This window comes from Hibiscus syriacus, unplaced genomic scaffold (assembly GCF_006381635.1).
Source record: "Hibiscus syriacus cultivar Baekdansim isolate YM2019G1 unplaced genomic scaffold, ASM638163v2 tig00000916_pilon, whole genome shotgun sequence".
Lineage (NCBI taxonomy): Eukaryota > Viridiplantae > Streptophyta > Magnoliopsida > Malvales > Malvaceae > Hibiscus > Hibiscus syriacus.
In genome coordinates, this window is record NW_024061833.1 from 939,580 (window position 1) to 1,011,668 (window position 72,089).

At 33.8% G+C, this 72,089-nt stretch overlaps 1 protein-coding gene, 1 long non-coding RNA gene and 1 pseudogene across 2 annotated transcripts; all 3 read left to right on the forward strand.

The window, feature by feature from the left end:
- The first annotated feature begins 814 nt into the window (after positions 1-814).
- Positions 815-30,382, forward strand: LOC120117508. Its single transcript, XR_005515654.1, has 3 exons — positions 815-1,232; positions 27,019-27,025; positions 30,372-30,382. It is a non-coding gene; the product is annotated as an uncharacterized LOC120117508 (long non-coding RNA).
- LOC120117504 (histone-lysine N-methyltransferase ATX4-like) lies at positions 1,449-9,762 on the forward strand. Its single transcript, XM_039137776.1, has 23 exons — positions 1,449-2,375; positions 2,469-2,524; positions 2,608-2,818; positions 3,218-3,346; positions 3,444-3,512; positions 3,614-3,682; positions 3,790-3,881; positions 4,049-4,141; positions 4,542-4,677; positions 5,037-5,142; positions 5,255-5,354; positions 5,763-5,887; positions 6,055-6,200; positions 6,729-6,833; positions 7,369-7,433; positions 7,532-7,745; positions 8,091-8,177; positions 8,313-8,369; positions 8,454-8,543; positions 8,756-8,842; positions 9,063-9,137; positions 9,231-9,331; positions 9,438-9,762. The coding sequence occupies exons 1-23, from the start codon at positions 1,449-1,451 to the stop codon at positions 9,526-9,528; spliced, it is 3,231 nt and encodes a 1,076-aa protein (XP_038993707.1). The 3' UTR covers positions 9,529-9,762.
- Positions 30,383-55,753: 25,371 nt separating the features above from the next.
- Positions 55,754-65,621, forward strand: LOC120117510 (annotated as a pseudogene).
- Positions 65,622-72,089: the final 6,468 nt, after the last annotated feature.

Here is a 72,089-nt window from a genome sequence, read left to right on the forward strand (position 1 = left end):
TCCATTTCAAATTTTCCACCCAAGTTTCTTGCATTGATGATTTCTGAATAACTTGTTGGTTGCCTGTCCTGTTCTTCGAAATCTGGTGGAAAAGTTGAGAAAGAGACGTGAAAAAACAGCCCAAGAACATCGTGCTAAAATTCCACAAAACAGAATAAAACACCCGACAAAGGTAACAATGAGTTCCGACCAAAAGTCACCGGTCACCGAACCAGGCTGCCTTCGCTTCATTTGCAGACAAGTCATCGACATCATCTCGGCTATTTACTCGTCTATGATCAAGCTAAACAAAATTCCCATTCATGATTCGAACGATTGAATGAATTCCATCGCATCAGATTACCATTCCAAGCAAAGACTCCGGAGTTCATGTGGTGCCACAATCTATCAGACTCAAATTTCAAACCCCTTCAAAAATTAAGAGATCCAAATTCCACTACATGATGATATCCAAAACCAAATTCAAAATATTTATATATATATATATATATATATATAAAAACCAATTTCAAGGATTGGTGGAAGTCTAGAACTACAAATTTGACACTAACTAAAAACCCAAATCTAAAAATAGTTTCCAAGTTTCTTGGAATCATCATCCCTTTGTGCTGAGAAAATCAAAGGGAAAAAAATGCTTTGAACTTTTTGATGTTACTTCTTGTTATAGCCATAACCAGATTGGTGAGTGAGTAATACGAATCGAAAGGAAGAAGAAAATCGAACCCATCAAACATTATAAGCAAAGGCCTGAGGCACAAGTTATCTATTCCCCCCTCCACATTGTAAGAAAAATCACCCAACCCACATATTCACGAGCTCAATACAATAACACAAATATTACTGCTCTTTTTTTCTCTTTCTCTTCGGCCTTTGCTTTCGCAAGCTATAACGCCGACCCTTTTCTTTTTCCCCCTTCTCTCTCTTTCTACTCTTTCAAAACAACGAAATTCCCAGAAAGTCTTTCAATCTCGTCACCGTCGTCAATGGGAAAAACAAAGCTTCGATTACGTTTGTAATTCAGGCATTCGTAGGAAATTTTCTGGTTTCGGGTGTTTGACCTTTTTTTTAATTATGTTTTGGGAAATTTAATTCATTGTTATAGTATTATCTTTCCTTCTCTATGCTCTGAAACAGTTTTAGAGTGAGAAAGCTCAATCTGAAACGAATCTCTGTTCCATTACATTCAATCCACCCAACCCAAATTTTTTCTTCTTCTTCTCCGATTTGTCATCGTTCTCTCTTTGGTTCCTCTGTTTGTATCCAGAGAAGGAAAACCCGGAGAAAGTATAAGTGCTGGTCCAATTTCCTTTTTTTTTGGTGGGTAATTGGGTTTGCAATTAGGGTTTATGGGTGTTTTGGGAATTGGGTTTCCACTTTAAGATCGATGTTGATTTGAACTTTTCCCCCACTTTATGTCGATTAGGAGGGATTGATTAATTAGAGCAGATATGATAATTAAGCGCAACCTCAAATCGCAAATGCCGAGTCTGAAACGGTGCAAACTCGGCGATTCAGTAGGTGAAGACGAAGATAACTTGGGTAGAACTCGCAAGAAGCGGAAAATCAATGACTATTATCCTCTGGCTCTTCTCGGGGAGATCGCCACCGGCATAATTCCGTTCGGCCTCCATCATATCATTGCTTCTGAGGCTGAAAAAGGTTTCTCGGCTTCATGGTGCGCCGATCTCTCGTACTCCCCTGATGAAGTTGAATCCAAATCCAAGGGCTTAGATTCATCCAATGCCAAGAACCGTACTGTGGAGATTGCTCGGCCACCACTTGTGAGGACCTCCAGAGGGAGAGTTCAGGTACTTCCTTCGCGATTCAATGATTCTGTAATTGAGAATTGGAAGAAAGAGAGTAAAACTAACTTGCCCGATTGTAGTTTAGATGATGGTGGTGATGATGAGGATTATAATTTTGAATGTAAAAGGGATAAATCTAGTTTTAAGAAACCTAAGAATTGTAAGCAGAACATGAAAAATTGGCGAAGTGAAGAGAAGAATGGTTATAAAGGGAAAAAGTATACTACATTGTGTGAGGAAGGTGAAGGAGAAACAGGGTATGGTAAGACTTTGTTACGTGAGCAATTCATCAAGGAGAATGAGAAGTATGTCAATGGGGTTGACATTGTTGATTCAACAACAGCGAAGCAGGCTTCACTTGAGAACGGTTGGAGGAAAGATGGGTTGTATGGGCCGGAGGACTTTTATGCAGGGGATATAGTGTGGGCAAGGCCAGGGAAGAGGGAGCCATTTTGGCCTGCTATTGTTATCGATCCAATGACTCAAGCGCCTGAGCTGGTTTTGAGGTCTTGTATACCTGAGGCAGCTTGTGTGATGTTCTTCGGACATTCTGGGAATGAGGTCCAAAGGGTATGGTTAATTTCTTTATCGAATTTATGTTTGTGAACTTGTTTGTTGTGCGATGGATTTAGTCATTAATTATGTTACTTTGATTATGGACAGGATTATTCCTGGGTTCGGCGGGGCATGATTTTCCCATTCATGGACTTTCTAGACAGGTGTGTTGTTTGTTTTGTTCAACAGCTAAATGAACTTTCATTCTATAAATGTTATGAGCTTACGTATTCTTCTTTATGTATAGGTTCCACGAGCAGCCAGAATTGCACAGGTGCAAGCCTAGCGATTTCCAGTTGGCAATGGAAGAGGCTTTTCTAGCAGAACAGGGTTTTACGGAGAAGTTGATACAGGATATAAACATCGCAGCTGGAAATACAACTTACGAAGAATCTGTTCTTAGATGGGTTCAGGAGGCTGGTCCAAACCAGGATCATGATTATCACCTTCCTAATCAGGCAAGTTGCTGTAGAATCCACCATATTGTTCACTCCTCTTTTGTTTCTTTGGATACATGTTTATCGAATTTTCAAGTCTTATCCTACCCCCAAATTTACAAGTTGCTGTAGAATCCACCATCTTGTTCACTCGCTAGCTGGGACATAGGTTATTTTACTTTTTGTCCTTGTGGAATCTATTTGTCTTATCTTTACTGTAACCTGAGTTCTCTTTCTTCTTCTGGGGAGGGAGGGCAGGGGATTAGAAAGAATATGAGCCTTCGATGCTTTAGAGAGATTTTGAGCTTTAAATGTTTTGCCTGGATTGTGTACGAGAGCATTTTCCATATCCTTTTTATATGCATATCCAAAATAATTGGAACACAAAGGTTAATGTTCCCGATTTAAATGTATTTGCAGGGCTTCTTTGGGAAATATAAGGACTCAAGACCATGTGAAGGCTGTGGCATGAACCTCCCATTTAAAATGGGAAACAAAATGAAAGCATCTGCTCCTGAAGGCCAATTTTTGTGTAAAACATGTGCTAGGGTCTGTAGCAATGTCTTTTCTGTATCTTAAATTATGATTACAATGTTTTATGTTTTTGTTACTTTTCATAACCACATGCTTTTTTTTATTATTGCAGTTAACTAAATCAAAACACTATTGTGGCATCTGTAAGAGGATTTGGAATCATTCAGATAGTGGAAGTTGGGTGAGGCGACCTAGAAACTTTGGCTTTGATTTGCTTTCTTTCTGCTAAGGTGCACTTTTTTTTCTTACTAATTTATTGCTTCATTATATACACTGAGTCAGGTGCGATGTGACGATTGTAAAGTTTGGGTGCATGCAGAGTGTGACAAAATTCCCAGCCATCATTTTAAGGTCAGTGTCATCTTGTCCATCTCTATTCATTATTTTGTTCTACCTTCTAATGAAGCCAATGATTCAAATTTTGGATTTCCCTGATCAAATCCTATTTGCTTCTCCAGTCTCTGGGGGCCACTGACTATTACTGTCCTACTTGCAAGGCAAAGTTTAACTTTGAATTATCAGATTCAGAGAAGTGGCGGCCAAAAATTAAGTATGTTCTATTCTGAAATTGATATTTTTGTCTGTCAATGTGTATATTATGATTTATCTTGTTTACAAAACATATCTATGTATGAGAAAATTATTCAAGTAATTCTTCTGGCTGATCCTTTATTCTTCACTTCACTGTTTCTAATGCTTGTAAAACGTTTTATGCAGATCAAAAACTAACAACAGTGAACTAGTTTTGCCTAAGAAGGTTACTGTTCTCTGCTGTGGTGTTGAAGGCTTATATTACCCAAGCCTCCACTTGTAAGGAATTTTTTTTATTAGTGAATAAATTTCTTTTTCTTTTTCCAATTGAAACTTCTTAAAACATCTTCACTTCTTCAGTGTTTTTTGACTTCTATGTCTGTTTTCCACATTGTCCAGTGAGCATATAAGTTGGTAGAAATTTATTTTTCCATTCAAGAAAATTTGAGGCTACTTCATGTAAAATTTGCATCTGCTAAATAAGTAACATTGCTGTCTTCTTGCTGGGATTTATCTAAATCTATCTAAAAAAAGAACTTTAATTTTCTCTAAAGACAAATAATCTTAAAGTGCCTTCAGTGAATTATATTTCAGTGGCATAACTTGTCTCATCTGGGAAAAAGAATTTACCTTTCTGTATTTTGACTGAATCTATTCATTATGATTTTGTCTATTCCAGAGTTGTTTGCAAATGCGGGTCCTGTGGGTGTGAGAAGCAAGCAATTAGTGAGTGGGAAAGACACACTGGTTCGAGAGAACGAAATTGGAGGATTAGTGTGAAGGTGAAAGGCTCCTTGCTGCCATTAGAACAATGGGTTTGTACAACTTTTGGACCTTTCTCTTTTCAGTACTATATTTCTTATCTCTGCTCATAGTTTGTCTTTGAATGTAAAAGATAGAGTTATGTTAAAAAAACATGTAGAATATGGCATGCTTTTCTGTTTAAGTGTTTCCCATCTTCCTTTTCCTAATTGATTGACTTTAAGTTGAACTTTAGCATGGAGGGGGAGTATGTGAACCAAGTTCTTAAACCCTTGTATCTGTTTTCCCACTCTTTATATTAGTGAAGGATTCAACTTCTCAGAAGATACGTCATTACTACCTTTTATTATCCATTTTGGCCTTGTTTTGCTTCTAAGGATTTTTTTCACTTGGTTCATGTCTAACCTTGCAGATGCTTCAGTTAGCAGAGTACCATGCAAATGCTACCACCTCTACCAAACCTCCTAAACGACCACCCATACGAGAGAGGAAGCAGAAGTTGATTGTTTTTTTGCAGGGTATTCTTCTAGGCATCAGATTAGCAATTTCATGATTGTGGTTTTCTTTTCTGTTTTTTCCTTTTCCTCCATCACCTTTGGGTTATGCTAATTATCACATTTGTTGTGACAGAAAAATACGAACCAGTTCATGTGAAGTGGACAACCGAACGCTGTGCTGTATGTAGATGGGTCGAAGATTGGGACTACAATAAAATTATTATATGCAATAGGTAACTTTTGCAGTGTTTTCTTTTATGTAAAACTAGATGTTTGTATGGATCTATCATTGGATGCACTTTCATCCACTGTTGTATAAAAGCATTGAGTTTAAGTTGTCTTATTAACTGATACTTTTAAAGTCAACTTCTGGTTTTCAAATAACATTTATCGTTAAGGTAATTAAATTTTAAGTGTATAAGGATCTCTTTTTTTGCCACTTTTATATCTCCTTTGTATGGCCATGAGGGGTCTGCACTAGTTCTTTATTGTCCATTCTTTGCTTCATTGTTGGCAATGAATGTCATTTGATTCAAGAGTTATGAGCATGCTTGATAGGAAAAGCATGATTCCTTTGTTGGTGATTAGACTAGAGAAAATCATATTTTTTTATGATGTTGGTCTTTTTTTTTTTCAATCAGATGTCAAATTGCTGTGCATCAAGAATGTTATGGAGCAAGAAATGTTAGGGATTTCACTTCATGGGTTTGTAAAGCTTGTGAAACACCTGAAATTACACGAGAATGTTGCCTTTGTCCCGTAAAAGGTATAGTCAGTTAATAATCTCTATTTCTTCTTGTGTGGTTAACGCTTGTTCTTTGATCATCTCACTATGGGCCGTATATTTGCAATCTGGAAGTTAGTTTCCACATCTGTAATTATTCAGTTCAGTTTATTTTTTATGGTAACTTACATGGTTTCCCCCCACTTCAGGAGGTGCTTTGAAGCCAACTGATGTTGAGACATTGTGGGTTCATGTTACTTGTGCTTGGTTTCAACCTGAAGTATCTTTTGCAAGTGATGAAAAGATGGAACCTGCTCTTGGAATCTTGAGTATACCATCAAATTCCTTTGTGAAGGTAGAATTGCTGTTTTAGTCATCACTCAATCGTGAAGAGCTCTCCAGTCCTTGTAATCATGAAAATTTTATGATATATCATTTCCTTAACTAAGATTATAAGTAACACTGGATTCATGTTATTTTTGAGTGTCTGAGGCCACTCATCTGCACATCATTTAACAATTCTTGTGGTGGACAATGGCTGCTGCATTGTGAGAAACTCAAGTCTCTCTTGTCATGGAGAAATCATTGTTGATGCTCGATTAAATAGTCACCAGAATGTAACTTGGGGTTTTCCTTTTGGCACAGATATTTAGAAGTTTAACCGATTGAGTCAATAATATTAGTAGCATGTTCTTTAATGAAATGACTAGTTCCTACAATGTTATCTTTGGGATAATAATTCTGCTAAAATATCCAAACTTCTATTTGTATTTGTGCTAATTGTGGTTCTGCTTTGTGTTTTTGGGCCTGAAGATGGCTTTATAGCTGGTTCCTATTGGTTATATTTATGCTTATAATTGTGGCTTGTTTACATGAACTACAGATTTGTGTTATTTGCAAGCAAATTCATGGTTCTTGCACACAGTGCTGTAAGTGTTCAACATATTACCATGCCATGTGTGCTTCAAGAGCAGGTTACCGCATGGAGGTAATTTACTTTTAGCTAATCTTTCTACCTAATGCTTGCATCGCCATTTTGTATAACCAACATAAGATTCTCCCTCTCGGGCATCTACCTTTAATTTCCTTTTAATGATACGACATCATTCAATTAGGTAAATATGAATAGATACTAAATTTTAGAATTTGATACTTAATCAATTCTTTACCTAAATGAGAGTGAAGCATGACTACAGTTTTGAAGAGTGCAGTTGAGCATAGGAAAATGATAGGCTGTGTACCCTATGCTAATGAAGCTCTTTAGTTTATTTGCACCTTTATGGGATACATCCAATCACGTTAGAATTTAGAATGTTATAACATGGCTGGGGAATAACTAATAAACCTCAAGAGAGACTTGGAAATCTTCTAAAATATTATGTGAGTTCCATATATAGGCATGTTAAATGCTCCGCAAAAGTACTATACTAATTTTGGTATACTTTGGATTTTACATGCCAAGGATCATCCAGTTGATCTCTTACTACCACTTAATTGCTTTATCTGTTCTGTTTAAATTGCAGTTGCATTGCTTGGAGAAAAATGGCAGACAAATGACAAAAATGGTGTCATATTGTGCTTATCATCGGTATGCTTTAATTATATCTGCTGTATTTCTCTTTCTGAGTGATTTCATATGTGCTAATCTTCGGTTCTTGTCTTGATTCCTATTTCAATTTTGTGCAGCGCTCCAAATCCAGACACTGTTTTAATCATACAAACCCCTCTAGGGGTCTTCTCTGCCAAAACCCTTGGTCAAAAGAAGAAGAAGAGTGGGTCAAGGCTAATTTCATCAAGCAGACTGAAAATTGAAGAGGCTCCAACTGTGGAAACTACCGAGGTTGAGCCATTTTCTGCTGCTAGGTGCCGGGTCTTCAAAAGATCAAACAATAATAGAAAGGTAAGCTTACATGAAAGTCTCAAATGTTCGCACATATTCTGTCAGGGTATAAATTCATTCCTGGTATAAGTTTTTGCCAGATGTTTCTTGGCTCCTTTTCCTTTTCCCAGTGAGATGAGCTGAAAATCTGTTGGTTTATGAGTTAAAAACTTTAAAGCTGCATTCTGATTTTAATGTAAAGGGGAAGGGGGAAGGAAAGAAGAGCATCGGATTTGGCTTCCTTTCCTTGTCAATTCTTTTCCTTCATGTTGCTTTATCTTTTCTTTTCTGAATCACGAGAAAACGATTTAAGCCTCTGTCTCTCCAATTTATTTAGTCTCAGTAATATTTTGTTTCTTTACCTAGAGAACTGAAGATGAAGCCATGCCCCACCGGTTAATAAGACCTTGCCATCATCCTTTAAGCACTATACAGAGTCTGAATGCATTCAGAGTAAATTACTCTCCTTTCTACAATCTATGGTTTTGTTCACGTTCCCCCCCCCCCTTTTCTGAATTTGAATTCCAATAGAAAGAAATCCTTTTTTGTTTTTTTGCATCCATGATTGATTTTGTTCAATCTAAACAGATAGTAGAGGAGCCTAAAGATTTTTCATCTTTCAAAGAACGACTCCAGCACTTACAGGCAAATCTCCATCCTTTTTCCCTTTTGAGAACTTAATTTTCTTATCAGTTTGCTAAACGATATATACGTACATAACAAATGCAGAGAACCGAACATGACCGAGTTTGCTTTGGTAGATCTGGAATACATGGGTGGGGCCTCTTTGCCCGAAAAAACATTCAAGAAGGAGATATGGTATTATTTTTGTTTAACTTTAAGTTCTTTCGGGTTTAGAATACTATTTTCTCGAATTACACCTTGAACAGGAATGTTGGACGAACTTGGTATATGGCATGGACACTTTGCAAACTTTGTTTTTCTGAATGATTGGAATATCAACTTTTTCTGATTCACCGACAACTCGAATAAGTTTTTACATGGGGTGAGAAGCTTTTGTTCGTCTTCAGGTTCTTGAATACCGCGGGGAACAAGTGAGGGGAAGTATTGCTGATCTAAGAGAAGCACGCTACCGATTAGAAGGAAAAGACTGTTATGTAAGTGATTTATTTCCTTTAAGTCATTTAAATTTGCCAATGTTTAGATTGATCAGAACTGTTCAAGCCATTGTATTTTGAAGCATTTGAAAGTGCCACTTCTTTCAGTCCTTGCATGTTCCATTTCGTTCCCTCTCTCTCCCTCTATTCTTTATCTTTTTGCATACATGATTTTCTCGAGTTGAGACTGAAATGCGGTAGCAACATATTATGGCTGCAGCTGTTCAAGATCAGTGAAGAAGTCGTGGTGGATGCCACCGACAAAGGGAACATAGCGCGCTTAATCAATCATTCGGTAAGCAAGCATCTTGTTGCGAGAGAAATTATGATGGGACTCACCGGGTTGAATATCTCTTATAATTGATGTTTTGTTCTTGGTCTCATGCAGTGCATGCCCAACTGTTATGCGAGGATTATGAGCGTCGCGGATGATGAGAGTAGGATTGTTCTTATTGCCAAGACTAACGTGGCTGCTGGAGATGAGCTAACGTACTTATCTCTCTCTCTCTCTCTCGTTGCCTCTCCATCTCTCTTGCTCTCTGTTAGTGATTGTTGGTTAATTTCGTAATGCTTTGTTTTGATGATCGGTTGCCAGGTACGATTACTTGTTTGATCCCGATGAGCCAGATGAATTCAAAGTTCCGTGTTTATGTAAAGCTCCAAATTGTCGGCAATTCATGAATTAGGAATTATACAAAAGAGCATAGCCATTGCTTCTCTGCAAGGACGGTGACCAACCCAATTGCCCTATGCAAGAGGTGGAATCTCATAGTCGATCTATACACCCTGATTTGTATTTTTTCCCCAGAAAAGAAATGAAAATGCATCTTCCCTCCCTTTTCTTCTTTTACGACAAATTTGATGGTTAATAAAATGATTAGGATTTCCCAGTTGCTCTTGGAGCATTCGTGTATATCTGTTAACAATCACCGTTCGTGATCTTACTTGAATGCTGACCCATTCTGTCTAAACATATTTAAACACTTCGGATTTAACAAAAGTCAAGCAAGTACTATCTATTAGAATTTAATTTTTAGAGTAGTTAAGCAAAGAGAATAACTGTCTGATATTTTTAAAATATATAGTCTAAATTTCAAAGGTCAAAAATTAAGAAGACCGAAAGCAAAATTAGACCGAAACAAAATTAATAAAGTCAAACAAAAGCCAAAATCATACGGGAGAATATTGGATAAGCGACATATGTCAACCAATCACAAGCAAAGAAACAGGAGAACTGAGAAAGGATGACGTGGCGAGCAGCAAGATCGAGAACCGGAAATAATGTAAAACAATTTAGGGTAAAATATACTAGAGGACATTGAACTATGTAAAAAAATCTCTCTAGTTAGTAACCTTTCAAATATTATAAAATAATCATTAAACTTCCTAAATAATTACAAAAATAATCCCTGTAACGTTAAAATAGATATAAATGTTTATAATTTTAAAAATAATTTTAAAAATAATTTTATAATATATAGATGAGTTTAAAGATCATATTATTTTAGTTTGATAAATGATAATGGCTATCTTATAATATTTAAAAGATTACTTATTAATAAGATCATTTTTACATAGTTTACTGGTCTATAATGTTTTTTACCCAAAGAATAACCTGATAGAAAAGACAAACAAAAAAGGGAGTACGAAGACGGCAAGGAAGGCGTAGATATTTGGTGACATGAGCAGAACTCATAGTGTAATACCCAAATTTTGTCTAGGGACCAAAATTGTAATATTACCCATTTGTAATTTGGTGTGGCTATAAAAGCCAATCAAAATGGGACTCCGTTTTTTATAAACCAGAATGAAAGCAAATAGAAAACCAGAGAGAACACTGTGCGACTCTCTCTCCTTCACGTTTATATATATATATTTTTTTATTTTTTTAATTCCATTTCTCTTGCTGTGTAGGGTTCTCGTCGGGGAAAATCACCTTTAAGCCCCTGTATTTTAGTTTTTTTACACTCTGATCGCTTATTTTTATTTATTTTGAATATGCATGTGATTTTATTAACTTTTAAATTGGTCACTATTCTGCTATGTTATTTATTTCAAGTTAACTACTAACTTTTATTTTATTGCATATTAACCACTAACTTTTATTTTATTGCATTCTTTTTATTTATTTATTTATTGTTTCTAATATTCAATTCAACCTTGTGGTGACCCAATCCGGGGTATGATCCACATTATTATGATTCGGACTCTGCTAATTACTGAATTTTATTTTATTGCACTCTAACCATTGTTTATTTATTTATTTATTTATTGTTTCTAATATTCGATTCTACCTTGGGGTGACCCAACCCAGGGTATGTTCCACATTATTGTGGTTCAGACTCTGCTAACAATTTTATTTATTTTATGTTATTTTATTTGTATATATTTTGAATTATTCGATTCGACCTTGTGGTGACCCGATCCGAGATAAGACCCAAATTATTATGGTTCGGACTTTGCTTACCTCTAACTTTTCTAACAACTAACCTTTCTAACTGCTAATTAATAATTGCTAACCTTTTGTTTATTTATTTGTTTTATTTTATGTTCAAACCATGTACGACCTTCCAACGACCCGCCCCGGGGTATGACTCGTATTATTTACGGTACGGGATAAATAATAAAATTTGATACTAACATTTTTTATTGCATTTTATTTCTATTATTTAACTTTATGCACTTTTAAATTTATGTCTTTTTATTTTCTTTGTTTAATTTCAATCTTTACGTTTTACTTGCTTTAATATTCTAATCATTTATTTTGTCTCTTTATTTTTCAGTACTTTAATTTTATTCCTTTGATTATTGTGTTTTATTGTTTGTTTATTTTACTTTTATAATTTAATTTTTGCATAGTTAGATTTTGTTTCCTTACATTTTTATCATGTATGGATATTGTATATTTGTCTGTATTAGTTATGTATGTATATATTATTTTCTCTTTGGAATTGGTTTTGAATGATTGTACAAAATGTTTGTTTCATTCATTTTTAATGCCTTTTTACTCGAATATTTTCAAGAACACTTATTTGTAGAATGGGCGTGGAAAGCACTGTTTGGTCGAAGTAGTGAGATCCGATACGACATTCGAATGAAATGTGAACTTGAAATAAATCGAAGTTATTTTTTAAAGTGCTAATTAATTCGTTTTTATTCAAATGACACAATTCCTATTTTTTTAATAATTTATTTTATGCAATTACCGATAGTCAATTTATATTCGATTTGTGTTTTTGACAACACTGAGGAGGGGACATTTCTCGTGTAAAGGAGAAATAAATGGAATAGCCTTCCCATTAGAGGATGTGCAAATCCCGTTATTTTTTTCTCAAATTAAGGAATGTTTCCTAATAATTAATTCGAAGCAAATTAATTAAACTTCAATAAATGGATCATATTCTAACTTTATATTCGATTTATAATTTCCACTACCGTGATAATATATAAACGACTAAGAACCATTTTGGGCGCTGTGGCGGTGCTAATCCTTCCCCACTCGTAATGGACTCCCGAACCCGTTAAATTTGATTTTTGGTAAACGTAAACCAATTTTTGTCTTTTAAATTATTTTTTTGAATTCTTTAAAAGACGTTTTTAGGTATTCGACCTACCTAGCCCAAAGATCGATGGTGACTCCCATTCGATTTAATTCAAATTAATTCAAAATCGTCAATTTTTCAAATAAAGTCATAATTGTTTTTTTAAACTTAATTGTTTTTAAAAAATGGTTATGACAGCTTGGCGACTCTACTAGGGACTTTTTTTAAAGAGTCGGACTGTAAGTCGCTTACACATTTTCGTAGTGGTGAAAATTATAAGTTTGAGTCTATAATTAGCTTATGATCTATTTATTGAAGTTTTTCTAATTTCTTTTTTAAATTGTCATACTAATGCTTTAATTCATGTTTTCAGTTGTCTTAAAGTTTCCGCCAAGACTTTTCCGTTTGTTTTTTAGTCAAAGGTTTGTATGTTCCTCCTCACGCACATCACGTGCATTTGCATGATATAAGCTCTAGACCCGAGCTTCATTCCAAGTAAGTAGGGGTGAATGTTTGACTCTCGTAAGAATTTATTATTCGCATGAGTTTTAGCAAATAATCCCTGGGATACACATGCCTTATACCTTCGTAGGGATTTATTCCTCGTATGGGTATAAGGAAGCGAATCTCCTTGAATTGAACTCGATCCGTTTACGCCTATAATGGGTTAGGAATGAGGGTTTGATAAGGGGGCACCGACATCAAGGACAATTCGAGTACATTTTCCTCATAGTGCCGAAACCATGCAAATAGTGAACCGTAGAATGCTCACCCTAGGTATAGTCATACTGAACCTCTGTCATTCAGTAAGTGCCAAAATAGGTGTACACGAAGGAGGAACGACTCTAAACCTTTACCTTTTACTTTAAGTTCGTAGAATATATATATATTTTTGAATAAAGGCATGCGAACTAGATATCATGCAGTTATGATCAATTTCTTGCAAATAAATAATTTTAGGTAGAAAGCATGTCCGGGTAGGATTATTATCTAATGAAAGCATGATCGGGTATATGTTATATTTAAATAACATCTTTTAATTCTATCGACTATTTTACATGTACTAACTCATTTCTTTTCTTTTTGGTGTCATTTTTCATCTTGTTTTTGCATTGCATCGTCATGACATAATGTGAAAGTGTTGATCCGCAAGGGGATATTCAAGTGAAAATTTTCACAAAGAGAGATAAAAGTTTTTTAATCAAGCAGTCACGTACACAAACATGCACCGAGGGCTAAAAGAAGTTCAGAGAGTAGAAGAATGAGACTTACTTGAAGATCGTGCAACATTCGAGACTGGAAAGATGATGCATTGATCCGAGGAGTAATCCAACAGTAGAGTCTTATCTACGATCATTTCATCGCTAGTCATCAAGGAGTGATGTGTGACTTCAGCACCGCACAGGGAATTAATAGAGTTAGATTACAGAGCGCTTGAGGGGCATCATTTTCAAGGATGAAGATCTGATACGAAGCACCGAGCCATTTCAGACTCGGCATCTAAGCGAAAGTATATCTGTAAAATGGAATATATTTTAATGTGAAGCCTTTTATCTCTGATGAAAATTATTCTATGATATTCATGTTGTGATCAATACTTTTTTGCATCTGCATTTTGCATATTTATATTCTGCACTGTATTTATTTAAACATTTTCACATGTATCATTCATGAACACATGAGGATTAATTCATGAAGAATTCGATTGAAGTGGTCCTGATCATGTGACACCACATTAAGAATAGAAGCAAGATTCGAACAATTAAAGGAAGAAGCTAAAATCAGTATAGTGGGAGCCTATTCAGTTGTTCGTAGGACTGAGCCTTATAGGAAGTTCCGAGAAAGATAGTCAATTTGATCCAATTCTAATGACATATAAGGAATTACTTCCAACGCTGTTTGAGAAAAATCTTGTGACTTCTGTCCAAGCCAAAAGAGTCCCCATATCCTGAGGGCTACGATGTTGATGCCATATGCATCTATCACATAGGAAGTTCAGGGCATCCCAATAAGAATGGTGGGGCATTGAAACTAAAGGTCCAAAATATGATTGATTTAGGGCATGGACAGTCGAAGAATGATGGGGCATTTTAATGATAATCAAGAAGAGATCTTTGCACATACCATGCATCTTTCTTGCAATTGCATTAAGAGTATCATTTTGTTTGAACTCGTTTTTGTTCTGTCTTTAATATTTGCTTAAATATTTTTAATATTTTAATGATTGAATTTATGCTACATTCTAAGGTTGAATAATTGAACAAGTTTTAATCTTGTAGTTCTTTGAATATCGAATGAATTACAAATTCTTTTTGTAACATCCTCAATACCGGGTTAGTGACTAAATTGTAAAATTTTAGAATTTGGTGATTAAAGTGGAAAAGTTGAAAAGTTCAATGATTTATATGGAGATATTTCCTGAAAGTTGTTAGTAAATATTAAAGGAGTCAAAGGGCAAATGAGTCATTGAACAAAGAAAATAATTAAATAATAATTAATGGGTATTATAATACCCATGTGGAGCATGATTGAAGAGATAAGTTTCCAAGCAGTTCTCTTCTTCATCTTCTTCTCTTCTCTATGTGAAAGCTCAAGCAAAAGGTAAGATTTCTTTGTTGTTGATTATTTGTTGAATTAAAGGTTGGGTTTTGATCATTAGATGATAACTAAGCTTAAGGAAAGCTTAAGTTATCTTAAAATAAAAAATGAAGAAGTTATGAAAGATTAAAGAAAATGGGTTTTTAAGTGAAATTTTGAATAAGAATGTTAAAATGAATTTGGAGGAGGAATTTGACTTGTCATCTATGAGAATAAGAAGTTAGAAGTGTTAGAATTAAGTTTGGATAATACGAAAAATTTGGTATGATTCTTAGCCTTAAGAAATTGAATGAAATATGGGAGATTATAAAGTGTTGGAATGATAGCATTAATTAAAGTTGTTATAGATGAGTTTAGTAGCATAATAAGGATTTTATACATGAAAATTTGGGTGAAGTATTGATGAATTTCGGGTGAAAATAGACTATTATGGATAAGTGGATCGATGCACTATGAATGGGCACCGATGCACTAAGACAATTTTGAAGATGCATCGATGCATTAAGGGGTGCATCGATTAATGGATATTTCGAAGTTATTTTGGGTACCGATGCACCCATAGTGCATCGATACACCCCTAAAGGAAAAATGAAATTTTGGTTCATTAAATTAGCCTAAGTTATTAATACCAAGTTATAAGGTTTAGGCTTTTGATAATTGTCTCAGAAATTATGTTTATATAGATTTTGAGCCTAAACAAGTTCCAGAACAATCAAAGAGTTAGGATCGAATCAAAGAAAGGCCAAGGTGAGTTCAATTTAATTTGTACTTAGGTTATTGAACAAACATTGGCTTGCGATGAGCCAGTGATGGAGTTATTGTGGTAAGAAGTGACTCCTAAAATGATATTCGATTTGTGATTGATATGATTCTTATGTGGCATGAGTGTATGTGATATATATATTATTGCATATGTTACATGAATTGTGTGAATACATATTAGTGTGATAAGCTATATAAACTGGTATAAATAGCGTTTGTGATTACATAAGTTATATGATATAAACATGTGATGTAATATAAGCTAACGAATTATATGATATGAGATAAGACAGACATATGATGTTATATGAGACATGTTCTGAAAAATAGGAGAAAAGGAATATGAGATATGTGAATGTGAATATATGTATACAAGACATGACATATGTGATTACATAAAAATATGAGAAATGATATAAGTTATATTATACAATCTATGTGATTACATGAACATATGATATATGTTACATGATATGAACCTATGTGATACATTTTATATGATATAAGATAAATGTTTACACATACATATGGTATGTGATAGAAGAAAAGAAATATGCGATTATAAGATCAATGATTACATGCATGTTATATGTGACAGAAAAGAAGAGATATGTGTTTATAAAAGAAACGATATGAATAAGTGATGTGAATATGTGAACTGTTATAAATGATAATGCCCATGTTATGTGATATGAGAGCTAGGGGTATAGTTGGCATGCTAAGAGTCGAGGGTTTACCTATGTTCTACGGAACATATGGACATAATTACCTATGTCTTTCGGGACATATGGACAGTATACCTATGTTCTAAGAAACATATGGACAGTTTACCTAGGTTCTTCGGGACCTATGAATAGTTGATGAGGTTCTTTATAACCTCTGGATAGGTCCTTCGGGACATTTATACGAGCTGTGGTGACAACATAGTGGTGCACAACCTCAATGTACTCACATACCTTAAGTTCTCAAAAGTATACATGGGCTAATATATGAGATTTAAAGATAATAAATAACTTGATATGATACTATGTGTGCTCTATTGTGAAATGATATGGATGCCCTATGGTGAGTATAGAAAGGTTCAACATATGTTTACATGATAAAAAGGAATTAGTGATAGTAATATGAGTACTGATAAGTATGTTAGTGATATATGTATATGTGTGCATTGGTTATAGTATTAATTGTTTATGCATTGATATGAGTTGAGTAATATCATAGTATTGTTCACAAATACGTATTTATTTCTTAAATTTTTATAATGAAGCATAATTTAATAGTGTTTATTGTATTTTCTTAATATAAGTTCAAATGTTTAGTTATTTTGTAAAGAAATTATTTTAAAAAGTCAATGTGACATCTCGAACTCGTATCCGGGTTGAGTACGGGTTGGGGTGTTACACTTTTAGTTCTTCAAGAATTATAGAGTTTTGACATATGACAAGATTAGACCTTTTTTATACCATCTAAAACCAGAAATAAAATATCTTGATTCTTTACCTGGAATAATTCATGGTCACTATCAAGACCAAATTTTGACATTACCTCTCTTTGAGACTTTGAAATATTGCCTTTATCTTTTTCGAGACACAAAAAGTCATACCTTTACCTTTCGTTGAGCCAATAAAGTCACACCACCGTCTTCTTAGACGCAAAATCAACATTTTTCTACCAATAAAACCTGAAGCCATTGAGTACAAGATGTTCACTTGAACATGAACCTTTCTACAATAAGACACAAGATGGATCATCTCAAATCAACTTCCTGAAAATGAGCCTGAACAATTGCGACATGCTAGAAGTAGGAAAGAAAAAGAAATTAATTCGAAATAATTCTATCATGCATTAATTACATGGTTTTCATGTGAAGAAATTAATCCTGAAAATCTATCCTCCTTGGGATACCTCTTCTGCAAGGACTTCTGTGTATGAAATGCTGAACGACTTTCTTTCATTATCCATTCACAAAAGGAGAAAATATATATCCTTTGTGTCCCAATTTGAGCCTGAATTAAATTTTTTTCTGATTCAACCCTAACCAAGGATCACCCTCCACACTATGGGGCAAGGTGAAGGGAATCTGCTTGCATAAGTGAAGACCATCAATCTAGATAAGATACCAAAAGGTGAATAAAATGAAAAGTACAAAGTTTAAATCAAAGCAAAGAGAAAAAAGCAAAGAAAAACAAAGAACAAAGAAAAAAAGGGGAAAAAAACGGATCAATCAAGATGAGTGATTGTTGAGCCTCAAACCATAAGATTGATCAAGTACAACCGGTTCAAAGATCCAGAACATATTCACCAGAATATCATGGAATATAAAGAAAATAAAAGACATACGAGCGGAATCAAATCGAGCAAGACAATATTGAAGGCATAAAAATGAATTGGTCATTGGTTCAATTACTCTCAATCACTTGTTTGAGCCTATTTATCCCTTTATTTCATAACCATGAACCATAGCCTACATTACGTGACTTAAAAGTCCCTTCTAATCATACATGGATTTCTAATTAGAAGAGACTATCTTCAAATCTCATCCCGCCCATCAGGATTAATCTTTTATTTACAAAAGGTTTTCTAAAATCTTTAATGCATGATAGAGAAAAATGACAAAGGGGGTTCAAGACGTAAATTTTGGATAATGTCTTGAAACCAAAGGAGGATTCGAGTTGAAAACCTGTAAAGGCGGCTCGAATATGAAGATTGTGCAGCTGTTGTGCAGGATGCGATCTCACAAATCCCTTAATAAGACATCGCACAACCCAAATGTGCTCATGAGAGCTGAGAGCCAGAGAACACTTCCAACAGATGAGCATAGAAGCTATTCCATCATATTAGTGAACATAAAAGAAATGAGAATGCCAAACTTTGACCAAAGATAATAACCCAAGACGCATTATCCTTTCCTTACTTAACCATACCTCAAAGATAACATTAGTCTTGACACTTGTCAAATAGCTATAATTTTTTGGAAAGATTAAAAGTGTAATTAATTCTTTGATATCCAGTGAACTCTTGTTTTATGATTTGTCTCAATTGTGAAACATAGAAAGGGGCAATATTTTTTCAAATTTTTTTATTAAACATTTTTCAAAATTCTTTTAATTGATATTTTTCCAATTTTTAAAATAAAAGAAGAAGAAAAATATTTTCAAACAAGACAATCTCTCTGGAGTAGATCTTGGTAGTCGACACATGGCTCTCAGACACAAAGCTCAAGCTTAGAATCAATACTAGAGCAATAAATGATAAATGTTGAGGCATTTTTGAAGGCCCATATTTTCCAAGAATATAAGATCATTGAATTAAGCATACATGTATTTCAATAAGGTAGAAAGGCATGAAGATTGAAAATGGCAAATCATGGAAAGTAGAGCTCACTATAAATGACTATTTTGTCCATTTTCACAACATACAGTTGCATTATTCTAGTGATTTCCCATGTATTAATGTTGGTAAGCAAAAGCGTCCTACTTATATCCCCACCGATCTTTGCTCTTTGGTGTCCTTACAATTCTATACTAAAGCTCTGAACGCCATACAAAAAGATGCCCTGGTTGAAAAATCTAGATAGAAGCCACAAGAAAGGATGAATAAGTTTCCAAATGTTTTACGAACCAGTAACTACGGCGTTGAACCAATGTTGCGATCATGTGGTGTTTCCATAAATCCTAATTTCACCCTAGATGAAGATTGTCTTCTACAACCCCGAGGTTAAAGGTGAGGAATGGTGAAGATTTCTCTCCACCAAATAGGAGTTGGAATTTTAACAACGACTAGTGGAGCCAACTAAAATTGAAAGACGGGTTATTGTTAACTTCTCGGCATGATGTAATAAATAGCCTTATCCAAAATCTAATTGGATATGGAGACATTAAAGGAATTCTGATAGACCCTCTATTTGATGTGTTTCAAGAGCCGAATCAGAACAGACAATACTATCTTGTTGATAGAATTTGAAGAAATGATCAAGGAAACTCAACCTAAACTTCCTGAATCTGCACAGTTCCTCTTTTTTGTTTTAATTGATAAGAAAATTCTGATGTCTATGAGTCTTTCCAAGTTTGGCATTGTCACACAGGTGTATGGCTCCAACTAGGGTCAATGATAAGCACCTTATGAATTTGCTTCTAAAAATAAATGCAAAGCTTAGAGGACTGAATTCGATGTTAGCAATTGAGCCTACACCTTCAATTCCAGTTGTTTCTAAGGTTCCAACTATCATCCTTGGCATAGATGGGTCTTCTGGTTCTCCGGGGAAGTATGATATTCCATTAATTGTTGCGGTGGTCAGCTCCAGGCAGTGGCATTTGATTTCCCGCTACAAGGCAGCAGCTGTGCGTACACAATCTCTGAAGCTTTAAATGATATATTCTCTTTTCAAACAAAGAATGAAAGCTCTATCAAATTTCTACACAAATTCAGGCAGAGAAAGCCAATTTCTTTAGGGCAAAATTTGACGGGGCAAGAAAAACAAATTGTTACGGGTCAAAGTTTGCAAGAGTACACCCTGATGGAAATTAAAGACAACCGAGTTAGAAAGAGAATGAAAATTGCTCGTGCACCCATTCTTGACTATTGATCAAGAAAACATGCATCAACATAAACATACATGTTACATGAAATTGCATCTTTGCATCATACATTCATCATACATTGCAGTAAAAATGGGTTTTCCCTTTTTATAAGGATGTTTTTATAATTTCTTTTGAGAAACTAATTTCATATTTCTCAATATTGTTCGTCTAAAAGACATCAATCTAGTCTTTCTTAATATTGTTTTTCCTGAGATCTTTATTTCATTTTCTCTCAAAGGCCATTTTTTCCTCTCAAGAGGACATCATCTAATTTTCTCTTTCTCAATGTCATTTTCTCCTCTCACGAGGACAAATTCAAAAAGGTATTTTTTTTATCAAAATATTCATCAAATCAAATACATGAAATAAACTTCATCATGACACCCATAAAACATTCAAGATAATCATTCATAAATGTATAATTTTTTTATTGATCTTTTAGGAAATAAAAGTTTGGTGATGACCAGATGTCCTTAACATAAAGGAACAATGTCATCCATAGATTTGACATCCAGGAGTGAACGATCATGTAACATCCCAAACTACGGGTTAGTGACCAAATTGTAAAATTTTAGAATTTGGGGATTAAAGTGGAAAAGTTGAAAAGTTTAATGATTTATTTGAAAGTATTTCCTGAAGGGTTATTAGCAATTATTGAAAGAGTCAAAGGGCAAATATGTCATTGAACAAGAAAAATAATTAAATAATAATTGGTAGGTATTATAATACCCATGTGATGCATGTGTGAAGAGAGAAGTTTCCAGACTTATCTTCTTCATCTTCTTCTCTTCTTCAACGTGAAGTCCCAAGCCCAAGATATTGAGCCTAAACAAATTCCGGAACAATCAAAGAATTAAGATCAAGTCAAAGCAAGCAAGGCTAAAGTGAGTGCAGTTTTAATTGTATTTATATTATTGAACGAACATTGGCTTGCAATGAGCCAGTGATGGAGTTACTATGGTAAGAAGTGACTCCTAAAATGTTATTTGATTTGTGATTCTTATATATGCATGAATACATGAAAATGGGTATAGTATTTTATATGTGACATGATATACATGCTTACATGAATATGCAATATGTATTATATGTTATATGAAATGACATAGATGTTTACACATACATGTGGTATGTGACAGAAGAAAAGGTATATGTGATCACAAGAGAAATAACATGAATACATGAGCATATGAAACATAAAAATAAATGCCCATGGTATATGATACGAGAGCGATAGGTATAATTGGCATGCTAAGAGTCGAGGGTTTACCTATGTCTTTCGGGACATATGGACAGGATTACCTATGTTCTAAGGAACATATGGACAGTTTACCTAGGTACTCCGGGACCTATGGATAGTTTTCGAGGTTCTTTATGACCTTTGGATAGGTCTTTCGGGACATTTATACGAGCTATGGTGATAGCATAGTGATGCACAACCTCAATGTACTCAAATACCTTAAGTTCTCAGTAATGTACATGGGCTTACAAAAGGTATAAAAAGTGTTTGCATTATTACATGTTATCATGTTATTATTATTATTTACATGGAATTATATATATGACATGATTGAATAAGTAGATGATATTTTCATTTGTATATGAAATGCATTATTATTATTATATGTTATGCCTCACTAAGTCTATGACTTAGCGTGTAAGTGTTTTACACGTAGGAACCGAAAAGCAGAGAGATACATTATAAGCTTAGCAGAACAACATAACTCCACTTGAAGGTCAGATCAAAAGTAGGTTAAATAGTATGTCTTATTATGTGAAAATATGTTGGCATGTAAACAAAGTCGATAAATTAAGTATTTATGCTCTGATCAAGTTTTGTAATGTTTTAAATATATTTATGTAAATATAAATGCATAGTAATGAACGGTTACATTTTTACGAGTTTTATGTACATTTTACGAAAATCACTATAGCAGTGTATCGATGCACAATTTGTATTCAAAATTTTTGTGCATCGATGCACTGTTCATGGTATTATTCATTACTGTTCACGGTATTGTTCATACCATATAGTATTGTTCATACAATATAATATTGTTCATAAATACGTTTTTACCTTAAATTTTTATAATGAATCATAATTTAATAGTATATTATTGTATTTTCTTAATATGAGTTTAATTTTGATATTTTATAAGAATATTGTTTTAAAAAGTATATGTGACATCTCGGACCCGTATTCGGTTCGGGTACGGGTTGGGGTGTTACAGATCAGATCTTCTAAAGGCAGCTAGATCTCCTCAACATGTAGGAACGGACTGTCTGTCGCCTTTGAGTTTGTTTCTCTTGAAACAAATTTTGTCTCTCTTGAGAGATTTTCTCTTGAAACATAAACCTTTGAGATTGTTTCTCTTGAAACAAATTGTGTCTCGCTTGAGATAGTTTCTCTTGAAACATAAACCTTTGAGATTGTTTCTCTTGAAATAAATGTTGTCTCGCTTGAGACATTTGCTCTTGAAATATTAACATTTGAGATTATTATTCTTGAAATAAATTTTGTCTCATTTCAGAAAGTTTCTCTTGAAACATAAACCTTTGAGATTGTTTCTCTCGAAACAAAGTTTTGTCTCGCTTGAGACAGTTTCTCTTGAAACATAAACCTTTGAGATTGTTTCTCTCAAAATAAAGTTTTGTCCCTTTTGAGACAGTTTCTTTTGAAACATAAACCTTTGAGATTGTATCTCTTGAAACAAATTTTGTCTCGTTTGAGACAACTTCTCTTGAAACATAAACCTTTAAGATTGTTTCTCTTGAAACAAATTTCGTCTCGCTTGAGACAATTTTCCCTTGAAACACAAATTCTAAAATGTTTCACTCGAAACAAAATTTTATCTCACCTAAGATAGTTTCTCTTGAAACAAATTTCTTTCCACTCATTGATTTTCATTCAAATATTTAACATGAATTCAACATTGGCAAAGATTTTATTCCATAATTCCATGTTGGAAAAGAAAATTTCATTTCAAGCCAATCATTGGCAACCGACTAGATCTCCTTAACATTAAGGAGCAGTGTCAACCTTAGACAATCAGACTTCCTCATCACGTAGGAACCGTGTTGTCTTCAAGTTATCCCTATAGATGGTTTGACGTATTCATCACGTAGGAACAATGTCATCCACCCACCAGATCTCCTCAACACGTAGGAATAGTGTCATCCTCAGGCAATCAGACTTCCTCATCACGTAGGAATCGTGTAGTCTCCAAAGTATCCCTAAAGACGGCTAGACATCCTCATCACGTAAGAACAATGTCTTCCACCTACCAGATCTCCTCAACACGTAGAAGCATCGTCATCCTCAGATAACCAGACTTCCTAATCACGTAGGAACCATGTTGCCTCCAAATTATCCCTAAAGATGGCTAGTGTAATACCCCAAATATCGGGTTGGTGACTCTAATGAAAGGATTTAAAATTTTGGTGGGATAAATTGAGTAAATTGATAAGTATAGGGAATGATTTAGGAAGTTGTGTTTAAGATTAAATATTAAGAATGGAAGAATCGATGGGCAATTTAGTTCTTTAGAATGAATAAATTTAAAATTCATTTAAATAGGGTTATTTAATAAAAGTGAATAGGAAATAGGGGATAAGTTTGAAGTGGTTCTCTTCTTCTTCACCGTCTTATTCACGTCCCATGCCTCCCCCATAGTAAAGGTAAGGTTTCATCTAGTTAGTTTTTCCTTTTGGTTTTAGGTTGGTTTTAAAACCTTAAGTGTTATAGAGACTTAAGGAAAGTTCAAGGAGGATTAAAACTAAAAGATGAAAGATTTATTTGAGATTTAAGAAAATAGGTTTTAAAATGATTTGATGAGATTTGGTCTGATATTAAAGTTTAAAGGTATATTTGACTTGTCAATGAGGTAAATAAGAGATTTAGAGCTTTAGAAGTAATTAAAAACATGTTTGAGATTTGGGTATGCTTTTAGTTTTAAAGGGCTCTTTGGAGTTATTGGATATTATAGGGGGATTTATGGATATAAGACAGTTGGTTTGAATAATGATGAGTTTAAGATTATGTTTGGCGATAAAAGTAAGAGAGTTAGACGAAAATATGGTAAAAATCGAACTGAAATATGTAAAATATGGGTTTGGGTATCGGTACTGAAAGAATAATATCGATATTATAGGGTTAAAGTGGAGGAATGAGGATGAAATTGATGAACAGTATCGATACTGAAGTGGGGTATCGATACCAAGAGGAGGTATCGATACCATTATTGAAAAATGGATTCCAGAATGCAAAAATGGTATCGATACTGAAGGGAGTATCGGTACCATAGTATAGAAGTATCGATACCGTAGGATGGGCACCGATACTATTCAGCCTGGAATTCTATGTTAGGATAAACTTTATTAGAATTCATGAATAATAGTACTTTTAGTATTATTATTTCGTATAAATGTTAGGAAATATACTAAAATTTGTATTGTGTGTGTGTGAATATGGATGCTTGAGTAGATCGTAACCAAGCCCCTGAATCCAGCAAGCAAAAGGGCAAGGATAAAGTTGTCGAATAGTTGGTGAGACATACTAGGTGAGTGCATTTATTGTACTTATATGAGATGAGGATGACTTGCGATGAGTCAACCTCGAATGTTTGACTTAAAGGATGTTTTACAGTATTTCAATATGTTTTCATAATGTTTAAGGAATTGATACCAGAGTAATGATAGAGTATGAAATGCTCTAAAATGAATAGATGAACGTTTATGTTGTAAATCTGCTAAGTTGATTGAATAGCCCATTGTATGTCCATTGAGAGTCATATGTGCATTTCGACATACATTTTATGTATTGGTTATCGATCGATTTTGTGTAATGCATAACAGTGCATTTTTGTATCAGTAATGTGTGTACTTTTGGCACTAGACGTGCAATCATGGTATTCATAATGAGTTTGTGAATCACCATTTCGTTATACAATTATGTAGAAAAGTTATCGATCAATTTTGTTTAATGCATAACAGTGTATTTTCCTATCGGTACTTTGTGTACTTTTGGCACTATGTGTGCATTCATGATGAGTTTATGAATTTCCATTTCGGCACTTCGGTGCAATACATGTACATTGTATTCTCATTTGGCACACATTGGGAAAATAAAGAATAAATTGGAAAATATTGATTGATATGCATGTTGGGCATACTAAAGATGGTTTATCATTCTATTTGAATGAAGATTGGTTTGCCAAGACAATTTGATGTATTGATATGATTTATATGATTTTCATTCGTATTTTGATAATTTGTGATATACTTATATTTAAGTATAATTCATTTTGTATTACTATGCCTCACTAAGTAAATACTTAGCATGTGTTGATTTCACATGTATGAAGTAGCAAAGACTAGCAGAGTAAGAAGTGCAGTGGACATCATCAATCAAAGGTTGCCTCATCAGTAACTGTAGGACATTTATGTCTATTTTGATAATTAGCTGGCATGTATTTGGATTTAACAAAATGTTTTGGAATGTATTAAAGTTATAATTTTTGTAATATGTTACAACGAACGTTTTATTAATATTATATTAAAAATGTTTTTTTTTATTTTTGAAACAAATTTTTATGGCTTTACAAATAAGAAAATGTTTTTAAAAGTTATGTGACACATATGACTTGTGTATGGAAACATATCCAAGAAATGGGTGTTACATTTATTGGTATCAGAGCTATAGGTTTAGCCGATTCTCAGCCTAAACCTAGTGTATTTTGCTTTAAAAAATGTTTGCATACCACTAAGATATCAAGGTTACTGATATGGTATAGTTAAAATATGATTGGTGTCACTCCTTACTAACTTGAGTGTTATTATTATGTATGTTTTATTAGATGTCAAAATCCACAAATTCGCGGAGAGCGACTGATCAAGAGGATATAAAAGGGTCGGGTAATGAGAACTATGAAGCTAATAGTGAGCATTCGATCTCATCTGAGAACTCTAGCACACCGGCATATCAGGGTATGCACGTGCTAGAGTTTGTAGCTTTTATGCAAGCTCTCGATTCCATTTTGACTCGGTTTCAGCCTCCTCCGCCTCCCCCTACTTATCCAGCACTACGGATATTGATCTCAAAAGAGCTGAAAAGTTTGGGAGCTCTTGAGTTCATGGGAGAAGAGGATGAAGGTCTTGTAGATATTGATCTATGGTTAAACGATATTAAGTTGATGTTGGAGAGTCTTCACTGCTCGAATTCTGAAAAGCTAGGTGGAGCTGTATCTTTACTTCGAGGATCAGCCCGAGTGTGGTGGACCAATACTACTAAGTATGCACTACCAGATCAAGTGACCTATCAGTTTTTCCAGGAGGAATTTAAGAATAAGTACATCGGTGAGCAATTAAGACGGGTGATGCTGCTGAAGTTTCTCAACCTGAAACAAGGTGATCGAGTAGTACATGAGTACGAGGTTGAGTACAACAAGTTGAGTCGTTTTGGTACTGAGGTAGTTCCCAATGATAAAGTTCGACGTGATTGGTTCATCGAGGGTTTAAGGCCAAAGTTGAAAGAGATGATGTTTGCTTTTTAAACTTGTCTAGCCTACAAGAAGTTATAAATCATGCAAAGGCTATTAAAAAAGCCCAAGAGGATACTCTAGTAACAGAGCAAGGTATGCAGATGGTAAAAAGAGTTGAAACATCTTCAACTTCACATAATGCTAAGAGAGGCAAGGGTTTGAGTTCCCGATACAACAATAGAGATGGTTATGTTTCCGCTTCGCAGAAGAGTAAGCCATCACAGTCTTTTGTTGCTAGCTCGGGTCGAGCTTATGGAGAAATAAATACACCATGTCAAACATGTGGTAATTTTATCGTGGAGTATATAGATTTCTCAATTGAGCTTGTTTCCATTATGGTGAAACGAGTCATTATGCTCGAAATTGTCCTAATAAATTCAGGGGAAATTCAGTGCAAACTGAGAGATCTGTAGTAACCTCGAATAGAATCAGAGGAAGAGGTAGATCTAGAGGAAAATATGAGATAGCCCCGCAACCAGAGACTCGAGAAGTAGCTAGAATATATAATATTAAGACTAATGAAGATCAGGATGACCCGGAGATCATGACAGGTACATTTCATCTTTTTGATAAGCCTGTATTTGTTTTGGTTGACCCTAGTTCTACACACTCTTATATTAGTACAAAGTTGGTTAGAGCTAGAGGAATTCCTTTAGAACTAATTTTTAGTGAGATGATAGTGGTAAACCCCATGGGTCATAGTGCAAGAGTATCGCAGGTATGTAAAAAATCTCCGATAAAGATTTAAGGGATTGTGTTCCCGACAAACTTAATGGAATTGTCTTTCGATGAATTTGAAGTTATTTTAGACATGTATTGGTTGTCTTCTCATCATAGATGGGTTGATTGTCGCAAGAAGCGGTTATTCTTGAAGGATGCGGAAAACTCAGAAATAGTAGTAATCGACCAAAAAATGAAGTCACCATCCAATGTGATATCAACAATGATGATGGAGAAAATGATGTTGGAAGGATGTATAGCTTCTCTGGCTAACGTAATAGACACTCAAATATCGAAAGTGAGACTAGATGATATTCCAACAGTTAGAGAGTTTCCGAATGTTTTTCTGGAAGAGTTATCAGGATTACCTCCATATCGCGAGGTAGAATTCCAGATTGATGTTTACCCGGGTGCAGAACCTATTTCTATGGCTCCATATAGAATGGCTCCAATGGAATTAAGAGAACTAAAGGCCCAATTACAGGATCTGTTCGATAAGGGATTTATCAGACCCAGTATTTCTCTTTGGGGAGCACATGTGTTTTTTGTGAAAAAGAATGACGGGTCTATGTGATTATGTATAGATTATCGACAGTTAAATAAAATAACAATAAAGAAAAAGTATCCTCTTCTGAGGATTGGTGATTTGTTTAATCAACTGAAAAAAGTGGCAGTGTTCTCTAAGATAGACATGCGATTAGGATACCACCAATTACAGATTAAAGATGAGGATATATCAAAGACAACTTTTCTGACTCTGTATGGACATTACAAATTTGTGGTGATGCCATTCGGATTGACTAATGCTCCTGCAATATTTATGATTTGATGAACCAAGTATTCCAACCCTACCTGGATCATTTTGTGGTGGTATTTATCGATGATATTTTGGTGTATTCAAAGTTAAGTGATGAGCATGATGCTCATCTTCCGGTGGTTCTTCAGACTCTTCGAGAGAAGAAATTGTATGCCAAATTATCTAAGTGTGAATTCTGATTAGTTGAGGTTTCTTTCCTTGTCCATATAGTCTCCGCATAAGGCATAAGAGTAGATCCCAAAAAGATTCAAGCTATAGTGGATTGGCAACCCCCAAAGAATGTTTTGGAAGTTTAGAGTTTCTTGGGGCTTGCTGGTTATTATAGGCAGTTTGTGAAGAACTTTTCAATGTTAGCTTTGCCGCTAACTAAGTTGTTATGGAAATATATGCCATTTGTTTGGTTGGAGAAATGTCAAGAAAGTTTTGAAATATTAAAAAGGTTTGTAACAGAGGCGACAGTGCTTATACAATCTGAGTCGGGTAAAGACTATGTCATTTTCAGTGATGCATCCCATAATGGATTAGGGTGTGTGCTGATACAAGAAGGGAAAGTTGTGGCCTGCCTCGAGACAGCTGAAGACTCATGAGAAATTTCCCGATGCATGATATAGAATTGGTAGAGGTCGTGTTTGCTTTGAAAACTTGGTGTCATTATTTATATGGTGAGCGGTGCCACATTTATACATATCAAAAGAGTCTAAAGTGTTTGTTGACTCAAAAAGAACTGAACTTAAGGCAGAGAAGATGGATCGAACTTTTAAAAGATTATGATGTGATCATCGATTATCATCTAGGGAAAGCTAATGCGGTAGCTGATGCACTTAGCCGAAAGACTTTTGTAGCTTTACGGGCTTTAGACGCATGTATATCTTTAAAGGATGATGGCACATTAATTGATGAACTTAAGTTAAAGTCGATGCTCTTGAATCGAATAAAAGAGCTACAATGACAAGATGAAAAATGTTTGGTACGAATTGCACAAGTAAAAAAAAAAGTAAGACTAAAGATTTCGAAATGAGGACTGATGGATGTTTGTATTATCGTGGAAGGCTTTGCATTCCAGATAATGAAGAACTGAAAAAGGATATTCTTTCTGAGGCACATTATAGTCTTTTGATTATGCATCCAGGCGGGAATAAGATGTATCAGGATGTAAAGAGTCGTTATTGTGGTCTGACATGAAAAGAGTTGTATCAGAGTTTGTTGCAAGATGAATGACATGTCAGCAAGTGAAATATGAACATCAAGTGTCATCCGAATTGCTACAACCGATATCAATTCTCGAGTGGAAGTGGGAACAAGTTACAATGGATTTTGTTTCAGGGTTACTTTTGACCCCCAGTAAAAAGGACTCGATATGGTTAATTGTGGACAGATTGACCAAGACAGCTCACTTTATTCCAGTTCGGATAGATTACTCGATGGATAAATTTACGGAGTTGTACGTAAAAGAGATAGTTCGGCTACATGGAGTACCAATTTTGATAATATCCGACTGAGATCCCAGGTTTACTTTGAGATTCTAGAAATCCTTACACGAGGTATTGGGTACTCTATTGAATTTCAGTATGGCTTTTCATCCGCAGAAAGATGGGTAGTCAGAATGAATTATTCAGGTATTAGAGGATATGCTAAGGGCAAGCGTGATTGAATTCAATGGATAATGGAAAAGATATTTGCCTTTAGCAGACTTTGCTTATAATAACAGTTATCAATCAAGTATTAAGATGGCCCCGTATGAGACCTTGTATTGGAGAAAGTTCATAACACCATTAAATTAGTATGAGCTAAAAGATCGAGATCTAGTTAGGTCAGATCTAATTAAAGAAATGGAGGATAAAGTGGAAGTTATCCAAATAAATCTTAAGATGGCTTTCGATCAAAAAATATCTTATGTTGATCTAAAAAGAAAAGAGATTGAATATCATGTGAGGGATTAGGTATTTCTGAAAGTATCACCTTGGAAGAAAGTGTTTCGATTTGGGGGCAAAGGAAAGCTGAGTCCAAGATTTATTGGACCTTATGAAATTCTAAAAATGGTCGAACCTGTAGCTTATCAATTAGCTTTGCCTCTCGATATGGATAAGATCCACAATGTTTTTCATGTGTCGATGCTCAGGAAATACTGATCAGATCCATCGCATATCATCACACTAGAGGAAATCGAGATCTGACCTACGAGGAAGAACCAGTGCGGATCTTGGCTCGAGAAAACAAAAAATTACGTAAATAGAAGATTCCTCTAGTTAAAGTACTTTGGCAAAATTATAAAGTCAAGGAAGCTACTTGGGAAAGAGAGAACATGAGGAAGCAGTTTCCATGCCTCTTCGCATCATGTACGTCTTAAAATTTGATGACAAATTTTCTTAAGAGGGAGAATTGTAATACCCCAAATATCGGGTCAGTGACTATAATGAAAGGATTTAAAATTTTGGTGGGATAAATTGAGTAAATTGATAAGTATAGGGAATAATTTAGGAAGTTGTGTTTAAGACTAAATATTAAGAATGGAAGAATGGAGGGGCAATTTAGTCCTTTAGAATGAATGAATAGGAAATGAGGGATAAGTTTTAAGTGGTTCTCTTCTTTTTCTCCTTCTTCACATCCCGTGCCTCCCCCATAGAAAAGGTAAGGCTTCATCTAGTTAGTTTTTCCTTTTGGTTTTAGGTTGGTTTTGAAACCTTAAGTGTTATAGAGACTTAAGGAAAGTTCAAGGAGGATTAAAACTAAAAGATGAAGGATTTATTTGAGATTTAAGAAAATGGGTTTTGAAACTATTTGATGAGATTTGGTCTGATATTAAAGTTTAAGGTATATCTGACTTGCCAATGAGGTAAATAAGAGCTTTAGAGCTTTAGAAACAATTAAAACATGTTTGAGATTCGAGTATGATTTTAGTTTTAAAGGGCTCTGATATGATCTCGATTATATATTTCGAGTCATATATGTGAATGCCCGATCGTGATTCTAGTAAGAAACCCCGTAATGATAGTTTGAACTATAAAATTGTATAAATATAAACATAAAAAGGAAATGATATAAAATAATAATTGAAACGATGGAATGAAAAGAATGAGGAAGTTGTTTGAAGGAGATGGAAGAGTGATGGTTGTTGTGGTTTAATGATAATGAAAATAGATTGTGAAATATGAATGGCATTCTCGTGGCAAATGGTTTTGTCGTGGTAAGTGTTGTAAGGTTAAAGCAGATTGTGACCCGTTAGCTATTTGGAGCTAAAAACCAACAATATAAAAAGATAGAATCGAAATCGTAGGGTATGGAGCGTGACCCACTAGCTATAGATGAGCTAGGAACCAATGCTATAACAAAAGGAAACGAATGAAGACTACAAGACTATCTTGAAGCCAATAAAGTTCTACAAGAGAACAAGAATGAAAGCAACCTCTCAAAGATGTTTTATATATTCAAAATGTGTCTCTACAAATGATCTCAAAGGTGCCTATTTATAGTGTTTCTAAGAAGCATATGAAAATACTCAAAAGATGAAAACATTCTCATCAATTTAGTAATAAAATGCACTTGAATGCTTTGTCTTCTTATCTTCAAGGTTGGCTGAATATTCTAGATCATTTTGGGGATGAATCTAGACAATTTGAAGCTGAATTTGACCTTAATTTCGTCCAATGGGTGGAAGACTCTTTCTATTTCATGCTAAAAATCGTCTTAACAAGTGAATTAAATCACCCTTCATTGCATGCTCTCTTGAAGAATATGAACAACCCTTGAATTTAAATGATAAAAATCAGCTTAGAATACCTTGAATGGGTGAATTAAGAGTCCTTCAATGGCTTGTCACTTGGATGAAGTTGAAAATACTCTCCCTTGGCTCAAACTCTTCCAAATCATCCATGCATAAAATTTCCGTAACAAATACAGCATGCACTATCTTCAATAAATCAATCATATCTCAAGCTTCCGCTATCGGATTAAGGTGATTCAAAAGGCGTTAGAAAGCTAAGAGATAGAGAAATAATTTCCAATTGATTTCTAGAACCAAACATATCTGTATCGTATCCAGAATTGGAAGACATTCTAACTGACATTCTTGCATATGATGAAACCATTCAACTTCTCTCATGCACCTAGACACAAAGGTGAACTTTATTCAATATTTAATTGAAAACATGCATGAAACAATTAAGAGTTAATTTAATAAACGAACTAGTTTAATTAATGAACTACTTCCCTAAATAAACTAGATTATTTAAATGCAATGCATGCTTGAATGAACAACACACTTATTAAAGGAAATGAATGTTATGCAAACTTTAAATTCTCATACAAATTCATGCATAAGCAATGCAAAATGTTCCTCCCTTATTATTATGCCTTCATCACATTCCAAACTTGATGTAAACATACTCTCCATAGCTGCTTGAAACTCCTTAGCCCTTGCTCATGTGATGGGGCCACTTGGATACTTCTCCGAGTCTTTGCTATTGGCGATCATATCAGTCTCTCCCTATTTACGGTGATTTGTCCCCAAATTGTTACCTATATCATAAAGAGAAAAGTCAGCAACATTGAAGGTTGCACTGACATTAAACTCACCTAAAAGATCTAATTGATAGGCGTCGTCATTGATCTTCTTGACTATTTGGAATGGTTCATCTCCCTGAGGCATTAATTTGGATTTTTGTTGAGCTGAAAACCTTTTTGTCCTTATGTGCAGCCACACCCAATCCCCTGGCTCAAAAGTAATTCGCTTATGACCCTTATTTGCTTACTGCTCGTATTACTTAGTTCACTTTTCAATGTTCTCCCTCACTTGTTGATGAAGCTTCTTAACAAACTCAGCTTTGTTAAGTCCATCTTTATTCACAATTTGATCAGCGGGTAATGGTAACAAGTCTATCGGTGTTAACAGATTGAACCCATACACCACTTCGAAAGGCGTACGGCCCGTAGTAGTATGGATTGAACGATTGTATGCAAACTCCACATGTGGTAAACTTTCCTCTTATGATCTCAAATTCTTCTGAATGATGGATTGAAATAACATGGAAAGTACTTGATTCACCATTTCAATTTGACCATACGTTTGAGGGTGGCAAGTAGTGGAGAATAGTAGCTTAGTACCAATATTACTCCATAGAGCTCGCCAAAAGTGGCTTAAGAACTTCACATCCCGATCAAACACAGTAGTTCTGGGTATACCATGTAGACTTAAAATTTCCCTGAAAAATAAAGTAGCAATATGTGAGGCATCATTAGTTTTGTCACAGGGAATGAAATGAACCATTTTAGAAAATCTATCAACAACTACAAAGATGGAGTCTTTGTTGTTTTTGTGCGTGGAATCCCTAGCACAAAATCCATTGAAATATCCATCAATGGTGCTTCCAGTATGGGTAGTGGTGTGTAAAGTCCATGTGGCATGACTTTAGATTTGACCTTCCTACAAGTAATGCAACGCTCACATAACCTTTCAACATCTCGTTTCATTTTGGACCAATATAGATGTTCTTGAAGTATAGCCAAAGTCTTTGATATCCCAAAATGTCCCATTAATCCTCCTCCATGAGCTTCCTTAGTGATCAATTCTCGCATGGAACCTTGAGGGACGTATAGTATCCCTTACTTGAATAGAAAACCACCATGATTAAAGTATTTATCAATCATCTCTTTCTCACAAGCTTTGTAAATTTCCCTAAAATCAGAGTCAAGAACATATAAGTCTTTAATAAAAGTAAAACCCAACAACAAGAACATACCTTCGTGACAATGCATCAACAACTATATTCTCCTTACATTTCTTGCACTTGATAACATATGGAAAAGTTTCAAGAAACTTTACCCATTTTCCATGCCTTTTGTTGAGTTTATATTGCCCCCGAATATATTTCAATGCCTCATGATCGGTGTGAATGATGAACTCCTTAGGCCAAAAGTAGTGTTGCAATGTTTCCATTGCCCTTACAAGAGCATACATCTCTTTGTTGTAGGTAGGATAGTTAAGCATGGCTCCACTTAATTTCTCACTAAAATAGGCTATAGGACAACCACCTGGAGACAAGACTGCTTCAATTCCTACACCTGATGCATCACATTCAATTTTAAAAGTTAAATTAAAATCAGGTATAGTAAGTAAAGGGGCATGAATTAAACAGTCTTTAATGCTATTAAAGGACTTCTCTTGATCTTCCCCCAAAAGAATTTAGAATTCTTCTTAATAACACTTGTTAGTGGGGTGGTTATTGTGTTGATGTTTGGGACGAATTGTAACATCCTCAATATCGGGTTAGTGACCAAATTGTAAAGTTTCAGAAATTGGTGATTAAAGTAGGATAATTAAATAGTTCAATGATTTATTAGAAATATGATGAAGGTTATTTACTAATTATTGAATGAATTAAAGGGTAAAATGGTCAATTGACAAGTAAGATTTTTATATTCCTTTTATAAGATAAGGAACCACGTGAGAAATGAGAGAATTATCCAGAGTTTTCTTTCTTCTTCTTCCTCCTCCTGTATCTCCAAGCTCAAAGATATCGAACACGAACAAGTTCCGGTATGATCATCAAGTTAAGATTTGATCGAAAAAAAGGAAATCATAAAAGGGGATCAAAACTTAGTGAGGCCAAGGTGAGTGCAATTTAAATTGTACTTATGTTATTGTAGGTGTGACATGATTTGTATGAGTATATGCTAGTGTGATTGTGAATAGGTAGAAAGGAAACAAGAGATGATATAAGAATCTATTATAAGATATATGATATGAAAATATGATAGTGAGCTACGTGAAAGAACTATGAAATATATGAGCTTATAGGTGCTATGTGATTTATATATATGTTTATGTGTAACCATGCAAAGTGATACAAGCTATGTGAACATAAGTGACATGAATTACATGAAAGTAAACTACGTGATTATATGCACAAATGATATGTGACAGAAAAGGAGAAATATGGGATTAAAAGAGAGATGATATGAATAAGTGATGTGAATATAAGTAAACAATACATGATATATGTGCTTACATGAGAATATAAGAAATAAAATAAGCTATGTGATAAGAATAATGAAATGATATGCATATGTGAATATATGAGAATAAAATATGAGAATACATGCCTATGTGATGAGCTATGTGAAAGTAAATACATGAAAATAATATATATTTAATGTTATATAAGTGATTAGGTAAAATTGTGAGAGAAGTTATATGGCAGTGATATATGGACTATATGAAAGTATGTATTATGAGTACATGTATAAGTTTAGATGTCATTCTACGTGATAAGTGATGTATATATGAACATATGTGAACAAGAAATGATATACGTACATGAACAAATGAGAAATTATATAAACCATATGAAATGATCTACGTGATTACATGTAATATGAAATATATGCTTACACATACATGTAGCATGTGACAGAAGAGAAATAACAAGTGATATGAAATGTTATAAATGATAATGTCCATGTTATGTAATATGTGAGCTAGTGGTATAGTTGGCATGCCAAGAGTCAAGGAAATACCTATGTTCTACAGAATATATGGACAGAATTACCTATGTCTTTCGGGACATATGGACAGTATACCTATGTCTTTCGGGATATATGGACAGTATACCTATGTTCAACGGAACATATGGACAGAATTACCTATGTCTCTCGGGACTTATGGACAATATACCTATGTTCTAAGGAACATATGGACAGTTTACCTAGGTTCTTCAGGACCTATGGACAGTTGTCGAGGTTCTTTATGACCTCTGGATAGGTCTTTCGGGACATTTATACGAGCTGTGGTGACATCGTAGTGATACACAACCTCAATGTACTCACATACCTTAAGTTCTCAAAAGTATACATTGGCTAATAAAGCAATAATATAAATATATTGTACGTGATATGTGTATGATTAATATGTTATGAAAAATGGATTACAAAGATTATGGGATGCTATATGTGATTCCTGGTGATATGAACTGTATTATATGATTGATATGATGATGTGTATATGATTTGAAGGAGTTATATGTTAATAAAAATATTAGGTATAAGAAGGTATGATTAAAGGATATAAATGATAATAATACGAATTATAGAATAAGATTAACGATAGAAATGATGAATAATGGGTATATATGTACAGTTGATTATATGTGAAATTATATTGTTGTGTATGATAGCATGAGATGATATATACATGCATGTTTGAGTAGTTAGAGTTACTTTTATACGTTAATGCCTCACTAAGTCATAGACTTAGTGTGTGATTGTTTCACACGTAGGTTACAGAAGTGAGAAGAGTAAAGAGTAATGTGGAGCAAGACATGTCAGTTTCCTTACCAAAGGTCATATCAGAAGAAAGGTGAATAATATGTACTTTAATATATGAAGTTCTAGTTGGCATGTATTCAAAAGAATATATTGTATAAGCTATGAATGGTTCTGTAAATGTATGAATAAGTTATATGTATAAAAAAAATTAAATTAATCATTATTTTATATAAGTAAATGTTTTGAAACGTCAATGTGACACCTCAGACTCGTATTCGGGTCGGATACGTGTTGGGGGTGTTATACGAATCTCCGATAAAAACTTGCAAGTCAATGGAAGCTCCTAACTTGAGAAATGCTTGCAGGTCATGGCCAATCTTCAATGGCTTTAACCTTCTCTTTGTCAACCTCCAAACCTTCAGAACTCACAACGAAACCTAGGAAAACATCCCTGTCAATACAAAACGTACATTTTTGTAAATTAGCAAACAATTTTTCCTTCCACAAAACAAGTAAAATTGGCCTCAAATGTTAAACATGTTCTTCCATGGTTTTACTATATATTAGAATGTCATCAAAATAAAACACATAAAACTTACCCAATAATGGCCTAAGAACATGATTCATTAACCTCATAAATGTGTTTGGTGCATTAGTTAAGCCAAAAGGCATAACCAACCACTCATAAAGACCTTGGTTCATTTTGAATGTTGTTTTCCACTAATCACCTTCCCGCATTCGTATTTTGTGGTAACCACTCTTAAGATCAATCTTGGAAAAGGGGTTATAACCGCTAAGCTCATCTAACATGTCATCTAAGCAAGGAATAAGGTGACGATACTTTACCATAATTTTGTTTACCGCTCGACAATCCACACACATGCGCCAAGATCCATCCTTCTTTGGCACAAGTAGAACCAGCACGACACATGGGCTAAGGCTTTCCCTCACGTAGCCTTTTGCCATTAACTCAGATACTTGCCTTTGCAATTCCTTAGTTTCTTCGGGGTTGCTTTGGTAAGCTGGTTGGTATGGAATGACGGCTCCAGGAACAAAGTCTATTTGATGTTCTATGCCACGAATAAGTGGAAACCCACTTGGTATTTCTTCCAGAAATAGATCATCAAACTCATGCAATAAAGATACAACAAAAGTAGCCAAATTTTGATCAAGGTAGTTAGTGTTCAAAAAATTTCCTTGTGCATTAGCACAAGTGCTTCCTTTGCCATCATTAAATATTTTTTCAACTCTCTCTCTTTAGAAAGAATGATGATTTTCCTTCCCTCATTTTGATCACACTCTTTTTCTTTTACCTCCATTTTCGTCTCTCTCTCTTTGGCTCTTTCAAATTTTCCTCTCAATTGAATTTGGTCTTCATGTATTTTCTTTGGTGAAAATGGAGCTAAAGTGATTTTTTTCCCTATGAATGAATGTATACTGGTTGGTATAACCGTCGTGGATCACTCGCCTATCAAATTGCCAATGCCTTCCATGTAGTAAATGGCTTGCGTGCATTGGAATGACATCACAATACACCTCATCTTTGTACTTCCCAATAGAGAAAGTCACCTTGAGTTCTCCTCCATCGCTGAGCCATTGCAGTTTATAAGGTTGTGGATACTTTGTTGTTGCCAAGCCAAGTGTATCTACCATTAAGGTACTAGCAACATTAGTGAAACTACCTCTATCAATAATAAAAAAGAATACCTTTCCTCCAACGTGGCAGCGAGAATGAAAGATGTTTTCACGTTGTTCATCTCTTCCATTGGATTGCATGTTTAGGCTCTTTTTGACAACAATAACCTCTCCTTCCACGATATGTTCTAATTCTTCCATATCAATCGTAGCATCTTCATTCTCATCATCTTCTTATTCTGATTCAACTTCTCCATCATCTCGAAGAAGCATGGTATTGCGATTTGGACATTGGCTTGCAATGTGCCCATGCTCCAAACACTTAAAACATTGTATGTCACGGGAACGATTTGGAGTGGCGGCAATCTTACCCTTGCTGGTTTCGTCAATGGGCTTACTTCCTTTGGGTGGTCCTCCTCTTTCATGGGATGACAATGAATGAGTCTTCTTGTATGAACTTTGCCCCCATTTTGAAGTTGAACTCCCATAAGATCGTGTGGCACCCTTCCTTTTGAGTTGTTTTTCCACCTTTATGGCCATATGCACCATGTCTTCCATCTCCATATAATGTTGTAACTCAACCACGTTCACAATGTATGGATTAAGTCCTGCTAATAATCTTTCCATTGTGGCTTCTCGATGCTCATCGATGTTGGCTCGAATCATGGCCATCTCCATCTCTTTGTGATAATCTTCAACACTTCGGTTACCATGTAAAAGGTTTTGAAGACGATTGAATAACTCCCGATGGTAGTGGGTTGGAATGAATCACCTTCGTATCACTGCTTTTATTTTATCCCATGTAGTGATAGGATGTTCTCCATTGCGTCTTCTACTTGATGTCAATTGATCCCACCATATTAGTGCATAATCTATAAACTCAAGAGCAACGAGTTTTACCTTCTTGAGTTTGGAATAATCATGGCATCCGAAAATGTGCTCTACCTTCTTTTCCCATGCTAGGTAAGCCTCAGGAACCGTCTTGCCTTGGAATGCTGGAATGGAAATCTTGATATTAACAAGATTATCATCCATTAATGGATGAAACCTTTGGGGCCTTATACCTCAATTTCCCATTCTTTGTTGTGATGCACGATCTTCTTCTAGTCTTTCCACTTCTTCATTTCCTCCTTGATTGGCATCTTCTTGATCTCGAAATCCTTGAGTACACTCCTCTTCAATACAGTTAATACGTTCATGGAGAGGTTCCAACTCTTCCCTCAAAATCCTAGTCAATTCACGCACCATGACTTGCATTTGTAGGTTTGGTTCAACGTTACATGTAACTTGAGAATTGTCTCCCGAATGATGAGACATAATTAGAAATAAAAAAATAACCTCACAAAAACCTCACCAAACACTCCAAGAAAAGTCACTCTCACTCGTGTTTCACTCGGGATGGCTTTTACCCTAAATGACCACTCTTGCCTTTTACCAATCGTCTTTGATTTCAAGTCCTTTTGGGAACTTCCTCAAGGCATACAAGGTCTAGTAGACTTCGGTTGAAACAATTGTGGCTTGGTAGTAATTATAGTGAAAAGAAATTGGCTACAAAGAAAAGAGATGGTAAGTAAAGGTAACAAAATTGAAAATTGAATATAAAGATGAAGTAAATATTTTTTTTCTTTAAAGATGAAAAAAATTACTCCCTCCCTATTTAAATTTTTTTTCTTTCTTTTGTTTTTTTATTTGTTTTTTATTTTTTTATTTTTTTTACTAACCCGGGAGAGAGAAAATGAAACAATATGCTTACTGAATCAGCTAGCTCTGATACCAAATGATATGATCTCGATTATATGTTTCGAGTCATATATGTGAATGCCCGATCGTGATTCTAGTAAGAAACCTCGTAATGATAGCTTGAACTCTGAAATTGCATAAATATAAACATAAGAAGGAAATGATATGAAATAATAATTGAAATTATGGAATGAAAAGAATGAGGAAGTTGTTTGAAGGTGATAGAAGAGTGATGGTTATTGTGGTTTAATGATAATGAAAATAGATTGTGAAGTATGAATGGCGTTGTCATGGCAAATGGTATTATCGTGGTAAGTGTTGTAAGGTTAAAGCGGATTGTGACCCGTTAGCTATTTGGAGCTAAGAACCAACAATATAAAAAGATAGAATCGAAATGGTAGGGTATGGAACGTGACCCACTAGCTATAGATGAGCTAGGAACTAACGCTATAACAAAAGAAAATGGATGAAGACTACAAGACTATCTTGAAGCCGATAAAGTTCTACAAGATAACAAGAATGAAAGCAACCTCTCAAAGATGTTTTATATACTCAAAATGTGTCAATACAAATTATCCCAAAGGTGCCTATTTATAGTGTTTCTAAGCAGCATATGAAAAGACTCAAAAGATGAAAACATTCTCATCAATTTAGCAATAAAATGCACTTGAACGCTTTGTCTTCTTATCTTGAAGGTTGGCTTAATATTCTAGATTATTTTGGGGATGGATCTAGACAATTTGAAGCTGAATTTGGCCTTAATTTCGTCCAAGAGGTGTATAACACCCCCAACCTGTATCCGACCCGGATATGAGTCCAAGGTGTCACATTGACTTTTCAAAACTCTATTCTTTACAAATCCACCAAAACCTTAAATTCATCATTTGAGAAAATGAATATTTTACATTAATAAATACAATCAAATTGTTTTACAAACCGGTCAGAGCATATTCAATTCAAATCTTGTAACTACATGCCAACTAAATTCTATAAAACAAAATACACATATATTTAATATGTTTCTGATATGTTATTCGTAAGGAAGATGCTAACCTGTTTTGCTCCTCTTTACATGTCTTGTCGCTTTTCAAACCTACGTGTGAAACATTCACATGCTAAGTCGATGACTTAGTGAGGCATTAACGTATAAAGGTAACTCTAATTACTTAACCATGCATGTACATATCATATCATGCTATCACACAAAACAATATAACATTACATATAATCAAATGTACACATATACACATTATTCATCATTTCCATCATTAACCTTATTTCACTATCAATGTAATTATCATTTATATCTTGTAATCATATCCTTTTGAACCTACGTTTTTAACCAACATGACTCATTTAACCACGCAATACATATATAATCATTTAAATCCTATAATACAATTCATTTCACCAAAAGCATATACATCATATATCATATGTTTATTATTATTGTCGAAACGATTTTTCACTTAAAGGGTGAGATTTTGAAAGCCACATCATTTTTAAATTACCTCTTAATTGATTAAATTTTTTATTAAAAAGTAATGTGATTTTAGAAAACCTCTCGTTTTGAAAATTTGGAAATTCCTTTACGATAAGAAATACGGTTCGAAGAGTCACCACCAATCCTTGATTACGGTGTGATTGGGCACCCAAAAACATTTTGTCATTTTAATAAAAATTAATTTTAATTAAAACAACAAATTGAGGTCTGCGTTACCAAAAAATGAGTTCGGGAGTCGATTACGCGAGGAGAAGTATTAGCACCCCCACAACGCCCTAAATTGGTACCTAATCGATTAATTAACGTCTTTGCAATGAAATTTACAAGTTTGATTTTAATTTGATTTATGATCCCCAACAAAACAACAACATATGAATTTTACAATATTCAAAAGCACCAAAATAGATTAAATTAAAATTACCCTGCCTTTAGAAAGATAAAGAATAATCGATTATTTAAAAATATCGAGACCATATCTTAGATGAGGCATAACAACATTTTCTCGACAATTAAATAGTCAAACATTTCTTTTTCTTCCATTCCCAAATTTTAAAGTGATGAATCAATTTTAGGTGTCACTAATGGGATACACTTCTAATTTAGCGGATATCTAATAAGTTAAGACAACCCACTTAAAACAAATTTAAATTAAAAGGGTATTACCCTTAATCCGATTATGTAAATATGTCGAGTTATGCACATGAGGGTATCATACATATTATGCAACATGATGTTGAAGAAAAAATTATACCTAGATAAACATACAAGTAAATAATTATAAGTACCTAAAAAACCTATCATATTATGAAATTAATTAATTAATATAATTAAATATAAAAGAACATAGGATTACATATTTCCCAATGGAGTTAGTAAATTTTTTTAATGTTTTAAGATTATTAAATCCATCATATCCATATTAACATGTGACAAGGGCTTTTATCCTAAATCAACTAATACCCAAATTAATATTTATCTTATTTACAAGGCCTAAAATAAAGTATGATGACATGGTACGTCCATGCATACAACAAAATGAACAAGCATTAAAGTAAAACAACATAAAATTAAATATGCTATTAATAACTCAAATCTCATATTCAAAAATTTCCATAGAGGAGCACAGCAAAAGAAAATTAAACTAGGCATGAAAAAATAGAATCTAACCACTGAAATAAATAAAAATGTTGAGTGATGAATTTACCAAGTAGCCAAAATTATAGGTTACATTCGAAAACAAAACAAAATAAAGAAAACCTATCCTTAGGACTATAAAGAAAGGAGCTTACAATAGAATGACACAATTAAAATCTTGTAAACTTCAATTCGGTGACTAAAACACATCCTCTTAAAACTTACAGACCCATAAACGTAATTAACCCTTCCCTCAAAACACGGGATATTTTCCCACAACATCAAAACGCTATCGTTTTGACACCTTCTGAAATGACGTCGCACCACCAGACCTATATATGGGATTTTTTAAGGTAAAATTTCTAACCTAAACCATTATTTCAGCCGCCCCTAAAAAACCTAAAGTTTTCTCTCAAAGCCTCTCGTCTCTTCTCTCTCGCAGCTCTAGCAGAAACCCACACGGCCACCATGACCACCATAGCCACCACCACCTGGAGCTCCGATGAGGAGCCATACCAACGTGAACCCTACCCCGCAAATCACCTTAAACCCTAAACTTTAAAGCTCTCACAATAAAAACCTAAACCTAAGGGTTAAAACAATTTCTAACCCTCACTGTTGAACCACGCGACCACCATGGGTTCGTCTTTCCCCGAGACTCCGATGAGGAAACCGAGACCTCAAATAACCCTCGTTCTCCTTTTACTTAGAACTTTAAACTCACAAGTGAAACCCAAAACCCCATCGAGACCTCTTAGATCCCTAACATAAATCACAGATCTAAGGCTCAGAGCGGTTACCTTGGGTGACTGGTGGTGGTTTTGATTCCAAGCGACGATGAAGGTGAAAGTTCTCTTTTTCGTTTCTTTTGTTGGTTTGTTTTCTAGTTGCTAATGGGTTCTTTTGCTTCCAATCCACTTCCGTTTTGTTTACTAATGGTTGATTTATATTTTGGTTACTCATTCCTAATGGTTGATCGTCCCCTTGCTTGTTTCTGTCTTTTATGCTTATAACCGATGATCGATTCTTGTTCCTGATGATTACCTTTTATTTTTCTGTTTTCCCCATCCCTTGCATCCTCGGAGAATGAAAATAAATGTTTTGCAAATTATGGTCTTGAGCATGGGCGAGCATGGGCTTCAATAGTGTTTCGCGCGGGTGGCTGACAGGCATGGATCTTCCTCGGTGGGTTCACGCACTGTCTTGGAGTTCTGAGCGCATTATGAGCCATTGGATCTCATCAGATCCAATGGTTTAGGCTTCAGGCGGCGCTAAGAGTTTCTTCAGGGAAAACCCTAATGGGTTAGGGTTTTAGGAACTGGGCTTGTACCAATAAGCTTAGGTACTCTGATTTTTGGGCTGGTTTGGTCTAACCTGTTGTAACTTGGACTGTACCAAAATAATTAAAGCATTAGTGAACATTTATTTATTTATATTTATATATATATAAGTACTATAATATTTATATGTACTCATAATAATATATACTCTCATATATAGAATACGTACCCCCATGAAAACAAGTTAATAATAACTCTAACTAATACCAACCGATAAACTTAATAATAATCGAAAAAGAAAATACTTAAAAAGATATGCATATAAATTTAAAAGACATCCCGGACAAAATAAACATCTACAATTATCTCTTTGTTAGCCCATGTACATATGTGAGAACTATAGATATGTGAGTACATTGAGGTTGTGCACTATGATGACACCACAGCTCGTATGGGGTCCCACTAGAGGCATGTGAAATTTGTCACGAATGACCTATGTATGTCCTGAAGGACCTCTGTATGTCCCGAATGACCTATGAACCCTCAACTCTTGGCATGCTATACCTCTATCTCTCCTTACACATAACATGGGCATTAACATTATATCATTTCACATATCCATATAATCATATAGTTCACTTTCACATGTTTCTTATCTCTTATGATCATATAATCACATAACTTTGTATCATATTCCACATATTCATATCGCATAGCTCATGCACTTTGTATGGTTTCACATAAGCATATATCATATCTTGTTCACATATATTTCCCATATCATCTAATTCATATCATTCATTATGTCAATATCATATAACTTATGTAAACATTTATATATATATCACTTATATTGGTTCTTATATCTTATCACACTAACATATATTCATACAAATCATGTCACACACATACAATAGCATATAACTCATACACTCATCACAAACACAAGCTTATGTTCATGAATTCATGCATAATACTATAAGAAATAGACTTGTCGCAAGTCTTATTTCCATTAAATATCATATACTATCTAATATCCACTCACCTGGCCTCACTAGTCAATACCAATTCTTTATCTCATCTTGATGGCTATTACTTGACACCTTGTTCGAACATTGCTCTATGTTGATATCTACACAATAATACAAAGATCCATATCAATATTCTAATTAATATACACTAATCGTTCATTTCTTAAACTAAAAGAAAGGTTACTTTCATCTTTTATTTCAGGTAGGTATCGGTACACTCTGTAGTGTATCGGTACATTCCTTAACATGTGTATCGATACACTACCTATGTATCGATACACAAATTACATTCGATGTTTTTTTGTTACAAGGGGTGTATCGATACACTTCCTATGTATCGGTACACTTTGAGTATTTTTTGCATTTTACTCTTGATGTATCGGTACATATTGAATGTGTACCGATACACCATAGCCAAGAATTACATTTTGTGCACAAAAATCACTTCATTCAAGCTCAATTACCTCATATTACATCCCCTTTCATATTCTTAACTTACATACTCATGTTTAAACTCATTAATACTCCTTTATCACGTCTCTATCCTCAGAATCCTATCCTCTACATAGAATTCAAGAATCATACCAATTTTTTTACTTGTTCTAAATTTAATTCTATCACTTCATATCTCTTAATTTAACCATTAACAAATTAAATTTAACCTCCAATTTAACTTATCAACTTTTCTTCAATATTTCATTTAAAAACTCTTTAACTTCAATATCTCCTAACTCTTTCATTCTTTGTTTTAAAGCTAACTTAAGTTTTCCTTAAGCTTAAGTATTACTTAATGATCAAAATCAATCTTAAATTTTAATGAATAATTGCTTAACAATGAAACTCACCTTAGCCACTTGGTTCCACGGTTGGAAGAAAGAAGAAGATGAAGAGAACTTTGGACTTTTCTTTTTCCCTTTCTTCACCCCACGTGTTATATCCTATATAAAGGAGGAATAAAAATCTTTCTTATGAAATTACTATTATACCCTTCAAAATTTCCATAATTACCATCTAATCCAATAAGAAATTATTCTTATTTAAGTCCTTGAACTTTTAACTTATTTCGAAATCGAGCACATAGTTTTCAAAATTTTCAATTTAGTCACTGGCCCTGATTTGGGATATTACAAATCTCCCCTCCTTTAAGAAAATTCTTCCTCGAATTTTCACTGAATTAATAGATAAAGATATTGTCTACACATATCATATTCATATTCTCATGTTACCTTCTCATTTTAATCTTTCGCATTATCATTAATAACTTGGCTTTCATCACTTCAATTCTTCAACTACCTTTTTCCCTTATACATTCATCTACTATCGCTTATCATATAAACAGTAACCTCAATCCATTTTTGTCTTTTCTCTCCTTCGATTCTGCATTTTCCTTTGACCTTTCTAAAATCCATATAATGTCATTTATCACGTAGACAGTAACATCCATTTTCATCACTCAACATCATAAATCCATCTCTAATTACCTTATAACAATAACCAAACTCTTATTCCATCATCTAGACAGTACATCAATCCTTACTATTCAATATCAACTTATAACTTATACTTCAATATAACTCTTGTCATACTTGATCCTTTAAACTCCATCTTTTATTTTCCCTATCCATTTATTCTTTTATTCCTTCAAAAATCAAAATCTCCTTATACACAGATCATATCTTTTCTTTCTTGTTCACATACTATTTTCCTATCACTTATACTCATCTCTGATTATCGATCTTGATCACATCTTCATAGCTTTGATAGTTAACTTTATTTATACAAAACCTCATTATTCATCGTATCTTGTGCTTGTATTTCCTTCACTTAATTCATCAAGTACCAAATCCGAATAATCACTCTGTCCCTTATAATACTTGTTCTATTTCCTTAAGGCTCCCTTTAAACATATAAATTCTCATCTTTTTTACTACCTCCTATCTACATGATCAGGATACATACTTATATCCAATTCTATACTATACTTGGTTAACTTAACTTAACATCAACTTTTTCCTCAGCGGTATCTTACTCAACTTTTCAAACTCGTACTCTTACTCATACACAATACTATTCCCCTGTTCCAAACTCAAATATTCTAACTTTCTTTGTCTTATAAACTGATTACTGATATATTTATTCTTAAACTTTTCTGAACCATATCTACATCATTTTCCTTCAAATTAATTGATTACTATTCATTTAACTTATCAAACTGCACTCTTATCAATACCCATTACGATTCCCTTGATTTAAATTCATAAACTATGTCTTTATATTTCTACTGAACTTATCACCGAGATACTTCTTATCAAACTTTTCCAACCTAACAACTGCATCACTGAATCTTCTATCAATCTCATGATAATATTTGTTTACTATACTTCAACTCTTCCACATAGTAACTAAACTACAACATCTAAATTCTTCACTTCAAAATAGTGAAGACTATTTAACGTTCTTATGGTGACTCTTTAACGTTCTTATGGTGACACTTATTCACCATATTCCATCTTATCCACGTACTAACAAAACTACTCCATATTGATTTTCTGATTCAAAACAATGAAGATCTTCTATCACTATTCTAATATGATTTCAACTTTTCAAAATCAACCTTTATTCTTACAAGGCACTTCCTGAGGTGTCCGCTCTTCATCCTGCCTAGCCAAGGCAGGTGAATTGCTACCACCATCAGGTTCACCTCTCACTTTTCTTTGAAAATTCTCATAATCAAATTTCTACTATATCATATTAATATTGTTATATTAGTAAGACATCATACTCCTTACACTATCATATCAGAAATTTTCCACATTTAGTTGGCATGTACACATTTCAAAACTCATTTAACTTCAGTTTAAGCTTAGAATCGGCTAAACCTTATCTCTCATACCATTAAATGGAACACCTCCAACCCGTATCTGACCTAGATCCAAGTCTGAGGTGACACATTGACTTTTCAAAACTCTGTTCTTTACAAATCCACCATAAACTTAAATTCATCATTTGAGAAAATGAATACTTTACATTAATAAATACAATCAAATTGTTTTATAATCCTGTCAGAGCATATTCAATTCAAATCTTGTAACTACATGCCAACTAAATTCTATAAAACAAAATACATATATTTAATATGTTTCTGGTCTGTTATTCGTAAGGAATATGCTAACCTGTCATGCTCCTCTTTACTTCTCTTCTCGCTTTTCAAACCTAAGTGTGAAACATTCACATGCTAAGTCGATGACTTAGTGAGGCATTAACATATAAAGGTAACTCTAACTACTTAACCATTCATGTATATATCATATCATGCTATCACACAAAACAGTATAACATTACATATAATCAAATGTACACATATACACATCATTCATCATTTCCATTGTTAACCTTATTTCACTATCAATATAATTATCATTTATATCTTGTAATCATATCATTTTGTACCTAATGTTTTTAACCAACATGATTCATTTAACCACGCTATACACATATCATCATTTAAATCCTATAATACAATTCATTTCACCAAAAGTATATACATCATACATCATATGTTTATTATTATTTCTTTGTTAGCCCATTTACATATGTGAGAACTATAGATATGTGAGTACATTGAGGTTGTGCACTATGTTGTCACCATAGCTCGTATGGGGTCCCACTAGGGACATGTGAAATTTGTCTCGAAGGACCTATGTATGTCCCAAAGGACCCCTGTATGTCTCGAAGAACCTATGAACCCTCGACTCTTGGCATGTCAACTATACCTCTAGCTCTCCTTACACATAACATGGGCATTAACATTAAATCATTTCACATATCCATATAATCATATAGTTCACTTTAACATGTTTCTTATCTCTTATGATCATATAATCACATAACTTTGTATCATATTCCACATATTCATATCACATAGCTCATGTCACTTTGTATGGTTTCACATAAGCATATATTATATCTTGTTCACATATATTTCCCATATCATATGATTCATATCATTCATTATGTCAATATCATATAACTTACCTAAACATTTATATATATATATATATATATATATATATATATATATATATATATATATATATATATATATATATATATATATATATATATATCACTTATATTGGTTCCTATATCTTGTCACACTAACATATATTCATACAAATCATGTCACACACATACAATAGCATATAACTCATACACTCATCACAAACACAAGCTCATGGTCATGAATTCATGCATAATACTATAGGAAATAGAATTGTCGCAAGTCTTATTTCCATTAAATATCATATACTATCTAATATGCACTCACCTGGCCTCACTAGTCAATACCAATTCTTTATCTCTTCTTGATGGCTATTACTTGACACCTTGTCTGAACATTGCTCTCTGTTGATATCTACACAATAATGCATGGATCCATATCAATATTCTAATTGATATACTCTATTCGTTCATTTCTTAAAGTAAAAGAAATGCTACTTTCATCTTTTATTTAAGGTAGGTATCGTTACACTCTGTAGTGTATTGGTACATTCCTTAACATGTGTATCGATACACTACGTATGTATAGATACACAAATTACATTCGATGTTTTTTCGTTACAAGGTATGTATCGATATACTTCCTATGTATCGGTACACTTTGAATATTTTATGCATTTTACTCTTGATGTATCGGTACATATTGAATGTGTACCGATACACAATAACCCAGAATTATATTTTGAGTACGAAAATAATTCATTCAAGCTCAATTACCTTATATTACATCCCCTTTCATATTCTTAACTTACATACACATGTTTAAACTCATTAATACTCATTTATCACGTCTTTATCCTCAAAAGCTTATCCTCTACATGGAATTCAAGAATCATACCAATTTTTCTACTTGTTCTAAATTTAGTTATATCACTTCATATCTCTTAATTTAACCATTGACAAGTCAAATTTAACCTCCAATTTAACTTATCAACTCTTCTTCAATATTTCATTTAAAAACTCTTTAACTTCAATCTCTCCTAACTCTTCCATTCTTTGTTTTAAAGATAACTTAAGCTTTCCTTAAGCTTAAGTATCACTTAATGATCAAAACCATTCTTAAATTTTAATGAATAATTGCTTAACAATGAAACTCACCTTAGCCACTTGGTTCCACGGCTGGAAGAAAAAAGAAGATGAAGAGAACTTTGGACTTTTCTTTTTCTCTTTCTTCACCCCACATGTTATATCCTATATAAAGGAGGAATAAAAATCTTTCTTATGAAATTGCTATTATAACCTTCAAAATTTCCATAATTACCATTTAATCCAATAAGAAATTATTCTTATTTAAGTCCTTGAACTTTTAACTTGTTTCAAAATCGAGTACATAGTTTTCAAAATTTACAATTTAGTCACTGACCCTGATTTGGGATATTACAGGGTGGAAGACTCTTGCTATTCCATGCTGAAAATTGTCTTAACAAGTGAATTAAATCACCCTTCATTGCATGCTCCCTTGAAGAATATGAACATCCCTTGAATTTAGATGATAACAATCAGCTTTGAATGCCTTGAATGGGTGAATTAAGAGTCCTTTAATTGCTTGTCACTTGGATGAAGTTGAAAATACTCTCCCTTGGCTCAAACTCATCCATGCATAAAATTCCCATAACAAAATTCCAGCCTGCATTATCTTCAATAAATCGATCATATCTCAAGCTTTCGCTATCGGATTAAGGTGATTCAAAGGCGTTGGAAAAGATAGAGGAATAATTTCTAATTGATTTCTAGAACCAAACACATCTGTATCGCATCCAGAATTGGAAGACATTCAAACTGGCATTCTTGCATATGATGAAACCATTCAACTTCTATCATGCACCTAGACACAAAGGTGAACTTTATTCAATATTTAATTGAAGACATGCATGAAACAATTAAGAGTTAATTTAATAAATGAACTAGTTTAATTAATAAACTATTTCCCTAAATGAACTAGATAATTTAAATGCAATGCATGCTTGAATGAACAACATACTTATTAAATGCAATGAATGTTATGCAAACTTTAAATTCTCATGCAAATTCATGCATAAGCAGCGTAAAGTGTTCCTCCCTTATTATTCCTCTTTCATCACGTTCCAAACTTGATGTAAACATACTCTCCACGGCTGCTTGAAACTCCTTAGCCCTTGCTCGTGTGATGGGGCCACTTGGGTACTTCTCCGGGTCTTTGCTATTGGCGATCATATCAGTCTCTTTGGAGTTATTGGATGTTATAGGGATATTTATGGATGTAAGACAGTTGGTTTGAATAATGATGAGTTTAAGATTATGTTTGGTGATAAAAGTAAGAGATTTAGATGAAAATGTGGTAAAAATCGAAGTGAAATATATAAAATATGGGTTAGGGTATCGGTACTGGAAGAACAGTACCGATACTATAGGGTTAAATTGGAGGAATGAGGATGAAAAAGATGAACAATATCGATATTGATGCAAGTAGTATCGATACTAAAGTGAGGTATCGATACCAAAAGGAAGGTATCCATACCATTACTGAAAAATAGATTCCATAATGCAAAAATGATATCGATACTGAAGGGAGTATCGGTACCATAGTATAGAAGTATCGATACCATAGGATCGGTGCCGATACTATTCAGCCTGGAATTCTAAGTTAGGATAAACTTTATTAGAATTCAAGAATAATAGTACTTTGAGTATTATTATTTCGTATAAATATTAGGAAATATACTAACATTTGTATTGTATGTGTGTTAATATGGTTGCTTGTGTAGATCGTAACCAAGCTCCTGAATCCAACAAGCAAAAGGGCAAGGATAAAGTTGTCGAATAGTTGGACATCAGTAAGGCTTAATAGTGAGGCATACCAGGTGAGTGCAATTATTGTACTTATATGAGATGAGGATGACTTGTAATAAGTCAACCTCGAATGTTTGACTTAAAGTATGTTTTACAGTATTTCGATATGTTTTCATAATGTTTATGGAATTGATACCAGAGTAATGGTAGAGTATGAACTGCTCTAAAATGAATAGATGAATGTTTATGTTATGTAATCTGCTAAGTTGATTGAATAGCCCATTGTATGTGCATTGAGAGTCATAGGTGCATTTTGACATACATTGTATGTAGTGGTTATCGATCGATTTTGTGTAATGCATAACGGTGCATTTTCATATCAGTATTGGGTGTACTTTTGGCACTAGATGTGCAATCATGGTATTCATAATGAGTTTGTGAATCACCATTTCGTTATACAATTATGTATAAAAGTTATCGATCGATTTTTTTAATACAAAACGGTGCATTTTCGTATCAGTACTTTGTGTACTTTCGGCACTATGTGTGCATCCATGGAATTCATGATGAGTTTGTAAATTTCCATTTCAACACTTAGTTGCAATGCATGTACATTGTATTCTCATTTGGCATACATTGGGCAAATAAAGGATAAATTGAAAAATACTGGCTGATAGGCATGCTGGGCATACTAAAGATAGTTTATCAGGCTATTTGAATGAAGATTAGTTCGTCAAGCCAATTTGATGCATTGATATGATTTATATGATTTTTCATTCGTATTTTGATAATTTGTGATATGCTTATATTTAAGTATAATTCATTTTGTATTAATATACCTCACTAAGTAAATACTTAGTATGTGTTGATTTCTCATGTAGGAAGTAGCAAAGACTAGTGGAGTAAGGAGTGCAGTGGACATCGTCAATCAAAGGTTGCCTCATCAGTAACTATAGGACATTTATGTCTATTTTGATAATTAGCTGACATGTATTTGGACTTAAGAAAATGCTCTAGAATGTATTAAAGTTATAATTTTTGTACTATGTTACAACGAACGTTTTATTATTATTATTATTATTATTATATTAAAAATGTTTTGTTTTATTTTCAAAATAATTTTTTATGGGTTTACAAATAAGGAAATGTTTTTAAAAGTTATGTGACACCTGTGACTTTTGTACGGAAACATATCCAAGAGATGGGTGTTACAGCTAGATGTCCTCATCACGTAGGAACAATATCGTCCATCGACCAGATCTCCTCAGCTCGTAGGAGCAGTGTCATCCTCAGATAACCAAACTTCCTTATCACGTAGGAACCGTGTTGTCTCCAAAGTATCCCTAAAGACGGCCAGACGACCTCATCACATAGGAACAATGTCATCCGCCGACCAAATCTCCTCAACGTGTAGGAGCAGTGTCATCATCAGGCAATCAGACTTCCTCATCATGTAGGAACCGTGTTGTCACCAAATTGTCTCCAGATTGACCAGGCGTCCTCAACATGAAGGAACATTGTCATTTTTAAATCCTATATTTTCATATAAAGAATTGGAGCTCCAGATGCAGAGCGAACATCATAATTAGACAAAATTAGGCTATTATTTGTCTTTGCTTCGTCATTGTTTACACAACAGACGAGCAAAGAGGGGAAGCTGTAATACCCTAACTTTATCCAGGGACCAAACTTGTAATATTACCCATTTGTAACTTGGTGGGGCTATAAAAGCCAATCAAAAACCAAAAAAATAGGACCCCATTTTTTGTAAACCAAAATGAAAGCAAATTGAAAACCAGAGAGAACATTGTGGGACTCTCTCTCTCCTTCACGTTTATATATATATATATATATTACTTAATTTCTCTTGTTGTTTGGGGTTTTCACCGGGAAAAATTATCTTTAAGCTCTCCTGCATTTTAGCTCTTTTTGCACTCTGGTTACTTATTTTTATTTATTTCGAATTTGCATGTTGATTTTACTAACTTTTCATTTAGTCAATATTTTTCCTATGTTATTTATTTCAAGTTAACTACTAACTTTTATTTTATTGCATATTAACCACTAATTTTTATTTTATTGCACTTTATTTATTTATTGTTTCTAATATTCGATTCGATCTTGTGGTGACCCGATCCGGGGTATAATCCACATTATTATGGTTCGGATTCTGCTAACTATTGACTTTTATTTTATTGCACTCTAACCATTGTTTATTTATTTATTTATTTATTGTTTCTAATATTCGATTCGACTTTGTGGTGACCCGATCCGGGGTATGATCCACATTATTATGGTTCGGACTCTTCTTACCATTAACTTTTTATTTAATGTTATTTTATTTGTATATATTTGTTTGAATTATTCGATTATACCTTGTAGTGACCCGATCCGAGGTATGACCCGCACTATTATGGTTCGGACTCTGCTAACCACTAACTTTTCTAACCGCTAACTTTTCTAACAACTAAACTTTCTAACCGCTAATTACTAACTGCTAACCTTTTGTTTATTTATTTGTTTTATTTTATGTTCGAACCATGTACGACCTTGCAACGACCCACCCCGGAATATGACTCGCATTATTTACGGTACGGGATAAATAATAAAATTTGATACTAACATTTTATTTTTATTGCATTTTATTTCATTTATTTAACTTTATGCACTTTTAAATTTATGCCTTTTATTTTCTTTATTTAATTTCAGTCTTTACGTTTTACTTGCTTTAATATTCTAATCGTTTATTTTTGTCTATTTATTTTTCAGTACTTTAATTTTATTCCTTTAATTATTGTGTTTTATTGTTTGTTTATTTTATTTTTATAATTTAAGTTTTGCATGGATAGATTTTGTTTCCTTACATTTTTATCATGTATGGATATTGTATATTTGTTCGTATTATTTATGTATGTTTATATTATTTGCTCTTTGGAATTGGTTTTGAATGATTATACAAAATGTTTGTTTCATTCATTTTTAATGTATTTTTACTCTAATATTTTCAAGAACACTTATTTGTAGAATGGGCGTGGAAAGCACTGTTTGGTCGAAGTAGTGCGATCCGATATGACATTCGAACGAAATGTGAACTTGAAATAAATCGAAGTTATTTTTTTAAAGTGCTAATTAATTCGTTTTTATTGAAATGATGCAATTCATGTTTTTTTTAATAATTTATTTTATGCAATTACCGATAGTCAATTTATATTCGATTTGTGCTTTTGACAACATTGAAGAGATGACATTTCTCGTGTAAAGGAGGCATAAATGGGATAGCCTTCCCATTGGATGATGTGCAAATCTTGTGATTTCTTCTCAAATTATGGAATGTTCGCTAATAATTAATTCAAAGTAAATTAATTAAACTTCAATAAATGGATCATATTCTAACTTTATATTCAATTGATAATTTCCACTACCGCGATAATATATAAGCGACTAAGTACTAATTTTGGGTGTTGTAGGGTGTTAATCTTTCCCTACTCGTAATCGAATCTCGAACCCGTTAAATTGAAATTTTGGTAAACACATACCAATTTTTATCTTTTAAATTATTTTCATGAATTGTTTGAAAGAAGTTTTTAAGTATTCGACTTACCTAGCCCAAAGATCGATGACGACTCTCATTCGATTTAATTCAAATTAATTCAAAATTCTTAATTTTTTAAAAATAAAGTCATAATCATTTTTATAAATTTAATTATTTAAAAAAAAAAGGTTATGACACATTGCTCAACGTTTTCAGCGTACTCTCTCACGCAATCTTCACGCGTGCCTTTCCTTTATATCTCCACCTTGTACGTTTCCAAGTCCAAATCCAGGATTCCCTCTCACGTTTCCTGTTTAAGTCTTTGAATATTCTAGTGGATCAATTCAATCATTGAAAACCGATTAATGATTCCATCGATCTGCCGGATCTAAAATTTCCTGATTCTTGTCTTATTTATTTGATTTTTTTGGAGTTTTAGTGGTTGATCAATGGCACTATATGGATTCTCTTTGAATCCGTGTTTAGAAAGTGTTGAAGTTTGTCAATTCAATGTCAATTTGTCGATAACACTGATTAGGCCCAGATGTTTGCGGTTTAATCGGAAGCCAGCTTGGTCCGTCAGGAGAAAAATACATGGAGTGAGATGTTCGTCCGTAAGTAAATCCGTTTCGTACAAGGAATCACAAGGGAATGATTCGGTTTCTAAAACGGCTTCTCCCGATGAAGAAGAACCGGGGCATGTGACGAGGTTTGATATGTCGGATTTTATGGTTCTTGATCGTGTCAGCGTTGGGCTTGCTGGCCGGGTATATGAAGCACATATGGTTGTTTTGTTTTTGAATTTCCTTTTTGTAGTACTAGTCTAAATTAGTTATCTTTAACTTCGTGTAGGCAGATGAGGTGATTTTTGAAGCTATAGTGAAGGATTCGAGCAGGTTTGTCTTGTTTTATTAGTAATGATCTTAATACGATGATATTAGCTTAACATTTGGTGTGAATGAAATTGCAGTCCTTTGTATAAGAGAGTTGTGCTTCGACAACTTACTAGTGCTCAAGCTCAACGCAGGGATTGAGGTCTGTGCAGCAATCGGAATAACTTTTTACCGCAAAGCTCAGTCTCTTTTTGTGTTGAATGTTGATGCCTTGTGTTTGAATATATTGCAGGTGTTGTAAAAGCTTGTTGGTCGCAGAATCCTCTACCATTCTTACTCCATGCAAGTTTATGGTTATGTATCATCACATAAAAGTGGTAGTCATAGCTCATTCACTCTTGTCCATGGGGTATGCCCTTTATATCCATTTAATTCTTTAGTACCAAAGTTATCAAAGGCTCAAGGCGCATCGAGACGCAAAGTGTCCTGGAGTCTTGAGGCGCGAGGCGCATGAAAGGCGCGGGATTCACAAAGGCGAGGCGCATGATATCCAAAAAATTGTAACACATGTATATATTAATGCAATCAAACTCAAATATCATAGATACCCAATATTAGGCTTCAATAGAGTTTATTCTCAAATTCAAAATACCAACCTAACGTCATAAAAGTTATCAACAAGCATAATCAAATACTAAGTTTAACAAAAACATTCAACATGCAAAAACAAAACATCAAATAAAGTCACTGATAATTATCATCAAACATCAAACTAATCCTCATCATCATCGTCAAGTGGTATGTCACCATCTTCCTCCTCATCCGTCTCACAATCCCCAATGTCTTCTTCTTCAGCGTTACTCTCCTCTAGCATAACAACTTCATCATCTTCATCTACAAGGTGTGGTCTAGGTTTTTCCTTTCCTTTCGAGCTTGAACTAGCAACGTTCTTTCTTCTAGTATTATGGTCACGCTCATAAGCTCCGGAAGCTATACCAACATCCTTCCATGTCAAATCGTCATCATCAAACACATAATCTTCATTTTCTTCTTCATCCTCATCCATTCTACCAAGGAACTATTTGTTACTTTCATCAATGTCATCCAAAGAGATTGGATCAATGAAATCACGATGATTATAACGTCGCTTTAACGCTCGATTATATTTCACATAGACTAAATTATTGAGCTGAGTTTGCGCAAGTCGGTTTCTTCTTTTGTTATGAAGCTGCCAAATTATAACAGAATAATCAAGAGTCAAAAACATTACTTATGATGTTTCTTAAATGATATCTGAGTTACTTACGAGGCTAAAAATACTCTAATTTCGCTCACAACCACTTGTCCTAGAAGCTAGAAAAATGAAAACAGAAAATTAAATAAGAGAAACTGTGATTATCAAGAACAGACACATACGCAAATGAATAACTGCATACTTAAAAAGGGAAAACAAACAAGAACAGACACATACGAAATTACGAATAACTGTATACTCAGAAAAGAAAAGAAAAGAAAAAAAACAAGAACAAACACATACGCACGAATTGTGGTGATTATCAAGAGAATTTGATTCAGAAAAACAAAATTCTTTCAACACAGATGGTTAACAGTATAAATCGAAAGATCAATCAAAGAACAAAATCACTTACGAGAAGAATTGAATGTGTGAATCGATTAATCGAATTGTTGCTACTTTCTTGTTCAACGTCGCAGTCTCCAGTCGAAGAAAAGGAGGAAGCGAACGATCGATAGATTAGTATGTATGGATTAGAAGGCCGATTAACAGTAGATTGAGGGTTTTAAATAAGAAATGAGAAGGAAAAATAAGAAAAAGAGACTCTTACTTGTAGTTAGAGCCTTAAAAGACAAATCAAATTCAAATAATAATAAAATATTTTCTTTAAAAAAAATTAAAATGAAGATAAGATAGGATAAGTTTATTTTGAAATTTAATATTAAAATTTGTGTTCTGTGAAATATTATTATTTAAATTAGTATAATTTAAATTTCAGAATAATTAAATTAGATTTCAAAATAAATAAATTTAATTATTTTAGTAAAATTCGAATAATTTAAGTATACATACTCACAAAACTTTTAAATCATATATTTATATCCTTCACTTAGTTATTAATCAGTAAATTAATTAAACATTCTTTTTAATCTATGCTAATACATAGAAGTACCCTTTCTTTCCGAGTTTCATTAGTTAATCGCAATGCATTCCTATTATAGGTTTGCTTAATTTTTAGACTGTCACAAATTTTGATGAGCGGAAAAGAAAATATCAAATACTGATAGATAAATAAACTTAGGTGAAGAAAGGACCAAAAACGATTACAAAGCTTATTTGTTTAAAACAACATAACGAAAATGGTCGTTCATTTTTGCAGACCATGTATGCATAGAAGAGAAGGCCCTGCAGTAATAATTACAAGGTTTTAAGCCCACATCGCGCCTCAATTGCGCCTCGACTGAGCCTCACGCCTCAGAGCCTCGCTGCGCCTCGCTGCGCCTAGGTGTGCCTAGGCTACGTGCCTCGCTTCAGTGTTGAAAAAGCCCCGTCCAGTGAGCCTCTGCGCTTTTGCGCCTCAGGCGCGCTTTTTACAACTATGTTTAGTACTATTCTTTTTCATGTATACTGCATCATCTATCCATGCTTCCTCCTTGACTCTGTTGTTTTGCCTTTGAGGCTTGTATACCAATACAGACAATTCCTTTATGTACTTCTTCTAAGTGGGTTAAAACTATTTTTTTTATGTTTTTATATATACATGTTTTGCAGTACCATGGTAGCTTTTCATTAAGACATTGGCTTCAGCAACCCAACTGGCTTCCAACTTTAGAAGCAACTCTTGCATTTGATGAAGAGTCTGTCAGGAGGGTAGGAGATGACTCAGTTGGGGACCAGCAGTTTCTCATCAGTTGAGGCTTATTAGAATATTGATGAGAGACCTCTTAATTGGAGTATGTTTCTTTTCTTTCATCATAAATTATTGCATCTGACATTTCTCAATGTTTTTCGTAAATTTGTGATTCATGTTTCTCACAGGGTGGAGTTTGTTTTGATATTTACCTTTTTCAGGTAAACTACTTGCATTGCCATGGGATTGCGCATACAGAGATAAGGCTGGAAAATGTGCATATAAGTCCTGTTGATAGACATATCAAGGTATTTACCAATTTTTTTTAATGACATTGAGGAGGTTTGTGTAATAAGATGTTCAGGATTCTAGTCTTGCTTAGCACAATGCCTCGGTTTAATTTGTTTCTCTGCTTTTGTTCTCTCAACTGCCTAATTTTTAAAACTGACATTATCAGGTAGGAATACTAGGAAATGCTGCTGATTTCTATGAGAATGGTCCAAGTGGAAGTGCACTGGATAGCAAGGTGGATAGGAGACAAATGATGATTGCATTTGACATGAGGTATGGTGCAAATAAAACCAACCTTTTAGTCAACATCTGAATCATGGTCTTGAAGCTCATTTAGCTTGATGTCTTACAAAGGTGTGTTGGATTTATGATGGCAAAGATGGTGCTAAGTGAACTCATGGATCCCTCAATCTTTACAAAGTTCAAACATTTCCTTATGACGGTATAGTACTTGACACTTGTTGTGTTACTATTTTTCCCCTAATTCTGGACGTGTATCTTAGGATGAATCGGGTTGTTGAACTTAGCTCACATTGTTAGCAATATTTTGGGTTTGATTACCGTGGATATTTCCTTTGTTACTCAACTATTCATTTTCCTTGTAGTGCCCTTATTTGAAACATTCAAATACATATTTAGACATAGGTATGGGAGTATGATCCTCAAAATATATTGAAAAACTTTGAAAAATTGAACATCTTCGTGTCAGGCACATACCCAGACTCGCCTCCCAGTCCGGGTAATGTAGCATATGTCAACGTTAAAGTTACTCCTTTAATTACTATAACAAGCTTTAGTGTAGCCATAATTCTTCATATAAAAAGGACATGTTCCCTCTTTAACATTTAAAATTTTGTTGAATGTTGAATGAATGCCACTTCATCATCATATTTTATTTTCTTTATGCCATTGCAGGGAAAAGATCCATCATGCTTGCGTGAATTTCTTCTGCCAATCCTTACTCAGGATTCTGCTACTGGAAATGTTGGACTCCAGGTGAGTCATTTTACTTGAGCACATCTTTTCACTTCTTTACTGTCCGTAAGGATCTTTTAGCAAATTATATTTTTGCAGATACTTGATAGAAACTGGGTTGCCGGTTGGAACCTTCTATCATTGTTGCTTACTGTCAAAGGTTCTAAAAGAATAAGGTATGCTATTAAATTATGTGAGTGAACCTTTTTATCTGTTTGGATTCCTGAGAATGTCGTTGGAAAATTAGTCTATATAATATAGCATTCGGATAGAGGTTGCATTAATGGTTATGTACTTTCTCCTTTTTTTTAAAAAAAATTAGGTAAAGTACAAAAGAGGTCATTGAACTATCCTCAAATGATTGTTTTGGTCATTGAATTTTCAAAAGTTACAAAATAGTCATTAAATTTATCGAAGTGTTACAAAATGATCATTATCTTTATCGAATTGTTACAAAATGATCATTAAATTTTATTGAACTGTTACATAATGGTCATTAAATTTATCGAACTTTTAAAGTTATTCTAACTTTGCAGTGATCATTTTATAACAGTTCGATAAATTTCATTATCATTTTGTAACTTTTGAAAGTTTAGTTACCAAAACGATTGAGCATAGTTTAGTGACCTATGGTGTACTTTACCCTAATTTTTTTTCTGATAACATAGAATGCAAATTATATTTCAATAAAAATTCATGTCAAGGTTTGTAGCTTTCTTAGTTTCTTAATTCGTAGTGATTTTCTTTATTTGTTGCAGTTGCTTTCTTAGGCATCCATTTTTATGTGGACCGCGATGGCATGTGGTCCCATCCATGGATATTGTCAGATGGGATCTTGGTTCAACTGCAGTGAGAATCACAGAAGAGTATATCTATCGCAAAGCTCAGGTAATTATAATATACTTCTGTAGTTTTATCAAAGGTCAAATAATTTACTGTATTTCATCTAAAACTAAAGCACATAATATGGAAGGCATCATATCACAATATGATGTGTCCTTATTACACTATTTTAATCCATGTTTTAAATTTGGATAGGTGAACTAACTTGTTACTTTTCATATTACAGCGTGGTAGGCTTGCCCATTTTATTGAATTAATGGAGATGTTGAATCCCCATTCAAGGCCCAAGGTGATTCCTTGTTCCCTCTCTTTTTGAGTTGTGTAGGTTTGCTTGTCCGACGCACGAAATTTACTCGAGTTCGATTCGAAATAACTTGAATTTGGCTAAGATATACTCTTCCCTTCTTTTAATAATTTTTCCAAACAGAGTTTTTTAGTGATATAAACTTTTAGAAGACAAAAAGTAGACGAGAGAGGAAGCCTTTACCGTGAGCAGGAGGGAGCCTTTACCGTCGTCGTCCACCGTCCGCAGATCGTTGATCGTCGTACGCCGCCCTCCGTCCGCCGCCGTTCAACAACTTCCGATTGTCATCATTTTTCTTAGGGAGGATCGTCTTCTCACTGGGATTTCATATCCCAACTTATTTTTGAGAGATTTTTCTTCTTCTGTAGCAGATCTACCGTTGAAGTTTGGAAATCACTTTACTTATCGCAGCAACATGAAACTTTAAGCATGAGGGGATTGACTCCTGGAGGAGAAAAGGCCTTAAAGGAATTGTGTTTAAGGTTGACTTCAAAAGAGCATATGATTCAATTAATTAGAGTTTATTATTCAAAATAATGGATTGCATGGGATTTGGTCAGAAGTGGGGATCGTGGATGAATATGTGTGTTTCTACGGCTACCATCTCGGTGCTGGTGAATGGTTCTCCTTCAGATGAATTTCGGATTGCTAGGGGTCTACGTCAGGGTTGTTCTCTTTCTCTGCTTCTATTTAATTTGGTTGGTGAATTACTAAGCTTGATGTTGACAAAAGCTGTGAGGTTAGGCTTGTTTAGAGGTTTTCAGATTGGGAGTCAGGGAAATTCTTTCGAGCTTTCTCATCTTCAATTCGCTGATGATCTGTTAATTTTTTGTAATGCCTCAGTTGGGGAGCTGAAGAATATGAGGAGGGTGTTTATGATTTTTGAGTTGATGTCGGGTTTGCAGATAAATCTTACGAAGAGCATATTATTTGGTATTAACGTGAATGACGATGTAATAAGTGAGTGGGCTGCAGCTATTGGGTACTCTGTGGGTTTGTTCCTAATAGATTATTTGGGTTTACCACTTGGGGCGAAGAAAAATTCAGTTTCTTTGTGGGATTCGGTTATTCAAAAGTTTTATAAAAAATTGATGGGATGGAAGTCTTCTACACTATCTATCGCTGAAAGAATTGTGTTGATAAAGTCGGTTCTTTGCTCTCTACCAATTTATTTCATGTCCATTTTCAGATTGCCGAGGTGTGTTCTGAAGAGACTTAATTCTATTATGGCAAGGTTTCTTTGGGGGGAATCGGGAACTAAAAATAGAATTCATTGGGTAAGTTGGGAGACTGCTTGCAAGCCTATGGCTTTGGGAGGACTTGGGGTTCCAAATCTCGATCTTATGAATAGATCTTTATTGGGTAAATGGACTTGGAAGTTTGCCAATGAGAAAAATTTCTGGTTGAAAAGGATAATTTTTTGTAAAAATAATATTGACACGAATTCTATTGGGGTGGATAGTTCGAACTCTTATAAAGCTTCTTGAATTTGGAATGGGGTTGTGAAGAATTGTTGCTCGGAAGATGAGTTTGGAGTATGTTTGCGGAGCAATTTTCAACTTAATGCGGGCAAGGGGGACTCAATCAAGTTCTGGCATGATGCTTAGTTGGACGGAGTTTCATTGAAGATCTGGTTCCCTCGTTTGTTCACACTATCAAAGAATAAGGAGGGGAAGATTGACGAGTTCAGGACTGTTAACTCGTCAGGTTGTTTTTGGGATATTGCCATGAGAAGACACTTAGCTGATTGGGAGATGCTGCAATGGAATGAGCTTATGGCTTTGTTCTATAACTTCAATCCTACACCTTTAATTGATGATAGTTTAGTATGGACAGGAGAAGGAGATGGGTGCTTCTCAGTGAAATCTTGCCTTAAATTTTTTCTTAGTAGAGTTGTCGATTGTTTTCAGTGGGAAAGTAACGTTTGGGATGGTGTAGCTCCTCCTCGAATAGAATATTTTGTTTGGCAAGTGGTACACAAGAAGATTGCTGTCAAAGTAGAGTTAATAAAATGTGGGGTGCAAGGTATAGAAGACATGTTGTGTATGTTCTGTGGGTTGGCTCAAGAAACGGTTTCCCATCTTTTCTTCTCATGCAATATGTCTTGGGGTTATGGACTAGCTTTTTACATCGGTGGGAGGTTTCCTTTGCAATTCCGGAGTGTCCTATGATCTTTTTATCTGTTTGGGCAGATCTTGTACCCAAATCAAGGGTTTGGGGGTTTATCCCAGGAGCAGTTTTGTGGTCGATTTGGAAAATGAGAAATGATAATATTTTTAATAATGGGAAATTGGATTGTGTTATGCTATCTTTTCTATCAAGGTACATAGTGACAGCTTGGTTTTCATCGAAGTTTCCAAATCTGATGGTTTCATTTGATAGCCTTGTGGGGGACCTTGCGTTAGCTTATAGTGCGATGTGCTCTGTTAAGAAAACTTTAAAGCCAGTTACATGGTCTCCTCCTCCGTCAGGATTTGTTAAAGCGAATGTTGAAGGCGCGATGGATAAGTAGTGGTCGAATGGTCGTATTGGTGGGATGATTAGAGATGAGAAAAGAGTGATGTTGGGTTCGTTCTTTGAAGGTATTGGATCCGGACCTCCTATTATGGCAGAGTTGATGGCGGTAAAAAGAGGCTTGAATTTGTTTTTGGATTTGGGGTTGTCGACAAACTGAAGGCTTATTTTGGAAACAGATGGTCTTGTGGCAGTAGATTGGATAAAATATCCATTAAGTTCCACCCTGATGTTCCTTTCCTTAGTTAAAGATATTGCAGAGATTGTGGCAGATAAAGGATTCATTGTGTGTCATGTGGTTAGATCAGTTAATTGGGAAGCGGATAAATTCGCTAAACTAGGGATTGGTTAAGTGGAGGGGATTTATTTTTTCCCGTCTTGTTTCAAAGGAATTTTTGACAGCTTAGGTTTATGATTAACTGTGTTACAGGCCGAGTCTTATTAGAAGGTTGTTTTCTGTAGGGTAATTCTTATGATTAATTGTAGTGCATCTTCGTGCAGTGTTGCGGGGGGCAATGATTTTGGCGTTCTTGTAATCTTATTGTACTTGTTTCTTATGCAATAAAATTTCTAAGGCATTTTTTTGCTCCTTCCAATTTTTGTTAAGCACTTGTTGCTTGACGGATATGAAGGGGAGTTTTTAATGAGGCCTTCCTTATTATCAAAAAAATTTGGCTAAGATATCATTGAGTTGAGCTCGAGATATTGGAGCGAGCTGAAATTCAATTATCCTAATATTTTACTCAAATTGAACTCAAGTGTAAATAATCGAGTTTGAAGTCGAGCATGAGAATTGACTTTAAGCTTTTAAAGTGGAATTTGATCAAACATGAGCTTCTAGTTTTGAGCTCGATTACACTTAATTACACCTACTTATGCTAATAAACTGTTGCATTTGTCTTTATTGAAACATGCAGAACTGGTTGGAATTTTTGCCTGGGAAATGGCGTTTGTTGTACTCTACTGGAAGGCACATAGGTTTAACTCTTCGCCAACCTCCCGTTCGTGTCCTCATAGGCAACGCATACCTAACAATTGAAAGAACTTCCAAATCGAATACAAGCCTTTCGGTAACATCTGAAATTGGATTCACAATCATGGTTGGACACGTTTGGCCCCATGACAAAAGAGGAATCAAGGGAAAACTGCAAGTGAACTCTTCATCTCGTTTAGCAGCCGGGAAGCAACTATATCTTAATGAGGCGGCAATGGAAGGATTCTCTTTGGGACAATAAAACTCCGAGAAGTTCATAATCGAGAAACTATCAGCAGGAAATGGAGAAAAGTGATCCCTTCAAGGAATTACCGTCAAAACTTCCTGTAGCTAAGCTCCTTCCAGACAAAATCGAGATTATGATGACCCTTGATGACACATCGGAACAGGGTGTTAATGCTGCAAACATAGTTCAGGAAATTCGGACACAGGTCCGCCCTGAAATGTTCGAATTGTCGAATATCGTGTGGAACATATGTTGACCTGAGGATGCTTGTCCTCCGTGGTGTAAATGGCTCAGCACTCGTATTTACAAGGTCCTGTACAGATGAAAAGTTGCAGGTAACAAAATGATAATAATTCTTTTTCACTCTCTTGAAGTGGTACAACTTTGCTAAATGCCATTTTCAATTATCATAGAGCTAACCATTTCTTTGGGTACATTTCGTCGTAATTAGTATAAATCTATCTTGTTTTTCAAGATTAACACAACGTTTTCAGATTCGTTTACTTGAAATAGAAATGTAGAATTTTATAAATTAAAACGAGGAATTACTGGTGTGATTCACAACAGTGAGGTGACAGCTGAAAATGAGTTTAAAACCAACAAAATTGCTTTTCTTTTTGCTTGCTGATTAAAATACTTGAAACTGGTAACACCTCTTTTTCCTCCATTGTAGCACTCACCAAATCGAATGATACGCAGATGACATCAACTTCACACCAAGTGGCCATGGATGAAATTCACGTGCAACTACCCTAAACTAATTTAACTAATATATCAATTCATCGGATTATTATATTGGGTGGCCATGTCAAAAGTCATTAGCGGTAGGTGAACAAAATTCTATTAACTTTTTAAAAGTCGATAAATTTTTAATTTTGAATTGTTAAAATTAAATTTTATAAAATTTCAAGTTATAAAAAAGAAAATTTATTTTTTTATAGTTAAACGATTTAATTCTTTTAAGATATTATCTTTAATTTCTTTGTTTCTTCAATGTTTTATGTTTTACATTTATTTTCTATCAAATTTATATAAGATGTTCTTCAACCACTTTAAAAAACTTGTGTAATTTTAAATTTTTTTATATATAATTAATTTTTTTATAATTTAATCCCTAAAAATATGTTTTATTCAATTTAATTTTTTAATTGTAACTTATTATAAAGTCTTTCTTTTCATCACTAACAAGAGTTGTTTCAAGTGGTAAGTAGTTTGATATCGCTTAAGCAATGTCTCGAGACCTTGTGTATGTAACAAATCTCTGCTGGGAGAGTCGCCCACCAAAGTCATGTTTACGACGCGGGTCGGTCTGGATTAGTCAAGGCGAAGCCTTGGAACCGGGAGGACAACCAAAAAAACTATTTCTTTTCATAGATTAATTTATTTATTTATACTCATTAATATTTTATCTTTAAAGAAAATAAATAATAACATTATATATGTTATATAATTTTAGATGGTTACTTAATGATATAAATTCTACTTATAATATTAAAAGTATATATATATGGTAATCTCAGATAAACTGAATATCATAGTTATAATTTAAGAATTAATGTGTTTATCATGTACCATTCTCAAAACTTCAACGTCCTTTACCTTCTACCAAGTTTATTTTTTACACAATATGGAATTATCTAAAGGGAAAGTTGGGGCTTTTTGACAAATGAAGAGCTTAAAGATTATAAAAGTGAAACTTCTTACATTAAATAAACAATGCCACACCTGAAATGCACTTAAATGCATAATTGGGTTGCTGGTATGCTAAGCAATATATAACTCAAAAATTCTATCTAACTATATCATTATTATTATATTAAAAGATTATGAGTTTTAATATTATTAAATATATAATAAATTTTAATTTATTAATTTAAATCATCATAAATAATTTAAACGTCAACAATTATATTTTTTTATTGAATCAATCGAGACAACTTTAAACACCTTCATACATTAAGTTAAAGTTTTTTTTCTCTTATTAAGGGGAAAATTGATTAATTACTTCCTATCATAATAAATTTTAAGGCTAAATCAGAATTCTATTATTTTTAAAAAATAAAATACATTTTTACTATTTATTAATTAAAGATAAAAATGGTTATTCCATGCCCATCACAAAACATCCATTCTTGTATCAACAATGCCCAGCATAGGTTACCACTCTATACTAGTTTAGGTAGAAGGTTACCATTCTAAATATAATTAATCTTTTACTTAATTTAATTATTATAAATGTTTCCCACTTGCCCGAACTTAAAAAGCCTAGGCATGGAAATAATCCGAGCCAATAGACTTGGATTAAGAAATTCGTTACATTACTTTCATCGACCAAACCATATATATATTGTAAACTCCGCTGCAAAGCTTAAATTAATGAGGCAATGGGGAACACGCGCCAAAATAATATTATATTTGTTCTATGATTGTGAATTACTATAAAATTACGAAGCTTTAATTAATAGGCAATGAGGAACACTCGCCAAAATATTATTACATTGTTCTATGTTTCTGAATTATAAAACTACACAATTATCTGTCGTTTAGTATCTTCTCGTCCCAGCCTTACGAAAATTGGAATAAAAATCCCAAGAATCTACAGATCAGGGTTAGCGGCAGTGTTAATTATTAATTAATGTAAAACAAAATGAAATAAAAATCTTGAGGATCTACAAACTAGGGTTGGTGGTTCTCCTAAATTTTAATTATATAATTTAACCAAAAAGGTTATAAACACGGGTGATACAACATAAATAAGTATATACGTGTACAGAATTTTAGATTGAGAGATTATTTTTTATGTATTTATTAAAATTAGTCCAATACTTAATGTTTACAGTTATGAATTATTACGTCAATTCGATTATGTTATCTATTAACATGCTTGACTCTACTAAAACAAAATAAAATCAAGTTCGGATTGTTTAAATTAAATAATATAAACAAAACCTAATCAATAAGGTCTACACATGCATAATTTGTATTAGATTTATGTTAGTATGTACACTTGATACGTACCGCACGTTTATTTAATATTATTCGTGTGAAATTTTATCAAAATAAAATAAAATATTGTTTTATTAAATTGTTCAAACAATTTAATTTTATTTAATATATTTCAGCAATTTTTTATTTTTTAAAAAGAATTATTGCAAGTCACTGGAAAATTTTAATCAATCAACCAGAGTTTGATATCTTTTCATCTCCATGGGGACAATAACTTAACACGCTAAGAAAATTGATGATAGCATCTAATATATAATCTCTTTAGTATATTTTTATCTTTCTACCGTGCCCTATGTCGTAACCGGTTTTCGTCCGGGTACGAATTTTTTTATTTGGCGAAAAAAAATGAATAAATAAATGATTTTGAAAAATAAAATATTTTGGGAGTCGTCATTGACCCTTTGGGTTAGGTAGGTCAAATACCTAAAAATAATATTTTAAAATATTTTTTTAAGAAAACATAATTTAAAAGATAAACTGATCTAAGTATAACAAAAAAAATTTAGTAAAGAAGGGATTCGTGGTCGATTATGTTTAGGGAATGATTAGCACCCCTATAACGCCCAAAATTGGTACTCATTAATTATAAATTGTCTTTATTATTGGAAATTTAAAAATTCAAAAATATATTTAATTCATAATCATGTTATTTCAAATTTATTAGTATAATTTTAAGAAAATATATTAATATATATATCTTTATTTTTATAAATAAGATATTTATTTACTTAGAAATATCATAAAATGACTTCTAGATATTTTAAGACAGCTCATTTCTTAATATAAAAAAATAAATAAATATTAATAAAATATTTCTCTAAAAATAATTATATAATTTATAAAAATAGGATATTTATTTATTTAAGAATATCAGAAAATGACTTCTAGGTGCTTTAAGACAACCCATTTCTTAATATTAAAAAAATAAATAAATATTAAAATATGATTTATTTTAAAAATAATTTAAATTTATAAATAGAATTTTTATAAAAAAATAAAAAAATAAAAAAATATTATTTATTATATATATTTATATGACTACATAATAATAATAACAATAATAATTAAATATATAAACATATAAAATTGAAATATAAATAAACAATGAATAAAATAAATAAAAATTAAAACTATAGTATTGAAATATAAAAAGTAATAAAATTTATGAAATAAATGAAAGTATTTAAAATTAGTGACTAAAATATAACGTATTAAAATTAAATACCCTAATTCATAATTATCTATTTAAAATTTTAGTGGCTAAACATGTTATTTTACCTAATATATATGTAAATATGTAAAGGACTAAATTATAATAAACTAAGATTCGAATACCAAATTATAATAAATAAAAACATGCTTTAACGATCAAATTGCAAGTTTTTAAAATTACAATGGCTGCGGGAACAATTAAACATTCACGAAATTACACAGGGGTCCCTCACCAAAACTACGTCGTTTTGGTGAGGATATTTATACCCCCTTTAAACCGGCCTTAAGGTCAAAATCTCCATTTTCTCTCTTCTCACACTTTCTCTAAAATGAGAGAAACAATTCTCTCTCGCCCCTCTCTAGGTTCCTCCAACCGGAGGGAAACCGGCCACTGTTGGCCACCTTGTTCCGACGCCGATCGCCGCCGCCAGCCACCATTCACGATGGCCGAAATTCGTGAAAATATCTCTGAATCACCCTTTTCTTATCCTAAGGTCGAATATGGCCTCTATTTCCCCTAAAAAATCCCTCGATAACTCTAGATCTACAATAAACCGAGAGTTTTACCTTTGGTTTCCTACGGTTTCCGTCGTCGTTTGAGATCTCTGATGGTAAGCTCCTCCTCTTTTCTCTTTTATTTGTGACTGTGGGTTGTTGGTGGTCTATAGTTGCCCGTATCTCTTATCTTTGTTCTTGGTTGTTGTCCTCCTTTTCCATTCTTTACAGGTTCGGTTTTATAAGCCTCGATGAGGCTCTCGTCGGACTGGTTATACGAGTGAAGTTCGGTGAGTCACCGAACTATGTGGTGACTCACCCCATAGCTGTGACATGGGAGGGCAACTGGCGGTTCTAGAGGTTTCTTTGAGGTGGCTTCGGAGTGTCAGCAACATCTGGAGGTGGCATCTGGCAGAGGCGTCTCGTGGTCCCTAGGGTTATGATACCCTAGGGTTTCAATCTGGAAGCATCTGGGCCGTTGGATCAAGATTATATCCAACGGCAATAAGCAATGGCGGCTGAGAGCTTAGGGAAACCCTAATCTAATTTTAGGGTTTGACTAGGTCGATTCTAGTTGGGCCTGTCAGGGTTGGGTCTGGCATGTATTGTAAACGGGCTCTGATTTTGGGCCTGTAATATGTAATAATAATAATATTTATTAATAATAATAATAATATAATAATAATAATTATAACAATTATAATAATTATAATTATAATAAAAATAAAACGGGCCAAAAATTTAGTGTCTACAACTGCCCCTCTTTGTACATTCTTGTGTTAACAAGAATATGGAAAATAAGAAAAGACAATAAATTTTTGTTCAGTTGACTTCTCTTAATTAATATGGAAATGTTGAACAATTTCTTCTTTTGGGACTAGTTCTTCTCATTATGAACTTTTCTACTGGGGATGACAATTTATCTCTTTTTGTGATGTAATCTAGCAAAAAGTTGAACAAATTCTTTTCATTATGGATTTCTTCTCATTCTTCAGATGAGTTTTTCTCATTATGAACTACTTCTGGAAATGCTGATCTTCAAAAGAGGGGTTGTTGATTCAGCTTCATATGTGATGAATTAAGGCAAGGTTGAACAAGTTCTTCTCATTATGAACTTCTTCTTCCTATTCAGATGAGTTCTTCTTATTATGAACTTCCTCTGAAAATGTTGATCATCAAGAGAGGTTCTTCTTTCATTCAACTCCATAGGTGATGAATCAAGCTAAGGTTGAACAAGTTCTTTTCATTATGAACTTCTTCTTCCTCTTTAGATAAGTTCTTCTCATTATGAACTTTATCTGGAAATGTTAGTGTTGATCTATCTCTTTTTGTGATAGAGTCAAGCAAAAGGTTGAACAAGTTCTTCTCATTATGAACTTCTTCTTCCTCTTCAGATAAGTTCTTCTCATTATGAACTTTCTCTGGAAATGTTGATGTTGATATATCTCCTTATGTGATAGATTCATACAAAGATTGAACAAGTTCTTCTCATTATGAACTTCTTCTTCCTCTTCAGATAAGTTCTTCTCATTATGAACTTTCTCTGGAAAAGTTGATGCGTCGAGTGATGAATTCGAGCAAAAGGTTGAACAAGTTATTCTCATTATGAACTTTTTCTTCCTTCTTCAGATGAGTTCTTCTCATTATGAACTCTACCTGGCAATGTTGATCCATCGAATGATGAATTCGAGCAAAATGTTGAACAAGTTCTTCTCATTATGAACTTCTTTTTCCTTCTTCAGATAAGTTCTTCTCATTATGAACTTTACCTGGAAATGTTGATCCATTGAGTGATGGATTCAAATCTTTTCTAAAATCTTTGAAATTCCTGTTAAATATTCAACATGGATAAAATGAATGAAAATGCCCTTATTTCGCAAATGTCTAAATATGATGCATGACTGTTAAGTTCATCTTTATTTGATTTCAAAGTGGTGAACTCGGTCTTCCTTCACTTGGTCAAAATGTCATTTCAAGCTGGCATTTCTGATTTGGAAGAGCAATCTTTGTGTCTTCTTTGCTTCATTTGCATTAAAGTCACAGAAAAAGTGTTTCATCTGTAGAACTCTTGCTGTAATCATAATTATGACCTTGATGTCATATTTTGCCTTGGATAAAACCAACTTTCTTTGCTTGGACTTGTGTAGAAATCCAATAAAGCTTTCATCTTTGAAAAGAGAATCTATCAT

What these genes read in the sequence shown, in the direction of transcription:
- LOC120117504 (XM_039137776.1), top strand. Translation starts at nt 1,449, where the DNA reads ATGATAATTAAGCGCAACCTCAAATCGCAAATGCCGAGTCTGAAACGG. An exon ending in CTGGGAATGAGGTCCAAAGG is followed by an intron (nt 2,376 to 2,468) that starts GTATGGTTAATT and finishes GATTATGGACAG; the next exon opens with GATTATTCCTGGGTTCGGCG. An exon ending in AACGACTCCAGCACTTACAG is followed by an intron (nt 8,370 to 8,453) that starts GCAAATCTCCAT and finishes TAACAAATGCAG; the next exon opens with AGAACCGAACATGACCGAGT.